The 72,089-nt window shown below is 38.2% G+C and overlaps 1 protein-coding gene across 1 annotated transcript; it reads right to left on the bottom strand.

Moving 5' to 3' along the window:
- Positions 1–31,723: 31,723 nt before the first annotated feature.
- Positions 31,724–69,792, bottom strand: LOC108677438. Its single transcript, XM_018165657.2, has 7 exons — positions 69,633–69,792; positions 42,166–42,249; positions 41,486–41,853; positions 37,905–38,115; positions 35,367–35,494; positions 34,954–35,122; positions 31,724–33,040 (listed from the first exon to the last, which is right to left on the bottom strand). Exons 2-7 carry the CDS (start codon positions 42,215–42,217, stop codon positions 32,922–32,924), a joined length of 1,047 nt encoding a protein of 348 aa, XP_018021146.1. The 5' UTR covers positions 42,218–42,249; positions 69,633–69,792; the 3' UTR covers positions 31,724–32,921.
- Between the last annotated feature and the right edge of the window lie 2,297 nt (positions 69,793–72,089).

Genomic DNA, 72,089 nt, shown 5'->3' with positions numbered 1-72,089 from the left:
CACAGTGAAGGTAGCTTTGCAAATTGAGTTACCTATTTTTCAGTTAAATGGCTTAGACTTCGCCAAAATTGGGAGCCGCTGCCAGAAGAGCCTCACGTGTACCGTAAAGGCCCTAGTAAGCTGCGTTTTAAGCTAAAAGCAGCAATCTCCTCCAGACTGTAAGGAATTCCCCACTATATTGTGATGGACCTCGACTAAATTGAGGAATGCTGCCCGATTCCATCGTAATGACCATATTTTTATGCTGCATCTGAATAAGCGTGTGGTATGCAGAAGTGATTGGATTGATTGGATTTTTGATAATTTGTCATCGGTTATTTTGTTTTCAGGTTTCTTCTTAAGTGGTCTGGGGATGAATACCGAAAATATTCGAGAATGTATAGAGTTGTTTGTTGGAAGCATGAATTGCTGAGAGTAAAAATTTATTCGTTTCACTAGATTTTAATCATATTTTAAATGTAAGTTATTTTATAAATAAAAGAAGACATGAGCATTCTTGGTGTCTCGTGACCACTATTTTTTAATGAACAATTTGCATAATGCGTACTTTTCAACCGTATTCTACATAGGTAATGTATAGCGAGCAGACTGTGGCGGCTGGCTGTCGCTCACCTGAAGCTTGAACTGCTGTTGGCAAGGGCTCATCTGTAATAAAAATCCCTGCTGAGATTCGTGCACCTGCAGCTTAAAAAAAATCGCTGCAGCAACTCTCTGCCGCTCTTGCACCTGAAGCGTTTATTTGCCGTGGTTTACCTGTTGTGGGTTTATGCTTCTTTCATAGGCAGTTAAGAGGCGTTGCGAGACAATGAACCTGCGTAGCGTCTGCAGGCTATACACTCCAGCAACCTTGCCGTCATTTATGTTACGGCTCTACTGCTCCAAGCTTCAATCCTAACTCCATACGTAACACTCATTTTCTATCCGTGTTTCTATCACGTGGCGTTGCGAGAATATATTGTAACTTCTAGAGGAAAATTTCTCCCCAAATTTGGAAAATTGATGCAGGGATGGATGTTTGATGATGATCGATCAATATTATATTGAACTTGAATATTAAAAGCTTCATTTTGTCAAAACGTGGCATTGCTGTATAGTGGAAACCATTCACTGGGTAATAAACTCAATGGACGCACCTTCATCGCGAAGTTTGATATGTAAAATTTTTACTGTTGCCCTTGATTTAACCAATACATCTGTAATTGTATGGGGAAAGTGTACAAAATAAGTTTCCTTAGTGCATCAAGCAAAATATTAACAGTTCATATACATTGAGTGCGTCATGGGCAAATGTCATCTGTATCACCCGCTCCCATAAACGCTCAAAATAATCAATAAATTTTGCGATTTAATTGCAAGATATTTTCCTAACACAGCAGCTCCTTCTCCAATTTTAACCGGTAGGATTAAACGATCCGTTTAAAAAATAATGGAATTGGATGTCAGTTGGTCTTGTTGTTCGAACAGTTAGCAAGGAAATTTCACGCCTTTGGATCAATTCGTCTGGTCAAACAGACCTTGAAATTATAAAAAGACACATATCCAGTAAGCTCCTCCTCCTCGCGAATTAGACGAACACATGAAACTTCGATCAGTCGATCACTCGAAAGTAAAAATACTTGGAATTTTCGCTGTAAGGTTTCAAGTGTGCTTGCTTGCACAATAGTCCATATTGTTTCTAGCCCTGTTAACACCGGTCCGTTTCAATTCCACTTCATTCATGTTTACATTCAATTTCTCGCCATTTTGGTATGCTGAGAGCGTGTGATGCAAAAGTCTTGGACATTCAGGCCGAAGAAAAAGTCCTATTGACCTGCGAGCGATGCACACGAAGTTTCCTTCCGAAGTTGCCGACTATGTCGCAACTAAACTTCGTGCAGGAAAAGTTTGCCGTACACGAATAGGAATAAAGCAGGACGGTAACCAATGTTCGGATACGGCGCTGTAAGCTCTTGTGTAGGCAAGACCATTTGCTGACCAATGAAATGAAGCGATGATGGCGATGTCGTCTAAGGATTATGTTAAAGTAGTTTGTTAATGAAACAGCGACTGCGTATGAGTCTCACTGCGAACACATATGAGAGTATGACACAGTAAACACGTCAAAGGAGACTTAAACTTCAAGCGTTGCCAGAATTTCATTTTTTGTCATCGACTCGTATCTTTTCGTATTTTGGTTGGCCTCAAGTACGCCCACTGCACAGTGAGGTAAACAAATCGTTTTTAAAAAAACTGTTGACTTATACTGTTATCAAATCATGACGCTGCGATGGAGCGAGGAAAAGTTGCTCATAGGCGCTGGTCCTAAATTTAGTACAAGCAAACTGGCCTTGAGATGCATTTACTACAAAGTTGCATTTTGAGCTGAACACGTCACGGTATCGGCACCAACTTGGATGAAACTCATCAATGAATTTTCAGTGATCAATCGTTGGCAGGAGGTTTGCGTCCTTACTTCATCCCCGATTTGCAACTGAAATTTGATAGCAAAGTTTGGAGAGAATTGACTACTAGTTTAGCTGTTAATGTAAAGTTGCTCCTGTCACGCGATAGGCAGCAGCTACACCTATTTATAATGACGACCTGCCAAATGCAGAGAAGTGAGGGCTCTTGAAGCTCTCAACCAACCAGCTAGCGTGACTGTCGCTCGTGTCATGCTGGCTCTGAGTCATGGGAGTCTTTATGGCTTACATTATCCGCACTCTGCTTATACTTTTTATTATTCTTCGTAATCTCTGGAACTAGCACGGCTCTCACTGTCTTTGTATGCATTTTTTACGCGTTCTCTAAAGCTGTTGTTATTCACGTCTGGGGATAGACAGCTCATTGAACTCCGGATTATCTATATATAATATTTTTCCCCTAAGGCCACACGTTTAGCTTTAGGGCTTTACGTTTTATAATCTTCGCTAAATTTATTCAATACATGATATTTCTTGGAACTTAATTCAGCAAGGCCCGAAGTATTTACGTCTCTACTGGCACTTAGACTTCAAGTTTACTGAACCTCTCCTTATTCACAACCCTTGAATATCCTTAATTTCTCAATAATTGTTTTCCTTGATAATGATGAAGATCTTCAGGCTAGTAGAATTAACAATATTCACAATACTCGCACATGAACAATATTAACAATAATTGGGCTTTTAGGACGTAAGTTCTCAAATGCTAGCACCGTTCACAATTACAGCACGTGTGTCAGTAATGAAGGGCTCGTCATGGATGGCTGATAACCACGCTCTTGGCATGCGGGTACGCAGCCCGCATAGTCGTTCATGTCATTACTTTAATTACTCTAGTATTACCGAAATACTTCTCAACTATTCCTTCAGGATTATTAAAAATTGTACTTTACTCCAGGCAATACAATTTTATAAATGCTATAAGAAAAATGTCTCTACTTTTGCCATTTCTTGGACCATAATGTATGTGATTCTGTCGAATGTCCAAGCAGAATTTTTATCAAGTGCGCCCAAACTCCAACGCAAGCCATTTTGTTCTGCAATTGTAATTCATTTTGTCGAATTTCTATTCAAATTCATTCTACTCAGGAGCCCAGCAAGTACATAGTTACTGGTGGGAAGTAGCGTGGGTTTAATAGTAGTTCATTTATAGTTGTCGAAGGTAACAATTTTCCTCAGGAATGTAGTGAAAATCGCCGCTGTATCTTTAAGTTTACTTTATTGTACATCTGAAATCTTGGTTATTTACCATGTATTTTGATGCATCGGCTGGTTATCGATTCCAATGTTCAGGAACCGCGGTAATTTCACAATATTCTATAGTTCCATGGGATGCTGTATTACGCGCATGGGTCGCAATCCACCTCAGGTTCAGGGTCGCTGTGAACATGAATGATTTTGTCCCGTGTTCAACGTAGCGCAAAGATCTATCGCATGGCTCACTCTCGCCACGCACACAATGGAGAGCGCGTGAGTTCGCTGCAGATCGTATATACGAGCACTGCTATCTAGCGAGCATATTAATCGTTATCGCACTAGCAGGGCATCTCAATTGTTACCGCACTGTTATCGTCCCGCACGCACCTCACGCTCCACTGCCCAGCGCGTAAGATGAATTACTTGCACTTCTTGCCGGTTATGTGCGCTCTGTGTGGAATATATTGCAATTTATCATTAATACAATGAGCATGGCAACTTGTTTTCGTAGCTTAAATGTGTTTATCAAACTTCTATGAACAGCAATGAAGAACAAATATTATCATACTTTGAATCTGTTCTGCCATGCGGTTTTTTGGTTGGCATCTTGGTGCTTTTCCAAGCATTTTTACAATATATTACAACAAATTTTTGCATGTTTATCTGATGGAAGCCATCATTGAAGCTTCCATTCTCACCTGGACATAGTCATTAATATCAGACAGATTTGCTCTGAAAACAATTTACGTGAGTTTGAATAATCTAAAGATTGTTCAGTTACTGGGAATGCCTCGAAGTTTCTTTATCTAGTTTAAGATGTTTATAGTCTGACTTACCAAATCAATAATTTAATGTTGACGCAGTTAAGTGTTTAATTAAATAAGGCAATCGCTAGCGTCTGCATAGCATTTGCCACGTTAGGTAACGTGTACAAAAAACACTCGCTTTCCAAATGCGGAGCCCGCATCCAAAAACATCAGTAAACAAATTCAACAATTTTTTATTCAATCGCCTGCGATTTTCCATGTTTTATAGCCTCGATCGACGAGAAAAATAAATTAAGTTTTTTTGTGGCGACACAAATGGGCTTCGGTGAGTCAATTCCTACAGCTGCGCTCCATCCCATTCAGGCGTTAAGAAAAGAAAGCCGCCATTACCGCAGCCGTTCAAGTTTGCGCCTTAAAAACGCGCCTTAAGTTTACGAGGCGCTTAGAGCGCGCACAGCCCCGCCTCGGGCCCGCAATCTCCGGGGAAAAGAAACAATCGTCGGGGGAATGCCGGGGCCGCGATGATGGTTCGATGGAGTTAGGTTTCTAATGCTGGCCTATAAATGACATTAATGCATCAGAGTATCAGTAGTGTCTAACGCTGGCCTATAAATGACATCAGAGTACCAATAATGTCTAACGCTGGCCTAAATGACATCAAAGTGTCAGTATAGTGTCTAACGCTAGCCTATAAATGACATCAAAGTATCAGTAAGGCCTAACGCTGGCCTATAAATGACATCAAAACATCAGTAGTTTCTAACTCCGGTCCATCAACGCCGTTAACTCATCAGAGTATCATTTTTCTGTCATGAGAACAACAAGCAATGTAGTACAGACAATAAATGCACTAATTACTAACATCTTTTAATAGGGTTCATCATCAACAGGGTCCCACTCATACCAAGCCCCGCAATCAATGTTAGGTCTCGAGTTGCGAGTCCGAACATAGGCAGTTCTTCACGCCTGGGAAGACTTAAATCTCCGAACGGACGTTCCAGTCCGCTGGTCTGTCGTGATAAATTTGCATTGCCTACTCAATTGGAGGGAAGGGAGGTGGAAGCTTCAGGCTTTAGAGCCCCACGAACTCGTGCATTAATTTCTGCTCAAAATCTGCCCTGAAATATTCGGCCAATCAATTATGGAAATAAAGAGGCAACTGCTTATTAAATTTATATTTAAATTTAATACAATCAAGACGATTGTTAACCTGAAGGACTGTCGAATACCGCGTTGATACGTGAATCTTCATGTGCTGCACTGCTCGTGTAACTATTGTTCATACGTTTATTCATACGTTTGTCCATACATTTGTTCATACATTTGTTCATACGTTTGTTCATACGTTTGTTCATACGTTTGTTCATACGTTTGTTCATGCGTTTGTTCATGCATTTGTTCATACATTTGTTCATACATTTGTTCATACATTTGTTCATACATTTGTTCATACGTTTGTTCATACATTTGTTTATTCGTTTGTTCACACATTTGTTCATACATTTGTTCAAACATTTGTTCATGCATTTGTTTATTCGTTTGTTCATACATTTGTTCATACATTTGTTCATTCGTTTGTTCATACATTTGTTCATACATTTTTCCTACATTAGATATTTGTACATTGTGTGAGATCGAGACTTCAGCATAATGACCCAGGGTAAACAACTTTATAACATCTTATCAGAAGCTCCAGCATAAAAATACTAACACTTGATCATATTTATGGTTACAATTTTCCAGACTATAGTTATGTTCTAGATGCTTTCATTAATAATACTAATTAGAAACATTCATAAGCATATTAATAACTTTTGCTATTAATAACAACTAACCGTGCTTAATTAATTTTTATTATTGAAATCGTTCTGTTTGTTCGAAAATAAAATATTTTCTTCTCTTGGTTCAAATATTGCTTTATGCAGAAGTTGGGTACCTGATCTTTGTTCTCTTTCTTTCCCTACTTTTTCTTTTTCGTTCTTTGTTCTCTTTCCCTACTTTTTGAATAGGGACAAGCCATGAGTGGCTAAATAGACGAGAAAATCGCAAATAATCTAAACTTAAATTAACCTAGACGAAACTGTGTTTATAATAAATTTCACCCATATCAGAGCTCCAGTGATTCACCCTAGGCGATTGATTAAAACGGTGATATTCTTTTTTAATTTTTGGAAGCCATACGTTCCCGAAAAATCACACTGTTAAATAGATCGTTTTCGCACGCCGCTTTTTAAAAGCCATGCCTGAAAATCAGTCTGCGATCTCCGAATTGTGTACCTGGAATGCGTGTAACTATTGTCTGTGGAAAACTGCTGCTTTAAAGTTCGTAGCAGCCATCCATGATATGGCTGGAGCCTGGAAACCGCAATGACAACTGCTACATCTTCGCTTTGCGAATGAACAGCAAAAAGTTGGAGCACCTTAAACCAAAGAAAAAGTATAATCCAGTCTATGTAAGATGAACTCAATTCGAATAATGAGAGGTACAGCCAAGCACATACAAAGGCACTGATTATTTCCACATCTTTATGAAGCAGAATGAAATAAGCCATTCGTAGACTATAATCTAGTGTACATTTATAGATATGCTGGAGCTCATCCATTTATTTACGCATAAATAAAAGGCTTAGAGAGAGATGTACATTTGCAAAGTAGAGACTCTAAAATTTTAATATTTAATTAAATACAAACATTTCATAACCCCAGAAAATAACATAGTTTTTTAGTCTAGGGATCTTGCTCCAAGCATTTAAGTTACTCTCCTATGGCAATTGTGATAAGTTTGTGTAAATGTACACAAACTTACTTACACAATATTGTGCAAGTCCAATATTGTGCAAAAGAGGCTGGAAAATTGACAAATCGTCCGAGATTTGATTTAGGAAAAATGAAGTTACTGCTTATTTGAAATTTAGTACAAAGGATTTAAATTAGGAGAGTAATGAATAAATTGAGCTGTAATAAATATCTTCATCTTTTAGTTAGTGAAGTACCTTTTTTCAAATTCATATGTTTCTCTATATGCACGAGGAAATAAAAAGAACGATGACCCTCCAGTGTACAATCAGCCACGGTGCATATTAAGCAAATTAGCGCCTTGCGGGTTTTAAAACACTGATCCAGATCATACTATTCAAGACTCCTCAATAAACCTTGCAGTTGAACGCCAAATACTGCGAGTACAATCTAAGATTGTGACTCAGGAATGTAAATAAGCTGCTAATCAGTGGCCTTAGTCTTGGGATGAATCAGAGTTTACCTCAATAATTGCTGTTTGGCTTGTCAGCAGCACTTGAGCTTTGAAGCTAAACGACGCGCTCTGTTTTGATAGCTGATTGGGCGTTATATTTGCTGAGCAAAGTCATCAACAGCGCTGAGATGCGCAGTGCACGCGGGCGCTTGTATCGTGTGTGCTAAGCGTGGGTGCGCTGTCGTCTTACTGTCAATAATGCAGTGAAATTCAAACAATTTCTTACAAATGCTTCGTACATTACGATCATCGAAATGTGCAGAAATAATAATTTATGATAATTCTATTTTTGATAATAATATTCACTCTATATGATAATTCTATTTTTGATAATAATATTCACGCTATATTTAAATTTTCATAATGTGGTAAATTATGTAGAGTGAAGAGAATTTTATTGGCAAACTGTATGCGCTTCAGCGCTTAGCGTTCTTCTTTTTATTTAAACTTGCACTTTATGATAATGATTCACAAAAAATAATCGTGATATCTCGACTTGAGAAAATTAGTCTAAAGAGAAGATAGATTCTTGAATTTGAAACTTTAATTTACCTAATGCTCTTTGATACAGTTGTTCTTTTCTTAAAGTGTCGACGACTTTTTATTTAAACTTAATTTAGTACGGATAATTCAGCTGACTTAATTTTAGAACATCTAATCGCGGTTAGAAGAAAATAGAAGGGCTGAATGGAGCCTATATATAGTTTTATCATTTACTGCACTCAATTTTGAATTGATATTAACAATCCTGTACGGGTTGTTTGGTCCGATCCGATAATCAACCGGGTTCAAAAGAACGAGCGCGATTACATCTGTAACAATTATACTTATTCCATTGTTCTCCACAATCTCCTCGGTGAGTAATACAGTCACTATTTCACAGTTTTCCCACAGTGACCTCAGTGAATAAACATAAGCGTTTCAGGTTCAAACCGTTGAATGCTGCATGGAAATGATGTCCAATGAACGCTGGAGTTTACAATTGTTGTTGTTATAACTCCACCAAAATACGATGACGATGTCCATTAATATCCGGCATGGATCGCTGTATGTTTGTATTATCATTCACATCGTTTATCTAACAATCAACAATCATAAAATTCCAGGGGAGGCAAATACGAGCCTTCAATTAGAATTTCCATTACTCTTTCCGGTCCAATGTATTGATGATGGGTGCATGGCCGATGGTAATGTGACGTTACTGCTTGGCAAGCAGTAACGTCACTAAACTCGACGAGAGATGAACGAGTTCATGGTCAGCGCGGACTGTGATGTGACTGTAATGTGAATATTGGCTCCGCATACGCCACAGAGTTCGACAACGGTAGTTAGTGAGGTAGTCTACATTGGTGGTCTACAACGACAAGTGGTAGACGACAACGGTAGTTAGTGAGGTAGTCTACATTGGTGGTCTACAACGACAATTGGTAGACGGCAACGGTAGTTAGTGCGCTGCATTGAGCAATAGCCTTAAGCGTTCGCTTTCCATCAGGTTTGAAAGCGATTGTGCTCGTTATTCCACTTTAAAATCTCACAATTTTCACTTTGCTGCGACTGAGGTAGATAACATATTTGGTTTTAATTTTATAATGTTCATGTAGAAAATAAGATCTTATGTTGAAGCCGGATTTAAAAAATTATGTTTCTTTAGCATTCGATTATTTGGTATCATACATGTCAGCGAAACCATTTTGAATAGTTTGAAACGGTGGCTATTGCATAACAAGACTTTAAACTAAGAAATGTATATCTGAGAGATTTATACAATTTTATTTCAAATTTTTCGCATTTCATTTAACATGATTAATTTTAAACAAAAGGAAAAATTTAGCAAGAAACTCGTTCTTATTATAAATTATTTTCCTTCCAAAAGCAACTCCTTAACTCTTATTCCCTTATCATGTGAAGATCTTATATCTGTGAGTGCAAGGTCAAGCTGAGCTTCATTTATCAATGCGCGTGATGCTGCTGGCACGGAGCCTTGATTACGCTTAACAAGATGGCACTGAAGCTTGCCAAGGAGCTAGGAGCTAGCGTGCGAGGTTAGATAAGATCATACTAGATCATTATTAGCGTGCGAGGTTAGATAAGATCATGCTAGATCATCACAGGGAGTGTGATGAGCTTCAGATGGCGTGCACATCATCAGAGCACGGCTGCTTCAAGTCTCCCATTGATCTTGACAGGAATAACCGACAGCCTGTGAAGCCGCTGGCTAACCTCGCAGCAAGATTCCGAGCACTCTGGGTCGCCCTTACACATCCAGGGCGTGAAACAAGTAGATATAAATACGTGATAGTGTTCGTAAATAAAATAATTTCATTTACTATGTAAAATTTTTTGTCAGCTGCTATCACTCGAAAACACTTCATTTGATTCATGCTCTAAACAACGAAAGCTTTTTCTCAATATTTTTTGTTGCAATTTCTGCATAACTCATGTATTTATGAAACAATAAGAGAGCCTCTAATCTTATACTCTGGATAAAGAGTTCTAAACACGAAAGAATAGAGAGAATTGATTTTTTTCGATTTGCACTTCAACCGCACCAAGCCAAGACTATGTGACGAGGCTTGAGAAAAAAAATATAACTCAGTACTCACTGTAGTGAGTGACAGAGCGCATTTTCTCGGCGACGAAAGCGTGAAGTCACGGACGGACAGACGGGCGGACAGACGGACAGATAGACATGACGAGCGCAATAGCGCTTTATTTTCCATAAATGAGAAAATGCGCTAATTAGGGATTTTAATTAATTCTTCAATTTTACTGACGTACAAAATGCCTAACAACGCCTAAACAGTTACTTCCGAAATATTAATATCGAAAAATTATGAAAAAAATGTTGCAACTAAGTCAGTACGAGTTTTTTGTTATGGGCTCTCAATATTTTTAGCAATTTTTTCGTTACACCCACCAGACATCGCATATTTGACGGATATAATCGACACTTTTGACGTTTCCTCTCAAAAGATTAGCCTCGTGCAGACCATGCAACTTCTAGGCTTTCTCAGAAATTTCATTTTCATTAAGCCTCATTTGACATGCACGTCGATCCATCATCTCATCGTTCAATACTTACATGAATGGATTCCTCGCAAGTCAATGCTTAGGATTTGCATGCAATTATATTTTGGGTATGCGACGTCACAAGAAACTGGCAAGCCTTCATTGCGCTTCATCTCGCCATCATCATCATGAGTTTGATTAATGTATATGTATGGTTGCACCACGTACATTATATGTGATTGAAACGTCCAGTTTTCCTGTTGCAGATATTTTTGCATGCAAATATGGATGAACAATGAGCTGAGAACATCTTCGACATGTATTGTGTTCTCCAGGTGAGCTTGGGTTCCTCATTGTTTTTTTAAGATAAAAGCAAGTCTGATTGAAGGGCATGTCTCGCTTCTTCATATCTCCAGAAGTAAATGCGTTTGTATGAAAATTATTTTTCTTGCCTCTTTCACATGACAATAGTGTGAAGATTCATTGAAATTTGTTACATTAATTCTTACCGCAGACAATTTTGTGCACTCGCCTCATGGCAAGAGTTTATTGGCAAATTTTATGGAAAGCGAGGGAAATTTTACGAACCCAATTTCACACCAGGGAGGGAACGATTGGCTGATGTACCTGCCCGACTACCCCGGAGTTCGTAGAAGGACACGTTTTTTGCCTCACCGATGCTGGCTTTGTGCGCGAGCGGCAGAGTTTTTGTGGCAACACGCAGGCCATTTGAGCGGCATCGTCGGCTGTCAGTGTTGAGCTTCAATCGTGATGCATTAACACGGATTTTGCCGGGAGCGCAGAACGCAACCGGCGATATGAGCGTGATGAAAGACACCGTCGTGCGCTTGTGGCTCACAAATGAGCTCTACAGGAAATTGCGAAGCGCCACGCAGTCGCCGCATGGCTGAGCCTTCCTTATTTTTCGGCGGTGAGCGTCAGACGAAAAAATTCTCTGTAGTCGAGCTTACGGCGGCAAGCAGAATCATGTGCAACTTTTTCTTCGAAGAAATTTTTAAGAGTGAAATAGCGAGATTATGAGTTGAAATCCTCTGTGTAATTATAATGTAAATAATTAATTAAGTTGAAAAACTCGGATTTGCTCGAGAGAAATTATTAAGTTCTCTCTAAAACTGGTTTTATGAAAGGCGTTTAAAATTTGGTGAACTTCTTTCTTTGGTTTGAATAATAAATGAAAGGCGCTATCATGAGAAGTAAATTGAATTGAAGTTATCGTCATATACTGCATACATTTTTACATTCACATTACATGCTCATCTGACATCAGTTGTGAACTGCTTAGTTTATTTTCAACTTGAACCAAGAACATTATTGTGGACGCGGGGAAAAAATTGTCTGAACAGTGAAGAACCTCTTTGCGTGACAATTTGAAAAACTTAAACCTCTCGAAACGATATTCTCGGTCACTTCATAGTTAAGGCATGCTGAGACAATATTCATATGAATCAGGTACTGGTCTGGAGGTCTGAATACATCACAAGTCGACGTCTTGAAGGCAGCTGGTCGCCAACCACGCGATTATTGCTAACATTACAGCCAGGAGACATCATAAGGCTTCGTGCGGACTCAAAAGTTAGAATTCATATGAATCAGCGACTATATAACGTCAGTCAACGACCACTTACAGTAATGGCGGAGTATGGAGAGACAATGATCAAGAACCCTGGTCATAGTTCAAAGGCCTAATTTCAACATAGAAATTACACTGGAATAGCCTAGACTGGACAACGTTCAGCCTGTCAGTCAACGACCACCTACAGGATTTGCATTACGATACCCTATTAAATCTATTAAAGCGTGCAGATAACATTCAAAGAGTGTAAATTAAACTGCAAAGCCGATGTTACTTCATATAAATCTTGAATTTAGAGACAATTTAAGGCGCAAGTCCCATATGAATGATATATATTCATTCCATAAATCATGGTCCTTCATCTCCTCCAGCGTCTGCGTCGTGAGGAGTGACGAGGTCACGACGAGCACGTGGCAGGCATCGTCCCTGCGTCGTGGGGAGTGACGAGGTCACGACGACCACGTGGCAGACATCGTCGCTGCGTCGTGAGGAGTGACGAGGTTACGACGAGCACGTGGCAGACATCGTCCCTGCGTCGAAAGGAGTGACGAGGTCACGACGTGGTAGGTCTGAGATCGATGTCCATGTTTCGTGTCAGGCAAAGGACGGCAGTTGACAGACTCGGGCAGTGTCTATATAGGCTATTATCTTCGTTCTATGGTGACTTTAGTGAGCTTTTTCATCCATAAGGCCACATTATCCTCCGAGTACCTCTAGCTCTTTGTGAGGTCCTTAGCGCACTCCATTAAGTTGTCACTCAACTTTATCGTTCGATCGTTCGAGGTCGGGAATGTTACGGTTATTAAAATTTATCGGGACGAAAAATCATTCCATGGCATGCATGATTTTTTTCTCAAAAATCTATATTATTTGCGGTCAAAAAGTTCAATTCGGTAAGGAATGACAAAAAAATTTGTTCATTTATTCGCATGTAACGCTTGCAATTTAATATATTAAATTTCATTTTAATCAGTTTGTACCCATGAGAGATACGGTTAGATCAGTGTAAGAAGTCCGACGAGGATGGAAGCTTAGAGGCAACAACCTTGACACATAAAATAGCTAATTTCTGGTAAGCTCCTTCTGTCAACAATATAGTTACCGCCGTAATGTCGGGATACCCGCTATTTTTAACAACAACATATTCCTTACAACTATTTCTATTTTTAATAAGTATGTCACCGAAATTTTGCCAGTAGCCATCCATGCATGAGGTAGGTACCATTCTGTTGAGGCTTCGGCACATTTTTTTCAACGCCCAATGTATTTGTTGTCGTATGGTAATGATTCGGTGTGGTAACTTGAAAAGCACGGAAATATTTATTAATTTAATTTTTTCATTTTAAATCATAGGTATTAAAGAAATTGATGCAAACCGAAATAAGGCAAGTAGCGGAAACTAATTAATGAGTACCAATGAATAAAATGCGATAACTTTAACTCGTCCCTTAGAACCTTGTACAAAATTAGAACTGGCGTGGTAGGTCTCTAAGCTAAGTAGTTTGTTACATCAAGTGTTTGCAATAATAACCACAGTGAATCAGAGCTGTAGAGGACGGGGGGTGGGGAATTATACACGTGCCGTTGACTGCAGATTTATTCATTGCGTAGTTTATGCACCTTTATTCGCTTCACTCTTACATAATGTGTGCATCGATGTAGAAGAAGAACTTGCGCATAAAAAATATTACACATTGGAGGTCCACCAAAAATTATCTCTAAATTCAGAGCATAAATTCGCCCTTAAATGATATAGCTTCCTTTTTAGCTGCGGTGCATAATTAAATATAAGCTAATTTAACTCTAAGCTAATTAGCTCACTTTGCTTCTCTAGGGGTCACCGATGACAAATAAAGTGTGCTTATAAACAATCACTACCGAACTCATCTTGACAATTATTGGATATTTTTCCAGTAATTGTGCCTGCAGATATATCATACGATCACTGTGTGTGTATTGATTATTCGCTACTGCATCAGCACACTCAGTGGAAAAGTAGGCAAATAATCAGATCCACGCATTGCAGTGAGTAGGTAGAGCGTTTGGACGGCAATGCCTTTAATATTTTATGGTGAGCATATAGTGACCCCAGCCATATTCTAGCGCCCTGTCAACGCAGCTGCCAACCATAAGGTGTTTTTGCGTGGCCACCTTTCGTGCGGAGGCCGCCCTCTAAAAGAAAGTCATTACCAGAATTACGGGCCTGCGAATCATGGCATGCTTCTGCCGTGGACTTCTGAGGGTCACGAACTCTGTGCTGCCTGAGATTAGCCTGCCCTCGCAACGTCGCTCAAATAATCCAGAAACCTTTGAACGCAATATCAAAAGAATTTCGGGAAGTTATGTCTCAGCTACAAAACAATGCAGTAAACATGAACGATTACTTCAACATAAAACATATCAATATACAAGTTCCCAGGCAGGAAACATTGCTTCCATCGCATAAATGTACTTCTAAAATAGACCTTGGAAATAGAGATATATTTTTTAACGAACTCGCGGTTTTTATAAAGTTTTGTGACTGCCACATTTTTTGATGGGGCGTGCATAGTTTGACGATGAACTATCATACGGAAACGCTCGTAACATACTAGATCGTTGACTATTAAATGGTGAGACTGAAAAACTATTAGAAAAAAGTATTAGAAAAGCTTTGATGTGTATATTTATAAAATAACTTCAGATTCGTTCATTTGTAGTTACTAGCTGAGTTAAACTTTGAAGATATTATATCAATTTCTAGCAATCATTAGTTTTTTCAAATATTTGAATTCTTTGTATCACATGTAATACCACTATATCACTATATGAAATTAAAAACTTTTATTTGAGTCATTTTTTCGTACTTTCATCACTTTTTCAAGTTATCTAAATTTTTAATGTGAAACTTTTTGTCGGTAGAATAATCAAAACGTTTAAACGTGTTTGGAAAGCCGTGAGTTTATTTAAATGTTGTAAATATAGGCAAGTTTTTAGGTTTCACACTGCCTTCAAATATATTCATATTCTTCGAACACTTTATCTAATTATGCTTGAACATTTATTTGCACTGCAAACATTTGCAACTAAACTAGGAAAACGTAGGACTTATGCTATTTAATTAACTTTAGACTGCGACAGGTTCATTCCCGCTGACACCGGCGTAATTGGTCTAACATAAGCACTCTGTGAATGACGGCTCACTCACTTAACGAGATGAAACTCCTGCATTACTCATCAATTAGATGCTTCAGATCTCATGACATTCATTAACAACGATTTGCTGTTCAGTGGCCATGCACTTATCCCTGAGCTCAGCTTCCTGACTCCTCCTTTGGCAGTTTGGAGCGCCTCGAATGGTCTCAAGTTGATGAGCAAGATTAAAGCTAAAGCTGGTCTGATCCAGCAGACGATTATTAGAGATCTGATTAACGTTGTAGAGAAAGGGTTACGTGAAACGCCTATTTGTGATTATAACACACCCTTCTTTGCACTCTAGTTCGAGGATCTTCGTAATTGGATATTCATCATCCTTTGATTCTCAGATTCGTCTTTTGGCAAACCAGACTCACATTGAATGTTTATTTTCAAATTTTATTTACCTGAAATCCTAGAAAAATGATGAATATTACAAAATCTCAATCACACAATCATTCTGAGGAACACGTTGAGGGCGACAGTTGACAACATTTTTGCTGAAGTCTTGCCCAGTCGTATCTTCTTGAATCATGCCGCTGAACCTCCAGGAACAATTTTATCTATAAATTCCATCACATTCTAAATTATTAAACTCCGAAAAATCGTGATTAACAGGTTTGCTGCAATTCCATTTGGTAATCGATCTCCCTGTATGAAAATGAAAAAAAAGAATGACGTGTACTGAATGGAAGTCGAGAAGAACAAATGAATAATTTCACGATTCATGTGCAGATGTGGAAAATCCTCATAGGAAGGGAATTGAAAATTGAGCCAGTGGTACAATTTAACAATTTTAACTAAAAAATTTTAACTAAAAGGTGCAGCGTGAATTAAGTTGTGAACTTTGATGTGGACGTTCGAATCCCGCAGACTTGATAGCTTTTCAAGTGCAGAATTAATGTTAAGACTCAAGGGTTTCTGAACATTTTACGATCTCGCTCCACTTCGAGACCTTTCGCACAGTCGCCGAATACCGCCAGCTACCTCAGCGCACCTCTAATACTACATATTAGCTCCTGGCATTTATGTCTTACTAAATTTTATCTACCTCATTAAATTAGCGCAGTAAAAATGTGTTATTGTTAATTTATCTGTGGGTCGTTGGGACTGTTGTCAGATCATCATGTGTAAGGAAAAAGACATTTTCGCGAAGTTATGAGTAACTAACTTAAAATCGTTCATGGCAACCAAAGTGTTAGCGTAACACAAGATCACGCGTTTAACTTTGGTAAAGGTATCGCAGTTTTGGAACGGTTAATCGAATTTAATCATCGATATGCCCTAAAATTCATTAGTTCGATCGGGCGATAGGCAGCTTGCAACTCAAAAACGACAAGCCGGTCTCAAAAGACGAATCTTTGCCACTTCGAGATATGCCGGACATTGCCGGCTCTTAGTCACTTGACCAGAACTGATGTCCATAAAATCATCGGCGCCTAAGCCTAGGTTTTCTAATTCCTAAGCGCGGTGAGCGGTTGTGAGGCAACTACGTTTTCACCGGAGTCTCTTATAATATACAATACCATATTTTAAATTTTTTCGCCTGAGTCTGTGACAACACAAGGCCACCTGAGCTTCTGGCATTTTGTCCTCACTTATTCTTAAATTTTAAACATTTTTATAGGTGGATGTCCAGGTTGCCGCAGAGAGAGAAAATTGCGCTCGTGAAGCATGAATATGAGCAGACCCGCCCTCGCTTCATCGGCTTAATGACGGTCATTGCAACGGGCTTAGTTTATGACTTTAGGAACCGCTTTTAAATTAAAAATCTAGCTTGAGCTACATCTGATGGTCAAATGACATTTTCTACGTTTTTTCGCAGTACTGTGACAAATAAAAACCCCATGCAAATTGTCGGGTGACCCTAAAGCAATTTTTTTTTTCAACGAAACCAATTAATAGCGTATGTAAATTTATAAGCATTCAAGCGCTGTATTCGTTTGCAAAATATTCCATGCTCAGAGCATTTGTTGTATCCCCTAAAAGTTGGTGACCTCGCCTTGCGATGCAAGATTTAAACTGCCTGGAGAGAGGAAACACGTCGGCCAATATTCATTATAAGTCGCAGCCCCTAACAAGCAGAATAGCAGCCAGGCGTCAGAAGTGTGACATCAGCCAGACTGATGTCAGGCGCGAGCCAGACACATGGATGCCTTTAAGCATGCAATCCTTCCATCTGCAATAATCCTCTCAAGATCCACGGTAAAAGCCGGGAGTGACTCCAGACTTCTTGTCCCGTTCACTAAGCTAGGAGATGACTTCTCCAAAGTCCACATGACAGATGTGGCACGTTGAAGGAATCTTAGTTCATTTTATTTTACAAGTAGTCGCAGCTGATGATAATTTACACCTTTGATGAAGTTTTCGAAGTCAAAGCGTAAACTTCGACCATGATTACACATTATTTGTTCTAATACATTATCATGTACTTAATGTGAACTCTCCTTCGACTGCTGGGAGATGAGCATGAGCACTCGTCCACTGGGCCTAAATGCAAGCCAGGTACATGGAGTTCTAATGTTTCGCCGTATTGTCCTTATTACCTGCACGCTGAGTAAACTCTGCAGTTGTCGTGTGCAAAAACTGACCAAATTGGTAATTTTTCCATTCGGTTTCGTTACGATCGATTTTCATAGGCTCGTATTATCCCTATTACTGTAAAGCTAATTACAGTACCAAACTTTGCGTCTCTGGCGCTCGTCGCGCTAATGTGAGTACCAATCCTTGCGAAAATTATCAGTGCTTGCAAACCGTTGCCAACAAATCAAAAAATGTTGATGTTCCTATTAAAATTGAGAATCAAGAATGAATTGTAATGAATTCACTTTGAATTCCGTTAATAGAAGAATTTTTATTTAGAATTGTATCATATATGATTTAGATTTGCTAAAAAATCTCATATCCCGTGGCATGATTGGTCATTTGCTAAAGACTGTTTCGCATGGAATAACTGGTGTTATTTGTTTATTTCGACCAGATTTACACACTTTCTTCTTGGACCAAGAAAATTCGTAAAAAGCTCTGCAAATGACATTTCAGTTCGGCACCGATTTATTCAAATTCTCAAACGCAATTTCTTTTCACATGCACTAGATTCGAATATTTGCTGGATTGTTAATCTTTTCTAAAACCAAGTTTCATTCTCCGCTCCGATGCACTAACAATTTTGACTTGTTTCCGTAATCTAATTTTTATTTCAGCCATTGTCCCGCAACATCCAGTCGAGATTTTCCTGATTTTTCACTCGTCCATGGCAGTTGGAAGATATAGACCATCACGTCGGTCGGAATCACAGGCGTGATGAACGGCATTTGCGCGAACGAAACGATGGTCTACTAGCCGGAAAATTTACACGAAATTCTTTACATTTTACGGTCGAGCAGAGTCAATTGCAGTTATATAATGCAGTGCAAACTTCCTATTTCCAAAGTAACTTATTGCCCATACGACAAAATCTGAGCAAACATCGCATTTGACGCTGCGATGGTTCAATTAGGACGGTTTGAAAGTTACAATTTTTGCGACGTGGATTCCAGACTAATGGTCGGCAGCAGTCGACACTTTGCATCGTGACAAGACACTGAATGTTCCCGTGATTTAGTGTAAAATATTTTCTAATACAGCTGAAGTTTTTACCATTTACGTTACAAATTATGTCTTGCAATCAAGCTCGCTTCAACCTTTTACGTTACAATCACGCGATTATTGCCGGTTTTTCCATAACAATGAAGTAGTCTCGGTCGAATAACTTCTGGTATTAGTTCGTATTCTTCGACATAATATACACATGAATTGCACTTTTTAGATTTAGACCGCGAATGAATAAATGTTTAATAATTTTTGGTTAGAAACCTTGCCACGCAAAAGATAAAGTTCATTATATTTATTCGGATAGCATTTCACTCTCTACAAATTATCATTAATTTCATTGCTGGTACAAGGAAGATTTTTACCTTTGTTATTATACAAGTAAATTCTTCTATAATTTGTGTTTTAAAATTTCATGCCTAAATTGATTCTGCGGCAACGCACAACAATTTGCAGAAAGGAACCAGAATAATATTAGTTGCAATTAATTATTTTCTGCAGAATTTTTCTCTTTGGCAACATTGCGTGATTTTTTATTTGGCAATTTGAGGTCTTCTATTGTGTTGTGTATTGCTACGCTGTTGCCAGCGGCCTCTTCCAGCGGTGCTCCAAGAGTTCAGTGAGAACGCGTCCCTTGAACTGTGGGGTCATGGAGAGGTCCTAGCCAGACATAGGATGGGGTCGTCTCTTGAACTGTGAGGTCATGGAGGGATCCTAGCCAAACATAGGATTGGGTTGTCTCTTGAACTGTGGGGTCATGGAGAGGTCCTAGCCAAACATAGGATGGGGTTGTCTCTTGAACTGTGGGGTCATGGAGGGGTCCTAGCCAGTCATAGGGTGGGGTTGTCACGCTACCGAGCCGCTTGTTGTGTCACTCTATACCCTAATGGTACACTATACACGAGTCTTTTCAGCACACCATTCGACTCGTACTGTCCTCTTCTTGCGTTTTCTTCCATCTTGCTTACTCGCTAACTTCTTACCCGCTGCTTCTCGCCTTTGTTCCCCAAGTTTCTTCAATTCTTTAATTCAAATGTCATCTTATCGGAGTAGTTGTTTTACTCGTCAAGTAAATATGTCTATCTATAAAACTTCAAATTGATGTTAATCATTTTTATCTTAGAATAACATGAATATTCAACCACTGTTTTTTCATCAGTGAGTAAAACATATTTGCACTGCTGCCGTGAATTGTATGTGTAAATTTCTAGATTCGGATAAACCTTATTAAATTATTTACGGTTTCCACGAAAAAACTAACAAATGCATCCGTTCAATATTAAAAAGAGATTAATGCGAGAGGGATAAATTTAATTATTTGAGCGCAGCTTTTAATCGCGCTTTCCTTGCTAAAATAATTTTTCCGCTTGGCGGCGCATTTAACAGGAACATTTTTGCGAATAATGACTTGCGTTCGTTTTTTATGTCCACAATCACCAACAGCATTTGCTTGGTATGGTTTAGTTTGATTAGGTTAGGTTAGATCAGGTTATGATATAGACTCAGTCCTGCTCAGGGAAACAAGAATTATTAGTCAATATATATGCACCCCAGACTAGCGGGGGAGGGGATGGCAAGTTTTCAAAAGTTCTCACCGCGTTTCCTTGTGTTGGAATTCAATTCAAGACGATGGGATTCACAGCCCAAGGAGCACAATCCCTTCATTTTTCTCTAGCTTCTCTGAAAGAAGAAGCTAAAAATTCACGCGGCAACAAATTGTTCTCATTTCAGCTCTAGTCATTTATCGATGATTTTTTCCAAGGTTGGCTCGTTCGCTTATGAAGGAGGCAGGCCGCAAAAAAGGAAGGGTTTGTCCAGAATCCTAACACCCAAATTAATTCTAGGTTGAACTTATTCTCTCAAATTTTATGTAAGAAAAATAGCCTAGTAAGATGAGAAATTATCATTCTGAATGTGTGATGCCTACGTACATTACATAAAAATAATCTTCCCGATGAGCGCGTTCAACAACGATTGCCTTATCCAGGCTATTATATATTTATGTGCTCGTCATGAACATCGATTATGCAGCGCTTAGCGTCACAATTAACTCTTCACAGGAACTGAAGCTGCGTTGGCTCGGCATGCATGTGCCGTGTATCAACATCGTCTGGGCACTTTGTGACGGACGTAAATTGCGTCCTACTGAAAAATTTTATTTATTTATAGTTTTCCAATGCTTCATCTATCAATCGACATTCACCGTCGTATTGGGATACTCTTCCGACATAGTTACAGAATGAATTTTTAGATCATTCGTTGTCTTAAAATTAAGTTCGCTCATCAATTGCTGAAGTAGATGAGGCTCTTCATGGACTATCAGTTTGCTGATTTAAAGTTTCTATTGCCGGTAAGGCATTTGGACGGAGACTGATAGCTGCATTTGGCTGCGCGCGGGCCGATCTCTGCAAGACAGAGTCATTAAAACTTGCGATTGGGTGCGGCGGCTCACGGGTCTGTGCTCTGAACCACGCAACATTATCATGGATCTTGCCTTATTTACACTTGATATTAAAGTCCGTAATATAAGCCTAGATAAAATGAAATGAATTACTTCCTGTTCAGATTTGTTGGTTAATTTTTCTACTTATAGACTGATGACACGATGGTAATGAAACTGATCATTAGTAAATCAGAAGTTAAAATTAGTAAATTTTAATTTAGAGTATAATTGAGCTTTTTCAGTCAATATATGTTTGTCAATATCTCTCTAGAGCCTACTGTGTAGCTGAAAGCATTGTAAGAACAGACTTTTATATGACATTTTTTGTGATAGATCTAAATTTGAACATTTTACATATATGGTCTCACTACCGCTGACAATAAATTGACATATACGCGTCGCTGCGTTGTTTGCTTCTTCCATTGAAGTGCCTGACGCGAGTCCATCTGGCCCTGGATGCAGCGCCAGCGATGATCCAAATTTGTGTTCCTTTTGAAGACACACATGGCAGGGGAAGCTCGACGAGGTTCTGTCGGAATCGACGGGGCATGAAGGGCGGGGACCGGTTTGGCATTTGCATGAGGCTTGATGACTTCATCAAATGATGGCAGCTGCCCTGCAAATCGTGCGATATCCAGCACCAGGCTGGCGCCAACTCAGTTTATTGCCGACGAAGCGCAGCAGCAGCCGCCACACCGAGCATATTTCCGAGCCATGGAGCTTCGATGGGCTGAGGATGATACGGCATGACGGCATTTCATGAATTAATTCTGTTAACCCGGTGAATAAATATTCATAAATAACTAGCCTCAACACGTGACACTTTTCGCATGGAGAATGCATTCAACAGAAAGACGCAAGGTAGCGCGAAGGCTCGATGAGGACGCATTATTAATACTTATTTTTGTTAACTAAATTAGATTTTTTGATTGTGATATTATGAGTAAGAAAAAGCTATTTATTAATTTTATTATTCGAAATCGCTGCTCAGGTAAAATCTTAAGCAAAATATATGAATCATAACATATAATTTATAATAACACTTTCGATGAAACATAATATCTCATTTCAGAAAATAAAATTTTTACGCCGATTTTATCGTTCGTGCATTTTATTGGCTTCAAAACCGACTGTTCGAAGTTGCCGCTAGATTGGCCTTTGATGACCGCCAAGTTGAGATGACATGTTGCGGCAGTCAGCATTCTAGAACCGAAGTTTTTTTTAAAGTGTATGCGTAAAAAAGTAACTAATAAAAACTTTTGATAAAATTTTTTCATAACTCCCAACATTTTTCAGCCTGAACAATAATTTCAACAACGTGCTCTGTCATAAGAAGGTCTAGAAATTTTTTATCAAATTTTTCTCATTTTATTTGTGGGCAGAAAGATTCTCTCATTTTCTTTATTTGCAGCCACACATGGACAAGAGCAGCAAGCTTCTCTCAGTTGCGGAAGTTTTTGTTCATGCAGTGCAGAGAGTTCGAATATGGCACAGAGTTGCAGCTTGATGCCCTCGGAAGCTCGGTCGCTCATTTCCCAATAAGTCTGGTCGAGGAAGTCCGGTCGTAGAGCAAGTCGCTCGATCTGGTACCGGTATTTCCGCGCTTTCTTCTAAGATTATCGCTGCGAAAAATTTCCTGGCGGTAACTAGGCTGACGCTCCAGGAATATTTCACCAGAAAAGTTTACTTGTGTCCCAATCTCAGGAACCTGGTGCAGATCAATAAGATCACTATATAGTGTATAAATTTTTGTGCATTCATATCCGTTTTTATAAGACAAATTTTGTGATCAACCATCTTCGCAAATTTTATAGAATAACATTATTTTTGGTTTGTCTGAATAAATAGGCATTTTTTTAACGATATGACAAAATTATTTAGCAAACCATCCTCTATATTTATCAAATGGTAGCATAATGAATTATCAAATTATGTAATATTTCACTAATAGGCAGGCACAGCAAATAAGAACAACAAATATCAACACATGTTACACTTTAGAAATACTCAGTCATTCATCACTTAACTGAAAACAGCCTTGACGTGCATGAACCTGCGATCAAGCTCATGAAACAAACTTTCAAGTAATCATTAAGATGTTAACATCAGAACTTAACTGAAGGCTGCCATTGCAATCGCATGCAAACAAATCGAGAACAATTTTCAGAAAGTTTGTGAACTAATTGGACTATTGACATCGCCTTGGCCTTGATGATAAGCTTTGTGTTACAATGGCATTGGCCTCATTTCTTAGGCGTTCACACCGATGCCGTCATTATTATTTTAATTTGTTTTACTAGCGCATGAATTGTGTGCCATTTCAATTTCCTATGAGACAGCGGAAATAATCATTGTCTTGGTTAGTATCGAGTTGTCTGTTTCCAGCCATGCGCATTAATACATGACAAGCTATTTCAATATATACTTGCTTTTAACTGGTCTTTTTACCGATGTTATTTTACTGCAATGCAGATTTATTTCGAAAGTAAATGTTGCACTTTGACTATATTCCCAATCAATACTTTTGATTTTTCTTCAGCACCACTTCAGCTGCCCCAGCGGTACTGCACGGAATTATGACGGTCGTCCGACAGCAGCAAAACACATCAAAACTCCACTAAAAATTTTATGTGACCGTTGCCTCGTGACGACAGAGAAATAAAGGGACAAGTAGTTCATAGGCTTCGATGCCAGGATATTAGCAGCGCGTAAGTTCTTGCTAATTAAATTAGTCAAATTCTAAGGTAAATGAGACGCAAGTTATAAACTTGAGCCCTAAAAATGTTCTATGCAATGAGGAGTAGGTAAATACCTACACAGGGTATTTAAACGATGTTACAGGGTAACATTGTTTGATGCTTGTCGGGTATTTCAGGGTAACTTGTTGGTTCGATGACAATGTTACGACAAGGTAATCCGCTTGTTAGGATAATCAGGCTGTGCAGGATATGGCTTGGTTCACATCGAACTGCCAGTCACGGTACAGTACAATATTTTTTAATTTATTTCCATAGAAGTATTCACACCTGCCATGACAAGCACGGTCCAGTCACGATTAAAGCAGAAGATATTTTTGACCAGGACTTGACTGCAGAGTTGCCAACTAATTCCTGCTGAGTATATCAGATTGACAGTATAACATGCCAGATTTTAGCTAATATGCCAGATCAAAAATATCCATACCAGACATAATCTCAACATACCAGGTTTGTTAAATCTGGTATGGAATTATACTAGTTGGCAACGCTGCTTGAGTCGCATGGTGGCAGTGTAACAGGCGTGGCAGTGCAACAGGCGTGGCAGTGAAACAGGCGTGGCAGTGTAACAGGCGTGGCAGTGCAACAGGCGTGGCAGTGTAGCAGGCGCGGCAGTGTAACAGACGTGGCAGTGTAGCAGGCGTGGCAGTGTAACAGGCGTGGCAGTGTAACAGGCGTGGCAGTGTAACAGCAGTGTAACAGGCGTGGCAGTGTAACAGGCGTGGCAGTGAAACAGGAGTGGCAGTGTAACAGGAGTGGCAGTGTAACAAGAGTGGCAGTGTAACAGGCGCGGCAGTGTAACAGACGTGACAGTGTAACAGGCGCGGCAGTGTAATACAGCGTACCTTGGTAACTATATATAAGTGTCAAAGTGAAACGACCTTTCTCAGGGAAGTATTTTTATTATACGTATAAAAATTTACGTTTTTATTATACGTATAAAAATTTACGTTCTTATTATACGTATAAAAAACCAATAGCCTTTTGATAAGCAACACCATGAGATATAAGCGTGGTAGCGTATATAATGTCTTTCACCTGAACTTTGGATGTAATGCCGTCGATATTTGATCCTCGGAGTACCCAGTTAATGCAATGCAACGGTGATATCTGCATACAATATTTTTCGCAAAAAATGTCTGAGAGACGCATTATAAATACTTTTTTTATTTTCGATAACAGTAGGGAACAAAAATTATTTCAGTAACATCGAGTGTATTGGATTTTTTATGATTTCTGAAGCGGTGAGAGTGCAGTGCGGCTGACAAGCCGATATCGACTCGAAGCTTCTCGACGCTGTCGCTGTCATGTCTCCGATCAGATGTGCTACATGGCCAGTTTTTAATCGCTCAGTCGTATTATTGGCTCTTTAATTCAGCTCTATTCATTAAAATAAACCATTGTTTGATTTACAGTGATTATATTTAATGAGAATTCTCCTGTTAGTCTTTGCTAGCAAGACCTGTATATTTCTGTATGGTTTTCAGGACCTTGATTTAATAACAAAATATCAGAGGGATTCGTGTGTACAAAATAGATAATATGTTTTCTATACTGCAGCTTCTTCTCTTCTCCATTTCCATGCTTCAAGTGATGTCGTGAGTGGAAACCCTAAGTTACTCAGCGTTTTCTAAAAATCACCCCAGAACTTAAACGCGGTCTAAGGAACGCGCGTGCAAGTTTGGTCGGCCTTAAGGAAGCCCATGCGCTGGAATTGACACCTAACTTTGGCCAAGCTTCTTCGTTTTTCTTCTCGTTTGTAGGCCAAGTCTCGGAGATAAGACCGATGAAACAAGTTAATCTTGCGTTGGTCGACGAGGTCATGCTGGGAATAGTGCTACTGAATATAAAATTATTCTCATTACGTCTGGATTAATACGTCTTTTCTGTGAAGATTTTTGTTTTTCTTCCTACAGCGACGATAGGATAGATGAACCAAACTTGATACTCCAACAAACATTTTACTAGCTACGATTATTTGTTGCACTTTTTTAACATAAAACGCATAAGTTTACACTCATAGTTTTGTAACATGCTATGGAGAAGCCATTAAACATCATAAATTTATTAAGCGATGTCAGCTCTAAATATTTTCTATTATTTACAATACGCGCATCTCTCCTGTAAGTTTTACGAAGGAGAAGAGATACTATTCCTTAAATTCAAGCCATGCAAGACCAGCCATCCGAAATTTGTTAACCCTTTCATGTGTTAAAATTTCTACAAGTTTAGTACACATTTATGTTCGATTTGATTTACATTTTGTTCTCACATAAAGAATTGCTACAAATGCAAACCATTATTGACGATTTTATGTTCGTCCCCATTGAAGAGCTACCAAAATTACATGGAGATGAATTTGGACGACAAAGATCTTGTTCTTGGGACTGGGTTAGGGCTCCCAATTATTTGCCCTCGGAGCAGCGGCCATCAAAAGCAATCGCAAGGAATGTTTTCTGTGCGCTTACAAGGCCGCCCGAACTTTATGGGGCCTTCAATTTGCCGCAACCTCCGACTGGCCACCAAATGTGCCTTCTGGCAAGCCTCGTCCGGAGAATCGCTGATCTGATCTCTGCAAGACAGGGCAATGTGACAGAGACGCTGTGCGTCCAGTGACAGAGATGCTGGTTGCGCAGTGACAGAGATGCTGCGTGCGCAGTGACAGAGATGCTTCATTCGCAGTGACAGAGATGCTGTGCATGCAGTGACAGAAATGCTGTGTGCGCAGTGACAGAGATGCTGTGCGTCCAGTGACAGAGATGCTGTACGTGCAGCGACAGAGATGCTGTGTGTGCAGTGACAGAGATGCTGTGTGCGCAGTGACAGAGATGCTGCGAACACAGTGACAGAGATGCTGCGTACACAGTGACAGAGATGCTTCATACGCAGTGACAGAGATGCTGTGTGCGCAGTGACAGAGATGCTGCGTACACAGTGACAGAGATGCTGCGTACACAGTGACAGAGATACTTCATACGCAGTGACAGAGACGCTGTGCGTCCAGTGATAGAGATGCTGCGTACGCAGTGACAGAGATGCTGCGTACGCAGTGACAGAGATGCTGTGTGCACAGTGACAGAGATGCTGCGTACGCAGTGACACAGATGCTGTGTGCGCAGTGACAGAGATGCTGCATACACAGTGACAGAGATGCTGTGCGTGCAGTGACAGAGATGCTGTGTGCGCAGTGACAGAGATGCTGTGTGCGCAGTGATAGAGATGCTGTGTGCGCAGTGACAGAGATACTGTGTGCGTCTCTATTTCAGCGCATGAGGTTTCAACGCAATTTCAATTATTATCGTCATCGCTTGTTGAACAATTGCTACATCATCTTTGTATGGACTATTATATCATCTACACGGTGTTTAGGGAAAGTTTTCTATGATTTTTTCAGTAAAATCACAGAGCAAATTTATGACAGTGTTCGCGATAACTTCACAAAATGCATGGGGTTAATTTAATGGAATTATAGTTCTGACTTTAACAATTTTTTTAAAAGTTGTTCGGGGACGATTCGTAGTTTAGTTTACTAATATGCCTAAATGAGTTAACGAGTGATGCCAGTAAGTAATCGAGTTCTTTATAACAATTTTTAGATTATATGTTCCATGATTGTTTTTAGATAACAATTAAAACTTTCACATGGTTGTGCTCTAATTATAGACCAATAATTTTAATTTCAGATATGAATATCGTATGTAATCATTAATTTGTATATTTGTGGTGATGCCGCACGAAAAAATTAAATTCTGATGACGACGACCTTGTTTATTTGGAAATTATCTTCAACAGGTTTTAATGACATCCATGGATATTTGATACAAGGGGAGTCGTTAATTCATCCTGCAAGTGTTGATATTCATGTAAACCTATTTTTAAATCTACGCATTTTTTTCAATGACCAATTGTAGTAGAATTCAAAACTGCTGATTAGAATTACACAATTTTCTTTCCGTTAAAAAGCCATTTAGAAATTGAATACATTAATTTTTCTTCCAACGTCGTTTTCAAAAAGTTCCATGACCGATGACGAGCTAAATACGTATAAGGTTCATTTGTAATCAAAATCTTTACATTTATTCTTTTAATTGAACTCAATTTCATCGTATAGTGAATTAACAAGATTCTTTTTTGTCAGTGTGAAGGAGTAACTTCATTTGGGGAACCTCGCTATTCCAGGACAGTTTTTAGTCGGGGCATATAATGGATCTGCTTAGTAACATATATTCCAGCACCACGGTTACGTCAAGTTTTCTTTTTAAAGTTTACTTAAAGCACAACTTAGTAGGACGGGTTTCGTCTAAGCATCCTAGCCTCATTTTGATAAACGGAAATTGATAGCAAAACTTGAGCAATTTTTCTCCGCTCTCGCTAAAGTGTACAACTTCAGTGGAGAAAAGTTCCTTCTGTATTATCGGGCAACTTCAGAACATCCAATTATCCATTTGCTCGGTGCTTGCCTGGTAAATTTAAATTCAATGAAGATGCGCAGGTAAAAAAACTACTGTAAATTCAGATGAAACTTAAATTTGTTTCAAGTGTTGGCTTCTCGTGAACAAGCAATAATATTAGTTAATACATTTCGCTACACTAGATGCCCTCCTGAATGCGTCTCTATAAAAAAATCATCGTCATTTATTGCCGCCAACAACCTAAGGCAACTTGTTGGCTTATTAGCATTTATGTCAGATCATCATATAATGCTTGGATTACAATTTATGAATGCGTGTCCTGGAAAATAACCAATTCATATTAATTGTGCTTGCGGTCATTCCCGTTGATGGGAGAGTTGGGGATAGAATAACATTTCGATTTTGAAAAATTAAATTCTGAGAAAGAATACGCTTTGAAAGTGTTCTATCTTATTGACCTGATGGTGCAGATTACATGTGGTGGATCAATGATGAAAAATGTGAAGTTGAGAATGCTATTTTTTGTTAGGAGAGTCCTGCTTATACCCACACTTAGCATTGGATATCTAGATACCTTCTAGCTTGATGTAAATGCTAGATTAAAGTAAATAAATTGATATTTTTAAATCCATCCATGCCTTCACGTTCTTTAATTCTTCACTTTTAATTGTTGATGCTTGTGTTTCCGTTGAGTGCGATCATCCATCGTGCCACTCAACTGTCCTTCTTGGATGACTTTGAGTCTGCCATGAGACATCAAAATGCATGATTCTCTCAATTCATTTGATGAACCATCTTGTCGTTTCAATAATACATCACCGGGAGCTCTGACAGACCTACAGAATGAGAGAACGAAATGAAATTCAAATGTGGTCTTCATATTGAAAAATAACTTGCCACGATTTATCAGATCGCGACTGCCACGAAGATCCCCGCTTCTTAATCTTTTCGGACAGGATCACTGGGCGCAAAGGAAGCTCGTCCAAAGTAGATCATCTATTGCGTTTGACAATGACGGACTTGGTCTTCGATCGCTCGTAGAGGAAATTTTTTTGTTTGCAACTTATTCAACTTTCGCCGGAAGTCGTGGCTTGAGATCAGTCGTCAGGGAAGTCGTGGAGGCTTTCTATGGCCCTGCACGCAGGAGTTTGTTGAGGAGTCCTAAGCGCATTATAAACCTTCTTATGACTTCTATAGGGACAATAAGACCGATTAATGCTCCAAACTTTGATCTTTAAGAAACTGTGAGAAAGTAGAACCAAACAGGCTATGTTGCGAGCTTTAATTACGATAAGCATATCGGGCTGACTTACGCGGAATCATGTTACGCGTAATCTTGTATGGCCGCTAAACTCCAAAATAACGAACGAATTTGTTCCCTTAATAATCTTCAACATTGTGTTTCGGATATTGGGAATGAATATCACTACCGAAGATTTCCTCACATTTATTAATAAAGAATCAAACCATTTCAGTATTGTCGTCACTATTGGTTTATCAGTAAATTATTTACATCCATAGAGATAACATTAGAGCTCACAGTTATTCACTACTGATTCTACTTCAGATATGTTCACAAACCTACCCCCATGAAGATATTGTTAGCCTCCACTCTACAGACTATGAACACTGGATATTTACACTGAAGATCAAGAGATACTTGAGCCTCTAGCCTCTCACATTAGTTTTTGGTTCCAGAATATAGAACGTGCTCATCGCATCAAATTTAAATTATTAAATTTGATGATTAAATTATTGATTTGATTTGATTATAATTATTAAATTATTAAATTTGAGGGACCCAATAATACCTTCAGACCTCTGATCAGAACGATATGTTTTGCAAGCTTCCGTTGTTAATGAAAACTGTTAATTTAAACTGTTAATTCATTATCTAATTCCATCGCATTTTCAAATATTTTATTCTCTCGAATGATTTTGGACATTTTAATTTAATCATCCCCATCTCAGAAATGAGAATATTTTTTACAATGTTTAAATTACAAACTATACAACAACGATACTCCGATTCTACAAGTTCCTGCCTTTTATTCAAATGCATAGGATCTAGAAAGTATTTTGAGACGTTAGGTTTGTTGTATTAGATTTTACGAAACATTGCGAAGGCAAGTGGCGTTCATGTTATCGTCTTCGCGACATTGTGTCAGTCTATTCACGTCTTCATATATGAAAGAAATTTCATGAAATATTTGATGATGTTTAATTGTATCATTGAGCAACTATCTCGGGTTCGATCAAAACTTCAAAAGAATATTGCATTATGTACAAAAAAAGCGAAAAAGAAGCTAAAACAACTGCCTATAGAATAGTCACGATATTTTAAGAATGCTTAGAACGTTGCACTGATCGAAGCAAGATAATTTCATAATTCCGTTCACAAAGATAGCCAAAATCGGAAACTTCAGCGTTGAAAGCTCAAACTGATGTTACATAATTATTTATATTTATAAGCAAGTATTGCATCTGTAATAAATTAATTCCCTTGCAGACAAATTCGATATAATTTCATATGGAGTATTTACAGTGTCCCCGCGTAATCTTGGCAATACACTTAATTGCTTGGACAGCTTTAGATCGGGAAATGTTTGCTGCTAGGCAATAATTTTATATTCTTGTTTTTATTTACCTATTTTTCAAGAATTTATCTACTCCTTTTTTGAAAAAAAATTAAATTTGCCCAAATCTCTATCGCCGATCCAGCTGCATTACCAATCATTAACTATGAAGTCTCGTAACGGTCGACAAGAAATTTTTTATAATGGTGCAAATAATTACAAATATACTATACTTACTATACACCAAAAACTATTAGCTTAGAACTGGTAGCACATTTCGGAACCATGCACTGAAAAAGAAAATGCTCTAAGTATTTACCTAATACGAAAGGAATAATTTTTCAGTTGCAATTTTATCTCGAATACATAATTATTTTCCGTAAAATAAAGCTAAAAGCTTAAATAAATTAATTTAACCGATAAATTTAATTCATATATGATCTCTGAATAATTTGAATTTTCATAACAAAATAAGTTTCTTATTTTAATAATTTTAATAAATCGAAAATTTTATTTCTTATTCGATCTCTGAACTATATAGAGTGCAGTATATGTGCATGGCTACTTTATTTGAACGCATCATGTAGGGTCCTTGCCATTGCAAGTCTGCCTAACTGTGCAAAAATTTCAGCATATTGTTCAATTATTCAGTTTAAAACTCCAGTTTTTCCAATGAAACTAGATCATAAAGAATGGTTATTTCAACTTATCAAAATTAACACAACAACTTCTTAGTTTGGACTATTCCACACATCCCTGGAGACTTACGTTGGTTGGCAGATAATATAAAGATAAAGATGTCAGATTTACATTCTTGTGAAAAAATTGTAAAAAGTGTTTTGTATAGATAACAGGCCGAACAATATCTCTCAGGACAGCATTTGATACAAGACAACAGATGAAGATAAGCTCCCGCATACAGTATCACCACAAGCGCCAAGATTAAAACATTGTAAGCTCTGACCTCACTCAGGATCAGGATAGAAATGATACGTTAAAACTTTACAATTAACCAACATAGCGTTCATCTTTGTGATGTCGTCGCCGGAGCTCAAAAAGAGAAATATATGAGAAAAAGTTAACTGATTTACCTTAAGCAAAATTTCAGTAAAATTAATGCAATTGGCTTTTCTTTAATTTTCAAACTCAATTAAATTTTATACAAGGATCATTTTTTTGTCAGGATTTTGAAGGATACTGACCAAACGCTGCATTTGCAGTGACAATCTAATAATTTAATGGGGAGGAAATCGTGATGTCCAGATTATTTATGGTCCTCCGCTGAGCAGACCTGTATTTTCCATGGGAAACAAGTATTTTCTATGGGGCGCCGGAACTTTTAATGGGGGGAGTAATTTTTTTCAAACGAAACAAGTATTTTCGATGGAAGAGCCAGTATTTTCCATGGGGGGGGGCATTGTTTTCAATGGGAGAGCAATATGTTCAATGGAGGAGGGGGTATGTTCAATGAATTTTCCCTGATGTGTCTATATATTCAATGGGTGCCATTATTTTCAATGATGAGTCACTTTTCTGTATAACGAGCAAGTATTTTCATTGGTGGGCCAGTATTTTCCATAGGGCGCCAATATTTTCATTGGGTTGACAGTATTTTTAAATAGGGCTCAATATTTTTAATGGGAGGCAAGGTTTTTCAATGGTGGGCCAGTATTTTCAACAGGGACCAGTAATTTCAATAGTGGAAGGGAAGAGCAAGCATTAGTAGCAGGGCGAGGCTGTAGCTGCCCAGCAGTAGCATGGATACCCTCTGGGGGGAGTGTCCCGCATGCTGCATCGCCTCGGGATGCTCGCCTGTAGGCGGTAAAATAAAGAACAGCTTCAAGTAGACTAGAAAATTGTGTCTTGTAAACCAGCCAAATTGGTTGAAAATTGTCTCTTGTAAACCAGCCAATTTGGCTGGAATTGAGATTTAATTTCTAATATAATCTGGTCACCAATTTCCAACCTGTTAGGAAGAAAGGTTACGACATATTTTTAAACCGTTACTTCTTAACTTAGCTTCCTATAACAATCTTAAAACAAAAGTGGTTTTTATTTTATTGCAAAAAAACGTGAAAGTCCCCTATAAACTTATTAGCCTTATTTTCGCTCAATTTCAGCAGAAGCACATCGTGACTCAATTCCGCCATTCTGTAATGGCAGCTGAAAATTTCGCCGATCTTCGAAATGCAAAGTCAAAGCTTGAATAAGACTGGATTTCCAGAGTGTATAAAGATGTTATCCAGTTTACTGAAACTCGTGTCCCCAAATAAAAATTATAAATGGCGGGCTTACGGCTTGTCGGAGCTGGATAGTCACCGTTGCCGTCGTTAATTTAAGCTCTAAAATTATAAGTGCCGAGCACTAACCATCGGGCTTACATAAAATCGTCGGAGCGCTGCGCATTATTCGTACTTCTGAAGTATAGAAGACCGTTAAATGGGGCTTAGCTACTTTCACGGCAGATCTCCACTAGTGTGAGAACCCGTATTAAATTTTACAATGGCATTTCACCTGTAAATTCAAAACGAGTGATATGTCGCTTATTCATTTTCATATTTAATGCTTGTTTTTATTCTTATATTCATTTGATGTTCGAAGTAAAACTGATGCCGTAAATGAAATTTCCTAATTGACTTTAACAACTTTCCATGACAGATATTTGAGCATGCATGCAAATTTGTTGTCGAGTTTGAATGCAAACGCCATGATTCTTCAAACGTTGAGGAGATGCCCTATCAGAGTAGAACAAGAAACGCAACGCGGCAAGAAACTCGATTCAAATAAACAATTAATTAATATTTTTTTCTTGGTACTTGTGCTGCCAAATAATAAATGTAAAAATAGTCTGCCCAGATAATATACTTATACCCTATTGCATGGAGTAGTTTGTTTAAGCTACAACATTTTGAGCATGAATATTTAGGATGTTACCAAGCATTGAGTACCAAATGCTAATGAAATTTCGTTCATTCCGGCAGATGAGCATTGTCAAACAACTCAGCCTTCTACTTCCATTGTTCTGACTTTTAATCAGAAGATCAGAACATCTCTCGTCCAGTCGACGATCTCATTTTTTGCGGTTTAAGTAAACTTTTCGAGCTTCGTCTAAGACATCGTCGGCTGGGAATAATTTAAGCTAATTGTGCATGGCTAACTTCTACGTCTGGCACTCTGTTGATGAGAATTTTCACGCTGCAGTGCAAGAGTTGGATTCTACATTTAAACCCACATATACAGAAGACTTTCATCGTGCATGTATATAGGCTCTCCTTATATGTTAGACAATCGTAAAAGTTCCCCCTCAAGTGATGTATTCTAGTTTAATGAACGTAATTGTCGGACATTAATCTAAAAAGATAAATGCACTTGTCACAATGCCCCTTTATAAAAACTTCGCCATCCAATCTTCGGATAATTATGTTTCCCTCAAAATTGCGAGAGAAGCCTATTTAAGAACACTTGATCAATGCCTGTTTTCTTAATTTCAGAATATCAAAAAAGTAGTCAAAAATAAGGTGAAGTAATTTCATCGAAAATCGATACCTGAGTATAATTTATAACGCGTACATGAAGAAATACTCTAGTAAAAATACACGTTCTACATAATTTTAATTACCTTTAGAGCCAAAAGAAACGATAACTGCTGTGCACAAATATTATGATGGCCCGGATAGGTAAAAATGCTACCCGAAGCACTAAGTAGAGACTCGATAAAATCTCACCATTGAGGATATGGACTGTGACCCCAGCAGTTGGGGCCGTACTGGGGCTGCAGGAGTAGACCCCAGAGTCGCGAATGCTGGCCCCACGCACGATGAGGTTAGAGGAGGTGGTGGGGCCCTTGTCCGTCACCACACTCACCCCACCTCGCTCACTGTCGTAGCTCACAACCTGTTCATGCCACTTATAGGCTTAACAATTTTATTTCCAAGAGGAAGATAGAATAAACTGGGTGAATAAGGGGGTTTAATATGTTCGCGTACGAAGTTATATTTTGAGATATTACGATTTTGCTTGAATATAGCAGATATTGATTCATGTAATATTGTGTTAGTATATTTTTGATACCATATATGCTAAATTACACAAAGTTATTTTATACAATATGCCTCCATATTATTTTATAGCGCCTGACCTTGCCGTTGTGCTTCCAGATGACGTAGGCAGGCGGTTCAGGCGTGTAGTCTACAATGCACGTCAAGTTGATGCTGCTCTCCCTATTGATGTAGATGTCATGATCACCCACGATCTGTGTCTGAGGTTCTGCCCAGAGTTTCAAAAAAATCTTCAATTAAGTATCTTGTTTCTTGAATACTCATGATTGTGTTACTGCATTCTGGGCAGTTATCCAGTCTAAAGCGGTCCTCTTGTCACGATTATCGTCATTATGGATCTTTTAATTTCCGGCGGATCCTTCCTCCAGTCAAATACATGCAATCTGGCGTCGATCGCCGTTGGACATCGCGACTGTGATGGTAAGGCACCGGCGCGAAAAATATTTGTATGTGTTCATTCCAGATGTTATTAGGAAAACGTTATTCCTAGTGAGGCGAAACTTTGGATTGGTTTGAATCATGGTGAAGAAAATTATTGACTTGCTTAATTTCCAATTCTGGTATCAAAGGCTTCAAAAAAATTTCCCTCTCAATCATAAAATTCCCGAAATTTCTGTAAATCATAAATTTATTAGAATAAAAGTTAAGGCGCGCACAAATTTTTCGCAGAGTTGTAATTTCATCTTTCAAAATGGCAAGAAATTCATGAAAAAATGTAAATGGAATATTTCTTTTACAAATTATAATTTTTTGACAGCTGTTACACGTCGCTCACTCGTATTTTCAACGGCGTGGTTCTGTGTGCCTCTATTGAAAGAAACAAGTGTCCTTTCATTTTTGCTTTACTGTATTACGTTAGTAGTCGTTAAATCTCCTTACCTAAATTGACTAATTGACTAAGGTATCGCCTCACGAATTTCCTCACTATAACTTCAGGAATTGCATCACGAATCGCCTAACGAATTGCCTTACGAATTGTCTAACGAATTGCGCACAGAACTAGTGCAACTTCCATCACTGCAGAGTGTCTGCTGTAATTTCTCCGTGAAAACTAAAACACAACGCATAGCACGGCGTCTGTCTTCTGAATCATGCCCAGTGAAAATTTTCATCTAATGTTGTCCGACATGTTTGAATTTTCATTGAACACGTTATAATTAATAACAATTAAATCGAGAATGAATAACGTTATATTGTTCTAATAAAACATTTTTACTTGTTTTAATTGAAGGTCACCTTTAGCACAAACTTCAGAATTATGATCAATTCTATACGAAGGATCATTCAAATTTACTTTCGCACCCGCTGTACGCAGGGTGGTAACAGAAGACCAAAAGCTCAGTAAAATGTCACCCCATAAATTTCCTGCTGTCTCTCTAAAAAACCGAACTTTATTCTAAACCGACGGTCTTTCCGGTGCACTTGCAGGCCGTCAACAGAATATATTCCCTTCAGAAGCTCCTGAACTTTAGGACAGATTTCAGAGTTACATTTTCCACTATTTTTGACTATCGCTTTTTGCCGGGAAACTCAGTGAGGCCTAAATTTTCCGAGGAAAAGTTTTAACTCGTCATCAGTGGAACTTTTTATGGATCAATCGCAGTAGCTGAACTCGAATCGACTCAGGAAAAATATTGAGATCAGCCACGCTAACAAACTTAGAGAATAGAAAGTTTAGCACTTCAAAATGTTCTCTTTGCAAGTTTGGGCCTCCAAATCTACAAACTTAGATACTTGAATCATATAGAATACTACACCACGTCTTGTTCATGTTCAATAGAGACCACATCTTGTCGTAGTTCATCGAATCTCTGATTCAAGTTTCTGCTTTTCTTCCTGATACCCAAATTTATTATAAAATCTGCCTTCTTCTTATTCTTGGTCGCAGTCGATTTAAGAAAAAAAACGTTTGCGTGCAGTCAGGCACGCACCGCAGCCTGAGCCCCAAAATGGCTTTTCTTGCACAAGCATGGATTGAGTCCGGCCGGCACCGGCATCGTCAATGAGGCTTCCAATGATTTAGCATCCTGCAGCCGCTCACACTTCTGGAAATGCTGGCGCGAATGTGTGGGAAAATGTATTTAATTTATTCTATTGAGTTCATTTTGATCAAACTGTAAACTTTGAAGTAAACGTACACCGAAAGTCCGATTTACAACCGATCAATGCAGAGCCCCTTGCATGAGCCGGATCAAGCGCTAGGCTGATGGTATTAACTAATAATTGATTATTAAAAGTATCAATTTGAAATAGCATTAAATATGTCGGACACGAGCATTATTTATTCGAAATACTGAATCAGAAACAGTGGCTGGTGAAAATAAAAGCTAAGAGTGAACATCGGCGAGAATCACAAGCCTCCGTTTGTTTTGCTGTCGAACGTATTGACGTATGCGTCGCTGAACGAGATTTCCAAGATATCTTCTGTCCCGATTTCAGGCGTATAGAATGTACCGTGTGAACGCTCATTGCTCAACATACCTATTATACCTAATTATAAAATTACCCAAATGATGTAGCAGCTTTGAAAAGAACGGTGTGCAACGATTACCACAGATGATAAACACAGATTATTTAAGTGTTTAAAATATTAAAGGAGATATTATAGGATCACTGACCTACAACGTTGAGCCAAATGTAGTGGCGTATGGGTGGCGTGGATGAAACTTGGCACTCGTAGACACCAGAGTCTCGCACCTGCGCGTACTCGATGGTCAGGGGCCAGTCCTCTGAGCCGGTGTTGTGCTGCGCCCTGAACCGCTGGTCGCTCGTGTACGTGTACCTGCCTACCGTTAGCAGGTGCGTGTCGCGGTCACGAAGCCAGGACACCTGCGAAGGTAGAACAAGTAGAAGAAGAGGTATAATATAGAAAGTCAGGACAACTGAGAAGGTAGAACAAATAGAATAAGAGATAAATTATAGAAAGTCGGGACCATTGCGAAGATTGAACAAGTAAAATAAGAGGTTATTAAGCTATAGAAAGCCAGGACACCTGCGCAGAACAAGTTGAAGAAGAGGTAAACTAAAAATGACCAGACACCTGCGTCGAAAAGTCAAGCTGGCGAAACAGTCCCTGCTATGGCGGGGTGTTCAGAAAAATGTGACGCTGCGCTTGTTTTTTTATCAGCGCTAATAATTATATTTCTGTTATGAAAGTCTTTAAATAATCTACATTTTGGTCATGTTTTGTAGAACTGAGGGTGAAACAGCTGGTTCGAAGCTATTCTTAGTTTTAATTTCTAAATTAACTTATATAATCCATTCGTTTCGTCAATTTCTTTGCACATACAATCATATGTAAAATTACAATTCAGAAAATCTCAGTTTTCTCTGCTCATTAGGATCTGCGAAGGAAAATTGAACCGTAATTCCCTGCAACATTAATACAGCTCGCAAAAGTAAACCAATTAACTGAAATTGTAAGGGAATTTTGACTCATGATGCCTACCCGTACTCGTATATTTAATGGCCTTGTCCCGTGAGGGGTGAAAAACGAAGTTGTTTGTAAGCTGTAAATAAGATTTCTCAAGGTATATAAATTAAATGTAGTCAGCAGGAGCATACCAAATAGGCGACTCTTGTGCTTGGTCGCGTATATACAGTGGGGGGAAATAAATATTCGTACACTTGAAAAATCGTATTTTAATGTATGTAAGTACAAAAACTTTAACAGGAAAAGTGATTTAAATTATGTATAGAGACGCATAGTATTTAAAAATACTATCAAAAGAAATTAAATCTCAATGCAACAAAAAACAATGCAACATGTTCACTTTTCGGGTGAAAAAAGTATTCGTACAAAACAATAAATCCGCATTATTTTAGTTTAATACTTGGTTGAATACCCTTTATTCAGTTCAACAGATACCAGTCTATTTCTATACGTCTCGACCAATGATTTGCAGATGCTGACTGGTATTTTATACCATTCTTCTTGGCACACCACCTTAAGATTCTCAATGTTTGTTGGGGACCTTTTTCTTAATTTGAATCTTCAAATACCGCCACAAATTTTCAATCGGATTTAAGTCCGGCGACTGGCTTGGCCATTCCATAACGTGTACATTTCTATCAGCGAACCATTTCTTTGTGGATCTTGCAGTATGCTTAGGATCGTTATCCTGCTGGAAAATCCAATCACTAATCCGATTGAAAATTTGTTGCGTTATTTGAAGATTCAAATTAAGAAAAGGTCCCCAACAAACATTGAGAATCTTAAGGTGGTGTGCCAAGAAGAATGGTATAAAATACCAGTCAGCATCTGCAAATAATTGGTCGAGACGTATAGAAACAGACTGGTATCTGTTGAGCTGAATAAAGGGTATTCAACCAAGTATTAAATTAAAATAATGCGGATTTATTGTTTTGTACGAATACTTTTTTCACCCGAAAAGTGAACATGTTGCATTGTTTTTTGTTACATTGAGATTTAATTTCTTTTGATAGTATTTTTGAATACTATGCGTCTCTATACATAATTTAAATCACTTTTCCTGTTAAGTTTGTGTACTTACATACATTAAAATACGATTTTTCAAGTGTACGAATATTTATTTCCCCCCACTGTATACCCTCGCATTTGAACTTTTTTCGTAAAGATGAGAAATAATACCATTTTTCAATCGGATAACCTGACTTGAAAAATAAGCCAAGTTATGAAACGTAACTTTATTAACTGTTTTTAATGCATTAAATTAATATAATTTGGGTTAATCGGGCTCATGAATCGAAAATCCATGGCATCATATTTAAAAATATTCTGCCGCTGGAGCTGAAATCAATGACTCAGTACAAAATTATTAAATGTTTTTTTTATGCGTTTCGACTTGATGAATTCACCAAAATTTGGTCACGCAAATGTAATGTCGTAAGATTCAGTTCAAAATATGTGCGCACCTTAAATGCCAAGTTTTCTCCTCCTAATATCTTACAATTTCAGGTGAGCTAAGTAATGCTTTTGCGAAACATATATTAGAACAACAGTCTTGCTGAAAATTGAAGCTCCAACAGCTCCGGCAGATGGTCGCGATTCATCGGCCGCCTTTAAACCGCCCTCGATTTCACAAGCAAGGCGCTGCTGCACAAAGCTTATCAAGCTCCCGCATGGCTTCATTGCAGCGCACGGATAGCCCGAGACTTGTTAATTTAATCCCGCACTAATTCCTCGCCTTATGCCTTCATAATTAATAGGAGCTGTGCATGTCTAACGCTGGGGAATCTCATAGCATAAACGCTAATGGTGCACCTGGGAGCTAAAAAAAAATCTTCTCAGTATTCTTTTCTTCAATTCCGCAAAAGAGGTAAGGATAATCGTTTACTGCTTTGATAATCAATGCTATAAAACAGAAACCCAAACAGAGAAAATGATCTTCTCTAAATTGAAACACACCTCTAATTATAGCCACCGTATGAACAAAATCTGTTTTGTTCAACAACTACATTAATTTCTGGAGGCTCAGTCGTGACCATCCGTACAACTGACACAAAAAGATGGAGTTGCTTAATACGAGCTAACTCTCAACTATTATTGATGATGGTTATACAAGTTATTTACATGGTGTTCGTGTGATGATGATAATCATCATCGGTGCTGATTCTGAAATAGGGATGATTACTATCGAATTTGTTACACAGTGTGCAATAGTGACGCTGACAGTGGCAAGTTACATATTAGCATATCTGCAATGCTTCTGGGAAGATGACTGCGATCACTACAAATTCTCAGTGTTCAAAGAGGACCAAAATTTCATTGCTTCTAGAGTAGTTTCGTTAATGGTGTTTTTAGTACGAAATTCGCTATGGTGGTATCTGTGCTCGGCGTTTTTCCGAGTATGTGATCTCAGGAATTTTTTCGAAATGTAATTCACGTTTAATATTTTTTTTCCAGCTACATAACTGCAGTTCTAGTGAGAAAAGATTTTTAACCCCTCATTTTTTTAATTGGCCACGAGTGCTGTCGTCTCTTTTTCATTGCTACTTTGAGCCATGTTTCTTTTTGAAAGTCTTGCAATACATAATTTTTATTGTATTTTATACTTTCTTCCATTTATGTTCTATTTCCCTTCCAACATCATGCCTATTACGTAATGCAAATTAAATTTATATTTTTTTTTCTTTTAATTGTAGTCATAACCCAACTGTTTTCTCTATCGATTTATTTTTCTGGTATAACCTAAGAAAACCCCGTAGCGTAACTCACGGTTCTGTTGCCGATCTGGTTGACGCGACAGTTGAGCGTGGCAAGGCGCCCCACCAGCGCCGTGACGTTGCCGGACCGCTCAGGGTCTATGAAGGGTCCAGGTGGCAGTTGGTCTACGAAAGGCGGCAATCTGATGCGTGCCTTGCGTGTCGGCAATCTCGGCTGCTGTGAGTGTTTCGTGAACGGGTAAGGGAGATCGTCGTCGTGCGGGGGGAGTTTGAAAGGGTTAGGTAACGTATGAGGGTTTGGGGGAAGGGAGGGAGCGGGAGAAATGTTCTTGAGATAAGATTTGTCGTCCTGTATGGGGCCATCTTGTTGGTACAAGTCGGTGTCGTGGCTGCTGTCCTGCACTCTTATTCCTGACCACGCTATGGAACGAGAATAATTTTTACATCACTTATTCGACTACTTTTATCCATTAAAATCTAATTACTGAAATAATTCAGAAGTATAAGAGAAGCTCGTTTTAAGTATGTGTGCAAAAGTAAAATTTGAGCTGAAATTAGATAGTATTTTTGGTCACATATATAATATTATTTGCTCATAAATAACATTGCAAATACGCAACCGAAAAATTAGTAATACATGCACAGTAGAGGTCCTAGGTTACATTATTGGCTCAATGGTACCGGGAAAGTTAATGGAATGTACATTATTCAATAGCGGTCCAAGATCATCACCTGAGGAGAAGAGGATGGGCTGCAGCAGGAAGAGTCTCACGAAGAGCGTCATGTCGGCTCGTCAATGCCGAGTCTCATGCTTGTCTGCGGGAGACAAGACGGGTGTGCGGGTGAAAAAAAAAACATCAATTGTAACTAACATAATCATACAAGCGGATTATGTATGTTGATAAAGCGCATTTATGTAGACATGAATATTTATTTAAGCTGTCCACACTCTCTTACCCTAGACGCATGGACTCGGCGTATTACTCACAATAAGTTGAAATTAAGCTTAACAGATTGTAGATATTTGCTCATTAATTTAAAATAACAATAAATTATTTTTAGAGATAATAAGAATTAACATGCCAACTGATATTAATAACTAATAATATGGTGCGTATTAAAATCATGGATTTATTTATGATTAAGACATTTTGGCTGAGCATAGCGAAACATTGATTTTTCAAAGAAAGTAAACCCTATTAATCAGGCAAACATTCATAAGCACTTTATTTCACTAGTACCGTTGTCACCCATTGCATGTGAAGCAGATGGCAATCAATTCATTAATAACTTTCATGTTTTATCCTTTCAATTGAAGACTTGAATGAAAATTAAAAATTTCGCAAACAATGAAAAAACTTCAATTTGCATTTGAATTTCGTGATTCTGGCGAATCTATTCATCAAAGTGTAGGCCCAGGCAGGAGTGTCGGTGTTCCCACATAAGTAACATTGTGTTTGTTTAGTAAAGACTATAGCTTGAGTATTTGTTACCTAATGCTTCCTGAGGTACACTTAATGCCGCCTCTAATGGTGAATTGATCTCTCCATAGCATCATTATGGCGCTCAATAATTGGGGGAAGTTTCAGTGTCGTAGCAAGATGTCAGGAAATCAAACATAGCGTCTCTTCAGTCCCGCTAGCGAATGCTAACAATTTTTCACTCAGAAAATAATTTTAAAAAGGAAACCGAATTTCAATCCGAGATTTGTTTCTGTGTTAATTGTTGCATAGGAATGCAAAATTTTTGCAGTATTTTATTTTGCGATAAGGGTTTAAGGGAAACTTTTTAATATGTTCTTGCCAATAAGATATAGGCGTCATTGTGCCACGTGAAGCTGTGTGTAGTGTGACTATGGTACGATACGAAAGTTTAATTACTGCATGTGTCTTGCACTGCTTATAAATCCACTATCAAAAGCATTGTACTTTCGTTATTTAATTCTTCATTGACTTGAATTCTTAAATGGCGCCTGATATCTCCATAGTGTTAGAATTCTTCTGCTTAGATATTAACTGTATTCACAAGAAAGCTCTAAATTAAGCCTCACACTTGATTTCCAAAGGTAAAACTTGTATTAGACTCGCAAGAAAATTTTGCTTATTCCAGAAATCTTGGGGGCAGTAACATTGGGTCAGATGAACGATCACAAGCCGTACGTGAAGTTGAAAGAATGCTTGGGCCTATAGCTGCAATGAATTGAGTAAAAAGCTTAATATGAAGACTTGAAACGATATCCCATGCATTTAATGTCATATAAATGTAGCTGAAAAATTGGAACTAATGCATTGAGTTATAAATATGTATAACATGCAACCGTTGCTCCATTATTATTTGTACAACTTGAAAATCATGTATAAGTGCCTGCCTTTATATTAAAACTAAAATTTATTTTTAAATTTGATTTGACGATTATGAAACGATTAGAAATCAATTCAGTTGAAAGATAAATAACGAAACTAACATAATTTGGTGTTATAAATTGAAATTTGCTTAATAAAAGTGTAAACGGGACCGAGACCAATTTTGGTTCCGTGTTACCTGCTGTGTAGGCTCGGATTAGCATGCCCGGCACGAACAGCGTCCGCACTCCGGCCTTTAGCCTACGACTCTTGCCATCAATTCGCTTTCAATGTCTGCATGCGGTCGCCAGACCCCATCAATAAACCAAGAGAAGCAGTCAAATGAGAGCTTTAATACTGGCAGTTTTGGGTCGTGGACATAAATGAGAATCTACGGTACTGAAACCGGGATGAATTTCAAAGCAAAGAAAAAAACGAGCGAATTCACCGTAATTTTATTGAAAACGTTATAGAGAGCAGCGTCATCATCAGTTCGAAACTTGTAGAATTAATTTGGCTGACGTTTCATTCGATTTATATTTTTTGTTGCTATGTGTTTTATAAGAACTAATGATACAAACACGCGTTTAACCGTTAACCATTTAGCCGTCTACATTGAAGTTATGCGCTTGATTTGAATATAAATATCGAATCATTTGCTAAGTGCTTACTCAAAAAGTTATTAAGGTGGCAGTGACTATTCTTTATCTAAAAAAGTCACTAGTTTTTAGAGCATTGCAAACTATTGAATTGTACTTTCTACTTTTAAAAGTGTTCAATAGAGTAAAAGTTAAGCTCGATAATTCCGATTTAGATGCACTAACACAGACAGCAGGCATTGTCTAGAAGAAAAACCCATTAGAATCCATGGCATAACGAGTCCATGAAGTGTTGTATCTCAATTAATGTTTAAATTCTTACGGCAACCGTCCATGCAAATTAAAGGTTCTTGCGACACAGTCAAATAGCGTCACAGTTTAACTTTTAAGCACCACGAACGCTTTGTACTGAGTGAAGTAATTGTGCATGACGACGATGTTCGTGCAGTGCGTATGACGACGATGTTCGTGCAGTGCGTGACAGAGAAATGCTCTTCTGTCATGTCCGCTTGGAGTTGAACAGGCCAATTAGAAGGAGCCGTACACTGCCAAACAACAGCAGTCATTAACAGAGCAAATACTCTCAATTGCTGGTGCTGTAGGGCAAGGGTTGACAGACTGCCATCTTGTGCATCGTCTCTTGTGTTGGGTTTCATCAATTTATGTCTACATTTTGGAGATACAGATGCATATGGTTTATTTTTGCACAAAAAAAATTTGGTTGCGTCTACCTTCATCGATCCTGAATTATTCTTGCGTCGGCTTGCTAAGGTAGATATCGATGGTTGAGTTTTTATGGCGGACATGGTTCATAACCAACTCATAAGTTCACATTTCATGGATATAACTAAAGTAAAAAATACAACTATAACTAATTTATGTATAAACTGAACTCTTATTGATGCCAGCACTGCATTTCGTTTTAGCACAAGGCAGTATCAACAAGCAGGCTCGCTCGCTTAAATGTTTTTTAATTGATCTTAAAATGTAAATACAAAATGCTATAGCATTTTTTGGAGTGCTAATAGGTGAAATTAAATTGCATGAGGAAAAGAGGCTCAGCTTAAAGTTAATTGGAGTTTGAGTCAAGCAAAGTTTTTCCCCCGAAATGTATGAGTGTTAGGTGATTTCGATTATTCAAATTAAAGGCGATTCAGTGCATTTTTGTTTCTAAGCTGCCATAATAATTTGCCCAACTAGAATAGATGACCTCTTCAGTTCTTAATTCGGTGGAGATGCAATGTAGTAATTTTTCCTAACTTACAGCGTTCATAAACTCACTTTTAATCTGTAATTATTACTCATTCTAAGTAAGTCATGAGTGATGCACGGATGTGAGTCACGGACAGATGGAAAATCATTAATGCGACTGGTCAATGAGCTTTGATGACGCACATAAATTTTTGAGTGTTAATGTTATAGTTTTTTCGGTTGTTGAAATCAAAACTAAGAATGATCTGAATTGAGCTGAGACGTTATTTCATTTTTATAATACGCATTAATTTTTATTAAACTATTATTATTATCCTAGATTTTAAAATTCTTTGTTACATTTTCCAAAAATCTTGTGGAATAAATTAAAACTGGCGAACTCTTCAGAAGCCTTTTTGCTCAAGCTGGAAGGGAAACAACACAACAAAACATCCGTAGGAAATTTACAGATAAACTCCCATAAAGAGGCGATTGAATGTAAATTTCATTATTGTGGAAGCTTATAAAATAGAAAAAACCGCCGCTTCAAAGAGGTAGCTGAGTGCACCGGGGACAGCGCCATTATACACGACCGCAAAATACTGCCGTAGAAAATCTCCCGGGAAAATATGCTGCTCGTAATTCCACGAGAGGTGAAAGTTGTGCGGGAACTTAAAAACAGACTTTGATAAGCTTAAGGTACTTTTAAGTGCCCTAAACATTACCAACTTAGGGAATGCTGTCCTGTGGTGCATGCGAGATCTTCTTTCCGGGGATGCTGTTTCTCGGGTCACCCGAGACGCTCGCTAATGCACTTTTAAAACTGCCCCTATTACGGGACGCTATCGGCAAACACGCGTGAGGTCACCACATACTTGTGCTGTAGGTCAGACGTGAGCTGCATTCGTGATGCGACTGGGAAATTTTCTATATTTATATTTTTTAATGCGTTTGCCGTTGATGATCGAGTCAGCTTTCGAAATACTATACTTGGTGAATATTTTTTTTTATTTTTAATAGCGAAATATTATAAGTTAATTGAAGAATTAATATCTGAGTTTATATGAAACTGTCAAGCTCAGGTATACATGCATGCTTTGCATATTTTCACTTGATATCAAGTGATGAAGATTGTTAAGCCCGCAATCAGCAGACAGTCTTTTCGGAGACTCGCTGGAGTTTTTCCCTACTGTGCATTTGACACATAAAACTCCTGCGGCTCTCAAAGAAATGAAACGAGAGTAGAATATACACGTCTTCTCTGGCATCAAAACTCTCAGGCGTCGAGTGGAAATGCGGCGCTCGTGCATTGCAAGGGACGACTTCCGTCCGCATCGCTGCCTGTCCTCTGGCTGGAATTTTCTCGTACTGTGAGCCTCAGTAAAGATTCCTGAGACCGATTTTTGGTTTCCTTCACAACGATCGAAAGTTGTTATAAATTGTGGTGGTGCCCATTATGGGCTTCTTGCTTCTAGTTTATAAATTATGGTATATATTCAAAAAGTTGCTGTCTCCATGATGATTCCTAATTAGAAATATGTATAGGTAGCTAAAAATAATTACGATTTTTTCCATTATTAACTGCTTGATTATTTATTAAAATAAATATAAAAACATCAAATGTTTCCATTCGAAATTATGTACCACGTCATTAATTGGTGTCTATGATTTAAACTTATTATTCGTTCCTTAAATTTATTCATGGATCGTCAGAACAATTAAATACTTGAAGCTTTCCCGTCAGTTTACGATATGAATTCGTGGCAGGGCTGTCAGCAGGAGAGTAGTCACTAGTCCTTGTAAGCGCTAGTGCTGTCAGCAGGAGAGTAGTCACTAGTCCTTGGAAGCGCTAGTGCTGTCAGCAGGAGAGTAGTCACTAGTCCTTGGAAGCGTTAGTGCTGTCAGCAGGAGAGTAGTCACTAGTCCTTGGAAGCATCAGTGCTGTCAGCAGGAGAACTAGAGGCATCCTACTTCATTATTTCAGCAGCAGCAGACATGTTCGTTGGGCTGCTGGCAGGCTGTTTCTCCAGGTCATTTTCTCTCAATGAAAACTGTTCATTTTAATGAGAAAACTTGCTTGGGGTCTGTTGGACTGGAAGAGTCTCGGCGCTTCGAATAATCGCGCTTTGATTGAAGAAGATAATTAAACTTTGTGAGGCTTTTTATGTCCGTTCGAGACGAGCGGTGGAAATGAAAGTGCCTTTGCTCCCAAATATTCATTAAGATGAAGAACTCCAGGCACGATGTGCTGACTGAAGATGTCCTTCAACTGTTCAGTGAAGCACAAATATCACAGCTGACCGGGCATTGATAACAGTTTCATCGATTTATAATATTACTAAATATTCAGGATGATACTAAAAATTACTCACCATATTGAGATTGAATTTCAATTCTAATTTTACCGTAAGTCAAATTCCAAATGAATTTTTTTCTATGAAAGGAACATTCATCAAAACATTCAAATGTTAGAATATGTTCTATTCACCTGGTATTACAACTCAATTATGGCTCTTTTTCACAGGACTTATTTTCCTTTTAAATTCGTATTCAGCTTGTATTGTTGCGTTTGAGTACATTATATTAAGCACCACAATAACGTCAAACATACATACTTCTCTGTAGGAATAGCGTATGGCGCTGCAAGCTTGCTTTCATGCGTCACAATATTCAGACACAATAACTCAATCAACCAGCACGCGTCAGGTTCATAAACTACTAAATGTTCAGGACCATTCCAATTTTGGCAGCCTATTCACGTGAATGGTTCGAGAGAAAATGGATACTGATGAGAAATGTATATGTAGTTATATCAACAGACTTCTAAAGGCGTACTTAAGGTCATATTCGCAGAAACTCAATTGTTTACTTAGCTATTTATCTTCCTGAAAACTAAATGCTGCGAGCGAACTTTCCTTAGAGAAAGTTCACATAAAGAAAGAGCGTTCACTTAAAGAAAGTTAGGTAAGTAAAGGAGATTAAAACTCGGACAGCGGATGAAAAATAAGTAAAATCGTCGTTGTAAATACATCCGTACATTACAAATCAAACCTTCAAGTGAAAATGCACTTCGTCTCTGCGGACACGAATTCACGATCGTCGTAAAACTGACAATCATCGTAGGGATTGTTCACATAGTCTGAATTCTTGTGTTCTGTGAATATGCACAATAAGCAGCACCGCCTCCACTAATTGGTTGTAAGTATCCTATTCACGAATTTGATTGTCAAGCCCTTTGTATTAATTTTCCTGTGACATGAGTTTCTTACAATGGACTACAACACAAATTTCCATTCAATCAATTGGAACAAAGGCAGGAGCAGTGTACGTGCTTCATAAATAGCATGCCGGACTAATGTCATTTTTATTCACCGTACCAATTATCCAGATATGAAAATTAGTTTAAATGCAATTTTATTTACACTTATCTTCTCGAACGCTATCAGTATATCATTGGTATATCTGTAATTAGACTTGATCTATCATGCTAAACTCGCAAAATCTACTGAAGTTTGTAACAATTCACATATCTATGATGATATCGAATAAGCAACTATATCAAACTATAACGTTAAATACTTTACGCAAAAAATTCGATATTTCTAGTGACAACAAAGCGAAATTACAAACAACTCATCCGTTTCAGTTCGAGACGAAAATCTTTCCGACATGGAGAATATTTTGTGTTCTGGCACATCGGTTCCTAATTTTTTCACTCGTGAAATGAAGACAGCTTTGTTCCAGCAAGTTATGAGTTCTTTTCTTAGCAGAACTCCTCGTCTGATCGACGGCCTGCCTACGTATACTTGCGTTGCAAGACAGACGGTCCGCGGGGAAATCCTGTCTTATCGGCAAGTTTGGCAAAAGTTTCGGAATTATCAAGTCCAAACCTTACTTTGCTTTGCTGCTTTGGAAGCAAGTGTTTGAATGCTCGAGATACTCAACGCTCCGAAGATCGTGGGCTGCATAACTTCGATTGCTCACCCAAGAATCTTTCGCTGCTTTCGTTGTTGAAGTTCGGTGTAGATGTTATGTATAATGTTGTATTTATTTTCATTTTAGTTGCCTTAGGTAACAAACTTTTTTATTCTTTAAATCGTTTCATAAAATATCATTTAATCACGCCTACTCGTTAGTTATCGTATGCAGCAAACTTTTTATTCATCTTATAGTTTAATCAAATATCAATTCATCACACCCAACGTTCCTATTTCAGTAGACCTTGTGATGAACCAGCAAGCCAAGATTCCTCCTCGATGTAACGCGCCTTATACTGTAGGCTTGGCTTAAAGTTTAGGTGTACACGTGTGGGTATTGGAAATTAGGAAGCCGGCCTCTGGAGTGGAGGCCGATGAGAATTTACTGAGGTTACTTTGCCCAGCAAGTCATTATTTTAACCATAAATCTTCCCATTGGTAATTAAATCCTAGGTTTACGTTGCGGTAAGCATTTTTTTGACACTATTTTCGATATTGAAAAAATATAACTCAACTCTCGCTGCAGAGCGCACAGAGCGCATTTTCTCGTCGACGAAAACGTGAAGTCACGGACAGACGGACAGACTGACAGACGGACATGACGAGCACAATAGCGCTTTTTTCCCGTAAATGAGAAAATGCGCTAAAAAGTGACATGCCTTCGAAAATGAGTCACATTGATCGAATGAAACAGGAAATCTCAGTAGAAAGGAGGAGGCTAGATATGGAATCAAACGCACCATAAAAGAATAAGAGTTCTTTGATGCCGCAATCAGGAACTCGCATCAAAGTCAAGAGGCCGTTTGTTTTCGTAAAAGACTTTCAAAGTCAACATGAATGAGCGCCCAGGTACCTCACTGGGGTCGTTACTTGAGGCAATCTTAGGCCAGCTTACGCAACTTGATGGGTGCATGTCAAGTGGGTCGATCAAAACGACGTTTACCGTCGACGGTCCCGTAGTTCAGCTAATTTAATGCGACGCTGCAGAGGTTATTTGAGTGCGATAAACGACTTTCCCGCATCATTAACTTATTATTCACCAAAAGTTATATTGTGAGGATCATGCATGCTCTGTCGAGGGATAATTGGAGTGGCTGTAAATTTATATATAAGATATTTTTAGGAACTTGCGCATGTTACCATGATTGAATAAGCACTACAAGCAGCCTAGATTCATGATAAATTCGGCAACGGCTCTCAACTGCAGTGTTTTGAGGAGGCAGGAGACCTGAGCCCGAGTTTTTCCTGCAACATAGATACGCGAAATTTGTAATGTACGCCTTCGATGATATTTTGTCAATGATTTTGGATTTATGTGACGAATTGTTTCGATACGCCCTCTCAATTCATTATGCCCTCAAATTCACTCAATTATGTAAACAGAGATGAGATTTTTCTTATATATGACCTTGGTTAACATGACCTTCATGCATTTGCAAATATATCATGAATCTAACAAACATCTTGCGGAGCCCTGTTGTTGTGGAAAAAATTAATGAAATGAATCGTTTTCATTTTAGTCTTCGCCACTTGCCTTAACTGAGCTTTACCAGAGATCTGATTATGTCAAAAAAATCCAGGATACTTGGCCAGAGAGCGAATTAAACCGATGTAAAAAATGCGTTCATGTCTAAGAAAAGATGTAAAGATCTAATCCAGTTCTTGCGTTTGTTGCAGATGTCGGTGATGCGGAAGGTAGGAAATCGTTCTGGTGAGGAGGATTCCCTGAAGGAGTCGGATAAATTGATTACAGCTCTGTTCAGCAGACAGAACTTGGAGAGCTGTCGGCACGGCTTGATTAAAAGCCCCAAGCATCGCACATAAATTATCTGTTTCATGTACGCCTGCAGTCATATTCTTCACGCGTTCAAATAACATGTCGTAGCTTTTCAAACTAGTTTGATCATAACATTGCATTCATTTAAGTAATTATGGATCATGGATTATGGAGTAAATTAATTAAAATACCGTGTTTCAGTTCGAATTAAAGATGTTACATTGAAATAATTTTTTTTTGTTTGTTTTTCAAATTTCGATGCTTGGAGCGGTGAGCAGTTGGGTTGAGAACTTCGCATCGTAATTATTTTTAGCAATAAAAATAAGTAATAAATAATTAAATTTCTAGGCTAGTCAATATTTTTGACTAAACCAGACGACAGCAAATCAGGGCTCAGAGAGCACAAGCGTTACACATACATTTTTTCAGGAAACTCGATCCAAAACTTCCAACTGGACGATGTTGCATTTAATACAAATTTAATTAATACTTGGATTTATCCTTTAGTTGCTCCGTCCAACTGCTCGGATGAAGTAGAGCAGGTTCACCAGCACAGCAAGGTATTGTTGATACGGTTCAAGTAAATGAACAGTTTGAGGATCGCGAGCAGCCAGATTGGCCGTTACTCAGCGCAATGCCCTCGTTAACCTTTGCATCTGTCTAAACTGGTCTCGTGATGGTCTATCAGAAAAGGATGGAAGCGGAGAATGCGAACCAAAATTCCTTGGATAAGATCACCGCAATCTTTTGGTGCTAAGAAAGTTCTATTCATTTCCATATTCGTTCCATATGTGTTAGAATTTGCTGAAAATTTCAACATTTTTGTTTCGATTTTGTTAAACATCATTAAAAAAAAGCATAGTCTCAAGTTAATGACCGCACCGTGAATTTGAGCCGTTTTATTTCACATCATGATAAAAGGACATTAATGGATGTCTCTTAACTTTGAAGCGATTCGTGTGTGGCAGGCACACAAATTGCTCCGGTCTAGCACTTTAATTCGCGGATAAAAGCTACACGGGCGCGGAAGATGCTGACTTCTTAAGTGGCCGGGCTGACTCGAAAAAATTACTAATTTTAAAACCAAGGCGTCGGGCTCGAGCGCTGCAACATGAAGCTTGTTTGGAATTTTGGTCGGTGTCGAATCATTGGCAACCGCGTCACGATTTCTGCGATGTGGATAGAAGGGAAGGCTCTTCGCCTGATTTTAAGTGGATGGGGAAGCTACTATTAAACCAAGGGGCTTCGTGGCTGTCTTGATCCATTTAATCAATCTTAGGAGAAGCGATCGAGATCCTACTTCTCTAATACAGCTCAGAATATATGTATGTAGATCAAACTTCTAAACTATTGAATAATCATTCTATTAAATACCGTCACCATCATTTATTAGTAAGCAAAAAAAGCAATTAACTAGCTACGATCAGTCAGTTATGTCATCCGATGTCAAATAAATGTTATTACAAGTTGAACACTCCTTGTGTTAAATAATTATTTTTCTTAACTCATTTTTTTCATATCAGAATGTGCAGAAGCTTGCCGTTGTCTAGCATGTGTTTCCTTCTCTGGGCACACAGTTGCCACGTGCCCGTGCCGCATTCAGCTTTTCCGTGCTTGCACAAATCCGAGGCACGCAATGGGCAACACAAGCCCATATTTTCTTCAGTAATTTAAAACTCTCCGCGAGTAAACGGAGCTAAAACGGACGGTGTTTTGAGCCGCCTCTAAATAAGATTCCTTCGATTCTTTCTTTGAACTAAAAGACAATCTGGAGAAAACGGCGAGGCCGCTTTTGCCGGCTGCTCCCAAACAGAACGATATCGTGGGGCTTCTGAAGAAGAACTTCCCTGTGTTGGCAGCAGTTTTATTGGGGCTAGAATTCTGAGGCGGTCGTCCATTGAAAAATTTCTCGAGCATTTTTGTGAAGGAGCAGATATTAAGCAACATAATAAGACCACTGGAGCTTTTCCTTCACGGTGGATATCATCGGATTTTGCCTAAAAGATTTAAGGATTTAGGCGAAGATTTTGCAATGGAATTTTTTTCTCCTCGCGGCTCCCATTGTATTATTCTTGAGGTTTGTGGAGCATTGCCCAGTTGGCTGATATGCAGATAATTCATTTCAATGAAAGAATGATGACTATTTCTGAGAGAAAACTGGTCGTTTGCCTGCAAAATCCATCGTGAATATCCAAGGTTAGGCGGAAAGTCAATATAATGAATTTAATTAAACCTAATAACAGCACCCACATTACCAGGTGTTCCCAAAGTGTTGGAAACATTTAAAGTTATCATGTCTTCCTAAAAATAAATAGTAGTAGAATAAAAGTTTTGCCATTTTAAAGTTAATTATATCATGTTTTCTGTAAGACTATTGCTTTTTTGTTCTTTTTCTGAGAGACGTGGATGATCTTCAGATATTTATCAACCTTCAGATATATATTTATCGTATGAAGTCTCGATGATCGTGACTTCAAACGATATTTACAATTTATTCAATTAATAATTCAATTTATTAATTGTGATATCTGAGGATATAACCTACTTGTGTTTTTAAACTGTCTGAGTTATTTTATTATGGATTGAATTGACACAACTCGTATATTGTTTTTTTGTGATGGCATGTAAAGAATTAATTTTGTACAATGATACCGTTTAGTGAACTTGGCACGAAATTATATGTTGTGTAAATTAATACTGCAAGAAAATATTGACCATCGCTTTACTATTAATAACTAATATCAATAACAATAACTGAAATCTTTTCCTCCGAGGGGCCAGGGTCTCTCGATAATCCGACCCCACGGGGCTAGAAACGGAGGCACCTCTCAATATTTCACATTTATTTCTTGCCGTAATTTTTCTTTTGTGGGCTTAAAGATTTTTATAATCGCTTAGGCCGGAATCTCTTGTGGATAGTGTGGTTTTGAAACCACTTCTAACTTGGAATTTAAATCCACAGTTTCTAAATTCTGAAAATAAAAGAAACAATGCACCACCAGAGACCGCAAAAATTCAAATATCTTAACGCAGATTTAAGTTATTTTGGTTCACGGCCAGTATGCACTGGCTTGGAACGAAAAAAACCGCCACACACAACACTTTCCATTCGAACAAAAGAAGATCAACAATGTGTGTATGATTTGAACTCGAGTTTAGACTTCGGAGGCCTGCCTGCTTGTGAGTATCACTGGCACCTGGTATTTTATTAATGCTAAAACTACACAATAAAACCAAACAAGAATTTCTGAACCTTTAATTTATACAGATTAAAGTTCACTCGGATTGATTCAAGGTACTATAATATTGATCCTATTTTAAAACTTTATTCGCGATTAAATTCACACCCGCTCCCGCTTGTGGCGCAAACCGAATGATAAAAGAATGGCCACCATACCGGCCGCCCTTCATGCTTAATCCGGCAACATCATGAATGTCTCATTCATTATGGCTTAAATTTTTTTCACATTTTTTTACCTCTATAATTCTATTGATGAAACTATGCCATAAATTGCTGCGATATAAGCGTAGTTTCGTTGTGAAGTAAAACGATATTATAAGCACCGAAATATGAATTTTTATCTACAGCCAAAGAATTTGAACCTAAACCAGAGAATTGAAATCTTCATATTATCACTGACAATTGCTTAGGTCAGATTATTCTATCTTACCAAAGCATTTAAGTTTCAGTATAATGCCAGGTAGCGGGGATATTATTGCACGCTGTCTGCCGCGTTTATACGCGCCGAGCAGCCGCGCAGAAACCTGGACGCCGCGAATTAAATGTGAAATGCGCGGCCGTCCCGGGGGAGACCAGCGGCAGCCTCTGCCTTCTGAGGTCCAGCCTCTACACTGAAATATTTTCTCTGCCATATACTCAATACTGCACTCTATATATACCATCTCTACATTCATATACTTGATGCTCACCTCTATACCATCTTTACTCTTCTATGCGTATCACAGAAGTGAGTGTAGTATTAAGTATACTGCACTCACTGCTATCTGTGCATTTCTATTGTCTAAACTCTACGCTATACCATATCTACACTTCAATTCTCTATACCTGTACACTATAAAATATCTCTGCACTTATCTAATCGCCCTGTCCGAACATAGCTCGTTTGGACCGCTTCGGGGCCATGAATATTGCAAGTCGGAGGGGGGGGGCGAGTTAAAGTTACATATGCAAGCATATCGAGTCATAAACGTGGCTGTTTAAAACTGTACATTCATTTGGAGATAAACTGAAGCTATTCAGACGCCGATCGACCCAAGGTGAGTGGAGTATCTTTTTATTTGGCTTTGTATCAAATGATTTAATTCTGCATCTAATCACCAAGCGAGAGACTATGGTTTTATAAATAATTTCGCACGAATAATAAAAACTTGAGTTAGATGTTCTCTTGGAGCATTGGCAATCAACGTGTACTCGCCGGAGGCTGACCTTTAGAAAACATTTGTCGGTTATTGCAACTTTAATGACGTCTTGATTTGAACAAGACGTTGGCTTGAAATAGTCTTCTTGAGCTTATTTACGAGAATGCATAGCACATAATATGAGGGGTCAGATTTCAATCATTCTCTGACGTCCGAGCAGTACTGAATTACCAGGCACTTATAGCTCGTCATGGAGTGACTTGAACTCGAATTCATTTATAAACTTAAATGCAGAGTTCGTGCTCGTTGCGCTACGATATGACGCGACAGTCAAATAAATTTATTATCATCACTGGAGAGCTCATGCCCGTAATGTCTTATTACATAAAATACAAGGTAATTGACTTACTGCTTTGAATTCATAGCTTAAACTCGCAATGCGGTTCAATACCATTAAATGACATGCAGAGTATTTTACCTGATACTAGTAAAAGGTCAAAGTTCATTACACGATATGATGTCTTTTTGACTCAATACCTCCAAGGTAGAGCTTATACTCGTAATACTGTAGCTTCATTACTTGATATGCGGTCTTTTTAAGTCGATACTTCCAAGTTGTAGCTTATACTCGTAATACGGTAGAGTTTCATCACATGAAATACGGTATAACAGATCTAATACACTCAATGATCAAAACTTGCCCGTGACTACATTGCCGTGCCAACTTGTAATAAAGTAGACGTGTATTATTGGCGTCGATGCAGAGTTTTCAGTCTCCAAGGCTTGCCTATGGCGCCAGCTTGAGACTGGAGTCCATTTGCTTGATTTGCTCTCTCAGTGCGCTGATGCAGCGTGCGGCACGGCAAAATTTTCTCCGAGACCTGGCAATCTGTGTCAAAATCATAACAAGAATCGCTGCCTTTCCTTCATGAAGGCAAAGAAATCCGTTTTATCTCATCATGAGTTCGAACTTGTGCAGATAAATTGGTTCAATCTGTACAAATTTAACTGTACATCTTCTACATCGCAATGAAATCTAAAAATCGTAAACGGTTTCGAACATTGCAACAGCACCATGCATGGGTATTAAACTTGTTGCCTTAGATCTCATTTTATTTTCATTCAATATTGGGGCAAATACAAGAGAATTTTATATCGAAAACAGCAATATTTTTGTGGGTGTTTTGAGTCACAGTGAATCGCTGCGACAATCAGTACGTTAAAGAAATATCGTAGACGTGTCCAGTGTCAGTTGCCATAGGCAGCATATAGCGATGAATTACGCCCCGTGCTGCCTCTTGCCATGCTTTCGTTTCCGGCCCGCAATTCGACAGCCTGTGGCATACAGCGACAGACCGACCGAAAATTCATACCAACCTGAAGCCTGATTATTGAAAAAATTTAAAGTTTCTCTGAGACCATAAAGCCTATAATCTATTTATAACCCTGAATTTTTGTTTCACGTCTAATAGGGGCTTCCTTAGTTTAAGGTGCAAGTTATTAACTTATTATTGCGGAATCTTTAGCGACAGAGCCATTTATTTCGAACTTAATGGATATACGAAATATTTAGGGCACCTTTTTAATTCCGACAAACTATAAAACCATGTTGTGAAAATTTACGCGTAGCGTCAGCGAGAAAGAAGATTGAGATTAGTCGGAAAATTCAAACCATCTTAACATTTCTTTAACGCTTCCGAAATAAACACTTGAAAAGATGCTCTAATTTTTGTGTTTGGTACCACCTAATCAGCACAATACATACATTTCTCTATATCTCAATAAATTACTGTTGTTGAAGACACCGAACGAATGGCAAAACAAAAATTATTCACAGAGCAGACCCCAACTAATATTTCTTCTCGTGGGATTCAATACATATTTGATAACCCTGCCTTCAATTATTTTTAAATTATTTTTCCGTGGGGTAAAAGAGTTTAAAATTGTAGAGTTGAACTTTTGTACAATTGCACACAAAATTATCTAATACACTAGGCAAAAGAATGAAGCGAAAGCCGCTTAATCACATGCACTGTACTGCAAGTGCATGACGAACAAAACGGAATCCGCTCGCTCTGCAATGCAGACGAATATCATCAGACACATGCCAGCAAATCTATAATCAATGACGCTTCTGTAACTGATAACAATTCGTAGGTGAATGAATACGTTAGCGCACAAGAAGCAAACGGTCAGGTAATATAGCAGTACTGTATATGGACGACAGAACCAATGCCAAGTTCTCCAATGGTGTCCACGTTGAGCATGCAACCCGATAAGCGACACTGAAGAACGTGTCCTGATGCAAAGGCTGATTGTTTGTTTTCACTGACAAACAAAGCAACCTGACGTGGTAATTTTTAGTGATGATACATGTATATATTCTGCTAATGAAAATGGTACTCCGTTTCCGAATAATTCGTGGCAATATTGGTACTGAAGAGAAAATACGTTCTCAAACATCCTTCACCGCTGAAATTTTTTTTTGCATGCGCTAATGTTCATATTTTTCAACCATGTCAATAATTAATTTCAATTTTCTTATTTACAAACTTTCTTTTATTTGCTTTGTCTGCGTCAACTCCGCTACAGGAACGTCTCTCTATATACGTAATTCAGCCTTGAGTTTAACCGCAAAATTCTGCGCCAGGTCTTGGCTGTTGCTGCCTCGTCTTGACTCTGCCGTTGCTAATTCTCTTTAATCTTTCCTCTCATCTTAACCTTGGATTTGCCATAGCTGATACGATTTGACTCCACGATTACGTCATTTGATCTAATGAGTGAACTTTGATCGTCCTTATTCTGCGTTCTTTTCCTAGTCCAACGAAATAGTGGATTTAGAGCCTGACCTTTCGGCCTGGCCCTCAACTTTTTTCTCGCGATCTTGACCTTTAGCATAATTCTTCATCCTATAGACGTTGATTGCAGCCCTGGACTTTGTCTGACTTTTCTAGCTGCGGTATGGAAGCAAGCAGCGCCTCATGAGACTAGAATGTTAAGCAGATATCCAGCTCCTCTCGTGTTCTCTTATCTAGCGAGGAGGTCTTGCCCAAATTGACATCATTGCAACGAGATAAAATGCACTCGAGAGCCCTCCAAATTACAGCTGTCGAGACAATAAACATGTCGGGCGAATGAGCCACGCAAGCGCCAGCAGAGCGCGAGATCCGTCAGCGAGCACCAGATTCTGGAGCTCTAATTCGCAGCTGAGTTGCCGAGTGTTGCAATTTCAACGTAAACATTTGACGTGAATTGCAATGCAAGTCTGTTATACAAGAATTCATCCTAATTCTAACTATTCATCTGGAGTAAGAGTAATTTACCCTGGCTGTCTACTTATTTAACCGAAAATTTAGAATAATTGTTAACGATCTCAATTATAAAGACGTTTTTCATCGCAATTGTTTCATGTCGTTGGAATCCACAAAACGATTATTTCAACTTACTTTAAATTTTTGTGCTGGAAAGTAAACCAAAGCTAATTTGATTCGACAGATTTTCTCAACGCTCAATCCTTGCCATCTTCGCTTAACTTATAAATATACGCCAATTCATTCGCAACCCTCTTCACTCTAAAGAAGCCGCAAAACTTGATTCCTTCCGCCAAGAATTTCAATCGCAATACCTTGATTCTCAGTTTATCTTTCTCTACTATAGAATTCTTCATACTACCGCGATAGTTATTATATTTTAAAATTTGCCATCATCCTGTATTCAGCAGCGGTTTTATTTCGCAACGCCTGTCGAGCAATTCAGAAGCTCCAGCTAAGCGAAAACTTTTTCTTCAAGCAGCTAGATGCATTAAAATAAATTTAGGAAAATGAGCTCAGCACAGCATCACTGCGTTACGGCCCACTTGGGGCGTCGCCTCGGCGTTGCAAAGATTTTATTGTTCCATAAAACTGACACGACGATGCACACGCTGTGCCCTGCTGCTCCCAACCAATCAGGAACCGACACGACGAGGCACACGCGGTGCACTACTACTCTCAACCAATCACGAATCGACACATCGAGGCACACGCTGTGCCCTGCTACTCTCAACCAATCACGAATCGACACATCGAGGCACACGCTGTGCCCTTCTGCTCCTAACCAATCACGAACCGACACGTTGAGGCACACGTGGTGCCCTGCTACTCTCAACCAATCACGAACTTACACGAAGAGGCACACGCGGTGCCCTGCTTCTCCAAACCAATCACGAACTCCCAAGCCCAGATAACCTTAATACAATAAATTGTACTGTCAACGACTGCTCTATATAATTTGTCAAATTTTGATCCCTCATCTTACTGTATTCAATTCATATAATTTAAATTGAAGAATGTAAAATTTTTGTTTCGAATGATGTTTGCATCTGAAAATCAAGTTCTCCTGACATTTTGTCTATGGCTATTAACATAACATTTGTTCTCCTTGTGTAACCAAACAAAGCAGTTGTTTCCTCAATCAAGCAATCTCAAATATTTAGTCAGTGTCGTTCGACGTACAGATGCCATCCTGTTTAAATGTAACAAGCTATCTTTTTCATGTCGTTCAACTTACGCATTGGCTTAGGAACACTTCTCATAATACTCAAGCTACGTAAATCTTTTAGCAGAAACATTTTTTACATTTTTTCTTTACAGTAATTGTTTACAACTACAATAAAAATATTTCGGGTCACTAAGAACTTTCTAAATGTTTTCATTGAAACAAGAAAATAATGAGGCCAGCATGACGTGACGTCTTCATTACAACGAAGAAGATGGAGCGTCTGCCTGCAACGAACAATACAAAAACCACTCAATTTTCGCTTGTTGTCTTCACTCAGGCCCCAAAAATGCCGTAATTGAGCTGGATAGGAGGATTATGTCTCGTTGTGTTTGATCTGAGTTTCTTCATAACGACACACGCGAACTTTGCGCTTTTTCTTTCGATGAGAAAAGATCGATCACTGGCCTTCAGGGCAAAAATATACTGAAGCTTTTTTAGAAATATTAGATTTATGATTTTGTTTCGCATCGTCAAAGACTCGATGTTTATTTTGTTGAGATGACATGCTCTGGGTAATTTAAAATGTGTAAATTGACCAGTCGATAGTAGAAAATTTTCTTTATATCGACGTTCTTCCCTTTGAGGTTTTGGTCTTGGGTTGGGCCTATGGAGAACAAATGAGTGTTGCTGCGCGCACAGAGTTTCTCAATCGAGTTCGTTACTCTCGCAAGCATCACGCCTTGAATACTAAAAGAAGTCAACATAGCAAGCCTATCGGGTGCAGCAATGGCGAGGTCATCAATCTAAACCAACGATAAGAACTTGCCATTTTCTGCGCCCAATACCACGAAATGGAGACAAACTTTAAAAGTGGACCCGCTTCATACCGAATATTCAGCTCAGTTCGCTGTTGCCAGACAGCATTAATTGTGGATTCATGTACCAAACTTATTTCGTTCTTGCAATTGAGAAATTGAAGCTATTTTAACTAATATGACGATTGTATCTCTCCTGATTGGCTCTCCCAGTTTCGTGAGGATCATTATGAAAAACTACCTCTCCGGTAACATATATTCTCACTACATAAATGGTCTCAGGTCCTTGTCTACTATTGAATAATATTGTATACTGAAAAACATCACAATAATTTGCCAAATTATTAATACATGAAGATTAGTTGAAATTCTTTGATTTTGTTTTTATTGCACCAGTTAATTTCCTTTCTGATCACATTTCCTAATTAGTGCAATTTTCTACTTCAAAAACCATGTATATAATAATATACATTTATATTATATTATGCATTATTGTTGATTCAAAAATATATGCAATATGAGTTTGGTAGGGCAAACGGCGTGCTTATTTGCCATGTTTGATTCGGTCATCATCTACTGAACAGGCGGCATGATGAGCAGGGTGGTCAGTATATCATTCACTAACCCCATGCATGGGAGCCTCGTGTAGGTTTTGTTAATATTGTGGATGAATTACCTAAGTTAGTAATTATTATTTTTCTTCCTGATGTTATCATTTTAAGTCTATTATTGGTATCAATAGAATCAGTAAAAATTCTATAATAAAAGTCATCATTTCTGTCAATATAAACATTATGATGTGAGTTATTAGGAGGTAACATGAGCGTCATAAGTACAGTCCTGGGTAACAGGTTATCTGGAGTAGCCAGCACAACTATATTTGAAAACAGCTTTACTACTTTACTCTTCAATTGAGTTCTGAAAGCAATACAAGCTTGATATATAACTACATTATATAGCTTTCTAGCAATGATATTTCAGTGGGACTATACCTTCGTTAAAAAAACAGCGAACGGAACCGGAGTCTGTGAGAGACCATCACGGCCGAGCAACGACCGCTTTCAACGCTGCCAATGGCTACGATTTTCTCAGGATAGCTCGTGCCGAGAATATTCCGAAAATTCTGTTATTTTCAGAATATTTCCAATTTTCTGTTATTCTTATGGCTTTTCGAGTTCAGATGTCAAAGGTGCTGTACCAGAGCGTGTGAATGTACAAGGTCGCGGCACGAATCGGTCTTCACTAATTATTTAGATCATCAGAGTTTGCGTCACTTGTCAAATTATTTCGATGCCTGATAATATTGTAATAATTTGTGATAATTGAAATCTGAACGCATGCTAGTAGAGTACATTACTTTCGATAATCTGAGACAAGTTTCTTTAAATAATGCATTTCATCGATTGACAAATTAGATCTTCCTGTTTTGTAATTTCATTTTGCTCCTCAAACGGAACCCACGTAAAAAGTTTTTTATTATCAGTATTCTCTCAAATGAAAATTCAAATTAATGTAGACGTGGAAATAGCGTTTGTGTACAAATTTTAGGGCTCCATATATGAGTGATGTTTATACCTTTTATTGGTTCTTCGCAAAAATGAGTGTGTAGAGCTCGGTGAAGTGAGACTGTGATCAGCTGACGTGCTTTTTTTTACTGAAGAAACGAACCCATGAAAGAAATGTTAACCATTACTTAATTTATTTTTCTATGAAATCTTAAACTAGACGATCAAACCGATATGAATAAATCAGTTTTGATATTGCGACAATCATTGGAAAGTTCACCACCCGATTAATAGCCGTTATATAATCATGCGGAAAAGCACCAGATAAAATTAAAATAATCTTCCTTACAAAATGTTTATGTCAGATTATTAAAGAGTCGCTTTTGGGGAAATGATTCCATAAAGAATCAGAGTAAAATTCCAGGAACTTTCTGGAAATCCCTTCCCGAAATCTAATTCTTTTGCATGCTCCCGCAATGTGAAATATTCATTACAGTAAAATGGTCACCACCATCAATTTCTTTTATACAATCACTTGCCCCCAACCTGCAGCACAATTGCACGGGATCCTTGACAGAGATCGTGCCGGGAAAACAATTATAAGGTCTTGAAAACAATTATAAGGCCTTGAAAACAATTATAAGGTGATGAAAATAATTAAAAGGCAATGAAAATAATTATAAGGCCTTGAAAACAATTATAAGGTCATGAAAACAATTATAAGGTCATGAAAACATTTATAAGGTGTTGAAACCGATTATTAGGCCTTGAAACCAATTATAAGGTATTGAAAACAATTATAAGGCCTTGAAACCAATTATAAGGTATTGAAAACAATTATAAGTCCTTGAAACCAATTATAAGTCCTTAATTGGAACCAATTATAAGGTCTTGAAACCAATTATAACGCCTTGAAAACAATTATAAGGCCGTGAAACCCCTTTTAAAAAAATACTGCGCGCTTAAAAGAGTTACCAGCCTCGCATTTCATCATCATTAGCCTCTACTGTAACACCAAGCGTCCTCGATAACCCGCAGACGGCAGCACCGCCGCTGCCGGCCTTCACGTCCCATGTAATGAAACTAGCACCAGCGTTGCTCATGGCCGCGCATTGTCCACGATACGTGCCTTTTCCTCTCGCTGTATCTTCTTGATTTAACTCCGTATTAGGCAACTTTTATATTAACTATTTTCTATGCGTAATTCACTTTCGTTCCTTAAATTATATGCTTTGCACTGTAGGCGAGGAGTGTTTTTTGCGAAAACTATATATGGTAATATTCAACTTTAGCCGACAATTATATTTTTCTGTATGGGCGCATTGGGCGCATGATATAATTAGTATCCATAATATTTTTTCTAATATTATCGATATTTTATAATAAAATAATAATGATATTTATCTCATGATTGTTATACATAACATTAAAAAATTATTTTCAAAACACTCAACAAATTGGTAATCCTGGGCAATTTTGTAGGGCCGTTATCCATCACTTTTCACAGTGCCACATAAGTAGCAGAAAGCTTCTTCATCAATATATATAATCATATCAGATTGACAATTTTCTGAGCAATCCGTGACCAATATTAAAATTACGGCTTATAAGCATTCAATATCGCCGCCTTTGAATCTTAATGAAGACAATATCCTAGCATTATACACCCTTCGCTTCACTACGCTCCCTATTGCGGACTGTTCGTTGGCGCGCGCCGCACCAATGGCCGATTAGGGACGATTAGTGCAGCCGGAGGATGTTCGTATAATTCTGCTCATTAATACAAGGTATTAGGGCATGTTTGGCTGTAATTGACCATTAGAGGCTGCTCTGAGCACTCCCTCGAGCCTATTTAGTGTTAAGGCATAAATACATGAGTCTAATAAGATCTGAGAACTTGATCATGGTAAAGCTCTGCTCCGGATCCAAGGATCTGCCTCTGACTGCGAGCCTTGCGCTTCCACAATATGTTGTCACTCCTGGAACAGTTACCTGAAATACCCTTCCAAGGCCACGTTATAAAATAAAAGGAGCGAGCTCGTAACACATTCACCCAATTACTGACGGCTTCGCTAGTTGAATCCACCAAGCACAGACTTGAAATCGGCCGCTACGTGTACTTAAGCGAATTGCGGTCCACGAATACGTTGTCCACGCTGGGACTTGATCAACAGTCGCGGCATTTTCTCCCAGCAAGCTCTAGCAGGTAAGCATCTTTTGACCATTAGATCGAAACGTCGCCATGCGAAAGATATTGTCTGTTGCAGCCTATGTTAATTCTGCCCTTATTTGAGTCTTAAACCATCATTTTAGTTTTAGTTGGAATAAAGTATTCGGCCTCTGAAATGCACCGATATTTTGTGTCCAATTAAATATCCGTTTCTCAGCCCTGAATCCTCTTCATTAATAGTGCAATTGCATTGATACGTTAAATGCACACCTTCAACATTTCGTAAATCCGAAAATCCAAATCACCACACGAATTTGCCTGTTCGCTAATTATATAGGCTGGAATTTTACACTACGCAGCGCCAGAATTTCAAACATGCTTTGTGCAAGTCACGCTGTTTGGCATCCGCCTCTGCTGCAGTGTAGTGAGGTTACGGGGTTTGCAGCAGGTCTGGAATTTCCATGAAGTTACAATTTGTGTTGAAAATTTCAGGGGACCTTGGGCGTTATATTGTGGTGCAGCTCACTCTCAAATAGCGTCATTTACCTTGATTTGCTCATTGCGAGCAGGAAGCTTTACTCTTACGACGAATAATATAACGTTTATATTATGCAGTGACAGTTATGAGCGAGATATTGGCACTATAGGCTCTCTAAAGGGCCTACTCAACGCCTTATCAAACCCTGCAGACACTCCAATGCAGACTGCTACTGTACTCACGGATGATGCTACAGTATTACTGCTACTGCTACATTTGCTGCTGCTGAACTTACGCTGCTTCTCCTAAAACTGCTCTATGCCAGCTATACTGCTGCATTTTTTGCTACTTCTACACTTGCTGATACTGCTGATCTTCCAAATTCTATGATCCACGGTGCTACTACACTTATTATTGCGGTCTCTCTTGCTACTGTCATTACTGCTGCTGCTGCTAATCTTTCACCCGCTCTACTTCCACTAGTTGAAGACGTCCACTTGGATAAGCTGTCTTCCACTACTAGCGCAAGGCTGCAGTACTTCCCCCTGATGCTGAACTTAATAATGCTGATGATCCTCATGGACTGCGGCCAGAGGAGTGGAAAAAACAATGTTTTGCTGCACTTGCCTCTTCTATTGAATAAATTGCTGCTGCTTCTCTGGTTTTTAATTCGATAAAATAATACCTGAATGTATATTTGATAAATATAATGAATCTTATATATGATAAATATAAGATCAATTCTTGAGGAACGCTTGCTTCGCATTACGATCGTTCGTCTCCACTCATAAAAACAACAAGCTTAAATTCGTTGGGCTGTGCTAAGCATTATTTTACGGAGCGCGCTTTACATCAGAAATTTCTATGTCATACAGGACGTAGAAATTTATTAATGGCCAGCCGTTTCACTTCTTGGAAACCCTTTGAAGCTGATACGTGTAAGAGCATATTTTCTACTGTATAAATTTCCATGAAATGTGAAGCATACTTTTATTCTATTGGTCGTCTGAAGTGAACAAGATTTCTAAGACGACCTTATCAGTGAAGTGCTTATGGCTTAATTTAAAGCTTGAAACTGACGGACAAATTGCAGAGCATGAAACGAGTCAGGATGTCAAGTTTTCTTGATGAATAGAAGGGAGCAGGATGACGTGAGCGAGTTTTCCTTTAGAGTTTCTAGCAATTCATGCCTAATTTTCTTCAACATGAGTGTTATGAACAGTTAACTTGTGTAATTTTCTGGATTTGAACCTCATGCCTGGCGCGGGACAAGCAGTAAGCCATCACTTGCTGTAATGGCCGGTGCGTGCGTGATGAATTGCCGTGGCCGGCACTATAACCTAAGAAAATCCACTTGTATAACCTCGCATGTAATCTTAGCGGTGAAATACTAACCGCAAGATTTCCTCGCACGAAAGCCTCATCTTGTGCTATAGGTATGAAATCAGGACTGACATTAAGGTCCGCAGAATTCAAGAATCTAAAGCAGTCTCTGAAGGTTTGAGTTCCCCAGCGAACTCGCAGTGAAGCAAGCGTAATGAGGTAGCGTCTGCTGGTATAGTACGTGAAGTTTAGTGCCGCCTCAGCGTCAATGGCAGGGCGATGATCCCCGTTATATTATTGACATTTCACAATGGCAATTAAATCCCAATTTGCAGCACGACAGAAGCTGTGTATGGATGACTCGTTTACCCAGTTGTGCATACAAATGAAATAGCGTAAATAAATAATTTGTGATTTTTAATTGTACTTTTAAATATTTTTTTACCGTGTAAATGGTGGCATAACGTGACGGCAATGAATAGCATTGTAATATTTTGTAATATTCAACGAATTATGAAAAACAGTTGACTTTAAAATTTCCGCAGATTGAATCATATATAAAATACATATATACATTATTCATATGATTATTAGTCTTCGTGATCTATAAAAATACAAAACCGATTAATTAATGATAAATTTGATCGTTCTAAATTCTTTAAATAAATATGACGAGATTTTGATGAATAATGCACATTGTAATTAGATCATGATAAGCAAAATATCTCATCATAACATGCGTCACGTACGTAGCCTCAAAAGCTCAATTCTCTCGAACTATTTGCCGACTGAACTTTCCACCCGACGTCCCTGGAGTTTATTCTCACATGAAAGGTAAGCGAATTTATTCCCCGCACTCCGCCTAGAGTTTCAGGGACACTTCACCGTGATTTGTACAAGCGGGGTTCACAAATAAAACTCGGGCTTTTGCTTCTGTTTTTGAGGGGGCGATTCTGACGGATGTGTTCAAGAAATTCTATGATAAACTTCGTAAAATATAGATCCTTGATCTCTGTTAGGGGGACTGTATAATATACAAGCCTTGCTGCATCAAAAGCATCTAATGGCTATAATATTGTTGTAAAAATAAAAATTATTTTGCAGGGAAACGGCGAAAATAGGGAACCTTGACGTCTGTTAGGGGGGACTGCATAATATACAAGCTTTACAATAGCATGGCATCATTATATTATAGCTGTAACTATAAAAAATACTGTGTAGTAGATGAATATATTCACTTGTCAGTTATTTTCTGTTCTCATAGATCGTGTCTTTTGATTAATTATTATGATGTGATATTAAATAATAATTATTCCAGGTGGACCAAGCCACTTGCTGAAAACTACCTATCAATTCATTATAATCTAAGAAGGAATAACTGAATACTGACTGCATATAGAATTGTTAAATTAATTGTATTTAAAGTTTATTTGTCTTTAAAAAAATAATTTTATCTTTCCTGCTTGACTATCAAACAACAATTAACATCCTCTGTTTCGAAATATCAAAAATCCCGATTATGAAAATACAGATCACATGTCTAAACTGTCAAGACTAAATCTAAACATGTATGAAAAATTGGAAGGAATTATCGTTCAGTCATTTTTAAGTGTAAACCAAGGCAAAACGAAGCCTTGGAAACCTTGGAAAGTCATGATCGTTAATTTGAGTCTACTGTTAAGGCAAATTTATTTTTTAATTCATTCAGCTAATGCTAGACATGAAGCAGACATAGCCATCGTCGTCATACGTGCGGCAGACGTGAAACAGACATAGCCATCGTCGTCATACGTGCAGCAGACGTGAAACAGACATAGCCATTATACGTACGGCAGACGTGAAACAGGTTTCACCATTGAGGCCATATATGCGAGTAATGTACCTAAAAAGGTAAAACATGTTTTCTTTTAACTTTGATTTTTACATAATAATTTAAAATTAAACATACATTTTTTATCCATTTCCTCCAAGTTTTGCAACGCCTTATTATTCGCCCACGGAGAATCAATTTTCAAGCCCATATCATTTCCTAAAATAGTAATTAGATTGAATACTCACCCCTAACAACCTATATAAGCGTGAGCGCCATGCTTCAAACACACACACACACACTTAATTATATATATATACATAAGATTTTGTATTTTAACTAAATTGAAGTGCAAGTTCAGATATAAATGTATTGACATGTTAGATAAGATGCGTCGAAAACCTTAGATGTGCTCACGATATTCCATGCCCAATACTGTACCCACGACATCTACAGTCAACGTTGCAATTTACGGATAAGACGAGCTTATTCCCATGATACATTATTCGTCTCTTAAATATTACAAACTCGGAAGTTTTGACGTAAAATTTCAATGGTGCGGTCATTTTAAACCAATCTTTTATACTACCGCTAGATTAAAAATTTAAAAATCTCACTTAAGATTCTAAAATTCGTTCAATGTAATTTACAAACGATTAGAAACGAACAGGAAAAAGGGAAAAAAGTAATAAAAAAAGATGATTCATTGTGGCTGGATATAATCTGACCATAACTTCGCATCAGCAGCTATTTTTTTAATTCATTAATTAATGCCGCCTAAAAACGAAAAGAAATTCATTCATTTCAATTCTAAATTAGCAGTGTATTTCACAACTTATCATAATACATGTAATCAACGATCATTTATTATCTAAAATATCTGCTAAATCAGAATACGATCAACGCAATATTTTTATCAGTATACACTGAGAAAAAGAAACGGGTCACAGTGTTCAAGTAGTGACACACATTCTTCCCCATGTACAGCACGAGCAGAGAGTGTGCGTAACACTGCTATGCCCCATTGCCGGGCCACACTTGGTCAGGACGATCCAAACAAGAAGAAATTGTATCACTATTGGGACAAAACGCCATTCTTTTCTCCGAGTGTTCGTTGCAAGATGGGCCCGTGACTGAAGTGAAGTTTAGTCTACCCGAGGTTATTGGAGTCAACACTTAGATTAATAATAATAATAAATATATATTAATCAATTAATAACAATCTTAATAAATTTACTCGGCATTCTTTTACAGATTCAGCACAGCGGCGATATACGTCTACAAATTTTTCCATTGACCTGAACCCAGGAACAATAAACTTAATTGAAATGCTTTAATTTCAGCTTGACTCACCTGCAAAGTTAGGGTTTCAAAAAAGCTCCTGGTCCTGGTGAAAATTAACCTATACGTGTAGGAATATTTGTTTTCGTATCAAATAAACTGCGTGATTTGAGTCATCGTGGATATTTATTTTATTTGTTAAAAGCTTGGCCAGTAATATATATTTCATGCACTTTAATTCTCAAGTTTAATTCATCATGAATTTAAAACCAATTTCCGTTCGACACGTCAAGCATTTGCTATAATAAGGAGAAAGGTTAATGATTTAAATTATTCTGCACTCAGGAAACACATTCAGGGGAAGCTAAACGATGTCGTTTCTTGTTGGGCGAGGCACCTGCAGGTGCCGGGCGAGCAGCACACGGCGGTCACAACCTCACTTGCCAACATCCAAGGCGCTACTGAACCTTCGCCGCACCACTACTAGACTAAACGCTCTACCTTTGCCCACCGTGCCCTGGGTACAAAATAAAGTAAGCCTTCTCATTGGGTTCTAAGTTAGAATTACGTTGATTAAACTCTGTTTCAACGAAATCAATTCGTAATCAACGTTGTTTCAATGCCATTTGCTTGGAGGGTTAATTTTTGTCAAAAAATATTTATTATTGTTGAATTGCATTTCCCAACTTATTGTCCAAAATTGTTAGGAAAGTTCATGTTCAAATTGTTTAAGTCTGCGGTGTTTGCTCCCAGCGTTTAATTAACTTCGCACCTGTGTTTTTTTACTGAATTCATGTTAACAATCCTAACAATCGAATTGTTTTATTTTTTCTAACACTTCTGCAGGAGAACTAGTATTTAAATTTCAAATTCGACCAACTATCTAATGAATATTTGTCAAAGTTTGAGTGTTGTTATGTTCGAGTCATAGCGCTGTAGAGATAATGAGGCTCTAAGGGCGTGTATCCGTTACACTTATCGTGTAGGGATAATACCTGGACCCTGATACTTATTATCAGTCACAGAATAGTAAGGCATTACAAAGCTTGAAAAAATTATCTATTAAAAATTGGAGTTTGTCTTTTAAAAAGGTAGGTAAAAATGTTATTTGATAGGCTCAAATGCCTATTAAAGAAAAATGCCTTATATGTTTCATTTCATGAAGAACAGCCAAATAGAACCTCTCGTTTATCAGCATGAAAAATTATTGGCCAGTTTTATATTACTAACGCGTTTCTGGATGATATAATTCAAAATTTGCAGGGCTTATCGATCCCGGGCAACCACGGGAGCAAGCATTTATGAGTTAAAACCCCTGCCTCAATTGAAGCATTTATGAGTTGAAACCCCTGCCTCAATTGAAGCATTTATGAGTTGAAACCCCTGCCTCAATTGAAGCATTTATGAGTTGAAACCCCTGCTTCAATTTAAGCATTTATGAGTTGGAAACCCCTGCCTCGATGGTAGCATTTATGAAATAAAATATTAGTTTTTATTATTTTATTTTAACCATCTGCGACGCTGAGTATTAGGGGTCATTGGGTCCGATTTTCACCTCATGAAAATTCTACCAGAAAACAGCCCTCACTGCCAGCTAAACGGTTATTAGCAGCACTTGAAACCAATACTTTGCATGCAATTCTTATTTACGGGAAGAAACAAGCTTCTGGTGAGATTTTTTGCCGAGTTTTTCAGTTTTCAGATAATTTGTGTTCTGCGTGAAAGTGAACGCGGTCCATGAACATCAAAAGAACGAATTTCCTTCCGTTATTTCAAATTTTATTTAAGACGATAAATACCTTTAAAACCCCTTATCGTCGCCAAAGATTTTAACAATTTTAAACATTTTTCATAAAACGATTCTCAGTTGTTCTTAGGCCACAATTGAATATGATTCTTTCATGTGTAGCCTCATTTCCTTAGCTCCTCATCATCAATAGTAAATCACAGATCAATCGGCAACTGTGACCGAATTTGAAAATGGGTAATTACCGCGCGCATAGAAGCGCTTTAAGAGCCGGCCAATTAAAACGATATCGAGCCAAGGCCAGGAGGCTGAAAGTTAAACTCGTGCGCCCCGAAAAATTAGTTGGTTAGAATAATAATGATCTGTAGTAATTATAAAGTAATAATTTTTTATTCCATCATTGAGTTCGAAGAAATTTTAAATTTTTATTTTCATCTGTAAAACATTTTTGTTTTAAGGAGGATACACGTCGCCTTCTAGGAGGATACAATAAAGATTCAGTGACCGAAATATACCTCTCCTCAAAAATAAATTAAATTTTATGTGTAAAATGATGAGCGACAGCATGATAGTTCCACGTTTAATTATTTTACATTATTGACGAACGGACCGCATCTCGAGTCTACTAACTAAACAATGGTACCATCTATTCAGATATACCTGCTGAGACCTTCACGGCTGTCTCGGCGCGATATTGTTTCAGCTTCTCTAAACTCGACCGAGATTCACTCGATCCTCCAAGGATCAAAGGAAACGTGGCCTTAAGCCTGTCCTACTTGCAG

The sequence above is a fragment of the Hyalella azteca genome, unplaced genomic scaffold (genome assembly GCF_000764305.2).
Source record: "Hyalella azteca isolate HAZT.00-mixed unplaced genomic scaffold, Hazt_2.0.2 contig6852, whole genome shotgun sequence".
Lineage (NCBI taxonomy): Eukaryota > Metazoa > Arthropoda > Malacostraca > Amphipoda > Hyalellidae > Hyalella > Hyalella azteca.
Note: the sequence above shows the minus strand (reverse complement) of the source record. Positions and strands in the feature narration are given on the sequence as shown.

Coding starts and splice junctions, on each gene's coding strand:
- LOC108677438 (XM_018165657.2), bottom strand. CDS start 42,217: ATGACGCTCTTCGTGAGACTCTTCCTGCTGCAGCCCATCCTCTTCTCC. Junction 35,123..35,366: donor TCTGGAAGCACAACGGCAAG/GTCAGGCGCTAT, acceptor TGGCATGAACAG/GTTGTGAGCTACGACAGTGA. Junction 33,041..34,953: donor CACAGTCCATATCCTCAATG/GTGAGATTTTAT, acceptor TACCGCCTACAG/GCGAGCATCCCGAGGCGATG.